Source organism: Macaca thibetana, chromosome 19 (assembly GCF_024542745.1).
Source record: "Macaca thibetana thibetana isolate TM-01 chromosome 19, ASM2454274v1, whole genome shotgun sequence".
NCBI lineage: Eukaryota > Metazoa > Chordata > Mammalia > Primates > Cercopithecidae > Macaca > Macaca thibetana.
The window spans coordinates 51,093,807-51,165,895 of record NC_065596.1 but is presented as its reverse complement, the minus strand read 5'-3'; the positions used below and the strand labels follow the sequence as shown (position 1 = coordinate 51,165,895).

Here is a 72,089-nt window from a genome sequence, read left to right as displayed (position 1 = left end):
TAGCTCATTGATTTTTATTGCTGTGTGGAATTTCATTGTACCAATTCATGTTTAATGTTTTTTTTTAATAAGCAGAAGCTTTTAATTTGGACCAAGTCCAATTAATCAGTTTTCTCTGTTATGGTTTGTAGTTTTTTTCATTACATATAAGACATTTGGTCACTGAAAGGTAGTGAAATAATATATCCTCTTGTGTTTATTTATAAGACCTTTATACATAGTTTTAGCTTTTACACTTAGGTCTATAATCTATCCTAAATTAATTTTTGCATTTAGTGTTAGGTATGGTTTAGTTTTTATTTTTTCAGTATGGGTATATCTTTTTTTTAAGGCATCATTTGCTGTAAGACTGCCCTTTTCTTATTGAATTGCCTTGCAGCTTTTGCCAAAAATCAGTTGTGTGAATTTATTTCTGGCCTCTATATTCTGTTCACTTAATCTATTTGTCTGTTTTGCACCAATGCAAACTGTCTTGATAACTCTAGTTTCATAAGCAGTCTTAAAATCAGGTAGTATAAGTTATTTAACTTTGTTCTCTTTAATATTGCTTTGGTTATTCTAAATCCTCTAGATTTCCATAAACGTTTAAGATTTGACTTGTCAAAGAGAAAGAAGTCTGCTGGAATTTTTATTTAGATAGAAGTGAGTTAAATTTGGGAAATAGAATATTACAGCAACATTGAATTTCAATCCATGAACATGGTATACATCTCTTCATTTATTTAGGTCTTCTTTAATTTCTCTTGGCGTATTTTGTACTTTTTAGTATAGAAGCCATACATAGATTTTCTTAAGTATTTTTATTTTATTTAATATGTTAAATTTTTATTTTCCAACTGTTCTTTGCTAGTATATAAAAATGCACATGATTTTCCAGAATTGACCTTATCTCTAGTAACTGCTAAATTCACTTATTTCTGACTATTTACAGATTCTTCTGCATTTTCTACACGTATAATTCTACATGTATAAATATAGTTTTATTTCTTCCTTTCCAAACCCGATGTCTTTTATATATTTTTCTGCCTATTGTACTGGCTAAGCTCTCCAGTACAGTTTTGCATAGACGTGATGAAAGTGAATTTTTATTGCTTGTTTTTGATATTAGGGGAACTCTATCAGATTGAGAAATGTTCCTTCTAGTCTTACTTGCAAAAGTTTTTTATGAATACGTGTTGAAAATTAGCAAATGCTTTTTCTGCATTTATTAAGATCATCATATGGTTTTTCCCTCTTTTATTCTGGTAATTCTGGTGAATTAGATTAAGTTTTTAATGTTAAAACAACCTGACATTCCTTGAATAATCCATTTAGTCATGATATATTATCCATTTATATATATATTTTGTTAAGAATGTTTGCATTTAAGCTCATGAGAAATACTGGCTTGTAATTTTCTTTTATTTTAATGTTCTTGTTTCGTTATTATATTAGCATTGAGCTAGGTTCATCAAAAAAGGGGTGATGTGTTCCTTTCTCTATTTTCTGAAACAGTTTGTGAAAAATTGGTATTTTTTGAAATTTGATAAATTCAAAAGTGATCTGATATATGAGTGCTTTTGATAGGAAGAGTTTGATAACAAATTTAATTTATTTAACAGATACATAGCTAACCAGTTTTTATAGTCTGTGTGTTAATTTTGGTAATTTTTCTCTTTCAGTGCATTTTTCAACTTTAAGTTGTTAAATATTAGATATAAAGTTGTTCATAGCATTCCCTTATTTAGATATAAAGTTGTTCATAGCATTCCCTTATTATACTTTTAATGTCTGATTTATTTCTAGTGATCATCCTTTTTATTACTGACCCTGGAAATTTGTGTTTCTCCTCTTCTGTTTTTAATTAACATAGTAATTTATCAATTTTCTTAATATTTTAAAGAAAACAACTTTTTGTTTTATTTATTATCTTTAATGTTTGTTCAATTTCTATTCACTGTTGCCCTTACTTCTACTTTCATGGGTTTTATTTACTTAGATTTTTTCTTGTATTTTTAAGTTTAGTGCATTGAATTTTGGCGTTTTATTTTCTAATATAAACATTTAAGGCAATACATTTTCCTCTAAGCATTGCTTTGGCTGCATCTCATAAAATTTAATAGATTGTATTTTCACTGTCAATTATTTTTAAATTTTTATCATTTCCAATGGTGATTTTTTTTTTCCTTTTGATGAGTAGGTTATTTAGAAGTATGTGATTTTTCCCAGATATGTGAGGATTTTCCAGATTTATTTGTCTTTTTTTTTCCAATTTTAATTTCATATTGTCAGAGAAAAAAACTCTGTTTTAAATCTTTTGAAATATATAGAGATGTGTATTATAGTACCACTAGTTTTATCTTGGTGAATGTTCCAGATGCAATTAAAAAAAAAAATGTGTATTATAAAGTTGTTGGCTGTCACATTCTGTAAATGTCAACTAGGCCAAGTTGGTTAATATTGTTCTTCAAATCTACTTTATCAATTAATGAGGAAGAAGTATTGGAATCTCCAGCCATAACTGTGAATTTATCTATTTATCTTTTTAGTTCCTTAAGTTTCTCCTTTGTGTTTGGAAACTTTGTTGTTGTGTCAATATATTGTTAGTATTGCTTTTCTTCTTTTTGAATTACCCATTTATCATCAAAAAATGACCTTCTTAATACAGGTAATAGCCTTTTCTCTAAATCTCTGTGTCTAATATTAATAGAGCCATGCTAGATTTCTTATGCTTACAGTAAGGATAGTACATATTTTTCCATTCTTTTACTTTTAACCTGTCTCTTTATATTTCAAGTGTTTTTCTTGTAGTAGCATATAGTTACATTTTGCTCTGTTACGAAGTCTCGCTACCTATGCCTTTTAATTGGATTAAAGTTTGGGGAAGCTTAAGTGACTGGAACTTAAAAGACAGGTTATTAAAGAGGAACTTCAAAGGGAAGGAACCCAAGCAATCTATGTAGATGTTCCCTGGAGTTTTTGGCAGAATTCTAAGATAGGCATGCACATGGTATCACTTTACAAGAGCTTGGAGGGGGAGAAGAAAGCTATAAGAGAGAATGTGAACTGAATGACAATTCCAGAGGATAGCACTGGGAGTCACAGGAGATTTATTCAGCCGGGACAGAGAAACCCCTCTAAATATTCCAGGAATTCAGTTGAGACTTCATATAGGCCACATCTTCAGAGCAGTATATTTCAATCTCAGAAAAGGGACAACTTCTCTCCCACTCTATCAAAGCCTAAAAACAAATCCTAATATGATCAAACTGATTTCTCAATAATTATCTATAAATAAAACTCAACACTCTTTAGACCAAGATGGCAAAATATATTCTCAACTATGTAGCATTCATAATATTTAGTACACAGTTAAAAAAATCACTAGATATGCAAAGAAAGAATATTTTACCTTTATCCAAAAAAAAAAAAAAAAAAAGGTAAATAAAACTTTTCTGTATAAATCGACTCTGAAATGACACAGTTATTGAACTTAGGACACAAGGACTTTATAGAAGCCATTCTATAAAGCCATTCTATAAATGTTGAATATAATAAGTCAATGAGTGGGAAATCTCAGCCAAGTAATAAAAGCTATTTTGAAAATAAGTAAATAAATAAATAAAAATTCTAGAATAGGAAAAAATGTAATCTGAAATGAAAATTTCACTGGATGTGATTAATACCATATTGAACAATGTGGGAGAAGGCCAGTAAATTTGAAGATAGATCAGTAGAAACTCTCCCACCCGAAGCAGTAAGAAAGAAAATACCAATAAATTAGTAGAGACTCACAGACCTAAGTAATTCAATCAAATGGTTTAACTGGGATGTCAGAAAGTGAAGAAAATTGGGAGAGAACAAATTATTTGGAAAAAAAAATGACTAAAATATTGCTGAACTTTATGAACAATATCAACACAGTTGACACTGAAACTCAACAAATCACAAACAGGAGAAACATAAAGATAAATGTAGACACATTACAGCCAAATTGTTGAAAATATCTTTAACACACAAAAAAAATCATAAAAGCAGCCATAGATAAAAATCATTTTACATACAAGAAAAAAGCAGTATGAGTATTGCTAATTTCTAATCGGAAACAATGCAAGTTATAACACAGTGGAATGCCATATTTTAAATACTGAAGTAAAAATAACTCCTCCTAGAATCCTATGTCCAGTAAAACTATCCTTGAAAAATGTGGTCAAAATGAAGACATTTTCATCAGGCTTCTCCTTTGCCCCCCAAAGTAATTGGCTGAAGGGAAATAAAAGCAGATGTACACTTAGTCCACATGACAGAAGGAAGAGAGGGGAAAAAATGTCAATTTAAAAGATATTTTTAATTCCAGCACTTTGGGAGGCTGAGGTGGGAGGTTCACTTGTGGCCAGGATTTTGAGAGCAGCGTGGGCAACACAGTGAGACCTCATCCCTACAAAAAGTTAAAAAAAAAAAAAAAATTAGCCAGGCATGGTGGCACGTTGCTATAGTCCCAGCTGTTTGGGAGGCTGAGGTGGGAGGATTGCTTGAGCCCAGGAATCTGAAGCTACTGTGAGCCATGATCACACCACTGCACTCCACCCTAGGGGACTGCACCCCAGCCTGGGTGAACCTGCCTCAAAAAGATAAATTTTATTTAAAAAATGTCTTTTTCTTCTTTCTTATCTTCTTTATAAGACATCTGACTGCTTACACTAAAATGATAACGATTTATTGGGCCTATAGCATATAAACTAAGATACACAACAATAATATAATGGAGACGTGGATAAGAATGTACTATTGGAATGTTCTTCATTATACGTGAAGTAGCACGGTTTTATTTCATAGAGCACTGAAACAAGTTGAGAATATATAATATAATTCCTAGATCAGCTTCTAAAATAATAACCCAAAGAAGCATGGCTGAAAAGCCCATGGAAGAGACAAGACAAATATTAAGTATACACAATTAAACCAAAGAAGAAAGGAAGTAAGAAAAAGGCGAACAAAAAGCAGAAGGCACATTTAGAAGAAGAAAACAATTTAATACAAGTGGACTTTTGGGGGTTTCAACCACATGCCTGTGATGTTTATTAAGAACCAATTACTCTTGGGCAGAAACTGAGTAAATGAGTGAATGGAGATCTCACCTCCAATGTATGAAAACAGATGCTTTGTAAATTTCTTCCAGTTTTACAGTTGTCTATAGTGGGAGAGTAAGCCTAATACCCTATACTCTGTCAAGGTCAGACCTGGACATTAGTATGTGATTTGCACTTAATAGGTGTCTTTGCTAATCCTTTTTCACTATGTTTACTTATATTTTATTTCTGGAAGATATAGCATTTTGGCCCTTTAAGTTCTGTTAGTATTGTAGTATATTTTTCAATTTCTTATTTTTATCATCCAACATCATTTTGGGGTCAACTTTATTTCTTTGCATTACAGTGTAGTATTCCACCACCCGTGTAGCCTGCACTCCACTTATCCTTTTTACTTGTTTGTAGATGCCAAGCAACTCTTACATTGACACAAACAACACTGCAGAGAAAATTGTGAAATCTATCCCTGGGGTATATGAAATTTGCATACTTTCTTCAATTGGATTTAATAGGTTAACATGACAGTTTTTAGGATGACAGCTTTTTAATGAAAATTAGTAGAGAAAGTGTAAACCAAAGCCAGGGAGATGCGTGGAGAAGGTGATTAGTGGGAGGAGTCTTTGCTGTATTTCTGTCCATTACTACCACAATCTTCCAACGATACAATAGGTACATACAGGGGCCTCCCCTAAAATCAGAGCCCACCTGTGAACCCTGGTTTTTCCCAGTGCCTGTGTGGCATAGGGAGGTCTCATGTTGCTGATGAAAGGGAGATGTGTGAAAGAGAAAGAATCTTCTCTTGTCATTTCTAAGCCTGCTCTGCCTTTTTTTCTGAGCATTTTTCATGACTCCAAGTCTGTACAAGACTTTCCCATACATATGACATGATATATCTGGCCTCTGTGGCTCCAGTCTGGAATTTTCTTTCACTCAAGATTCCTTTAAACTATTTCAGTCACATTTTGCAGGAAGCAGTCTCTGTTAGCAACAAATATCCAACCGCATCACCTCCACACTCTTATCCTCCTTGGAGAAAGAAGCCCTCTGTGACCATGTCCCCAGGTGCCCACTGGATGGTGACTGTCGTGATGGATGAAGGAACAATCTCAAAAGACTTGAATGCCACAGCCAGTAGCACTTACCAAATGCCAGGCATGTTCCAAGCAGGTCCATGAATGATGTTGGGTAGATAGCGTGGCACCTAATTACCTGGGTCAGGATCCTGAATGTTATACTTACTAGCTGTGTGAGCCTGAGCAAGCTGCTTAACCTCTTTGTACCTCACTCTTCTCATAGGTAACATTGGAATCATCATCCTTATCTCTTAGGGTATCTCCAGGACAGTGTGAGCCTTTGTAAAGGACTTAAAATCTGTAAAGCACACAGTCACATACATTATGATGTGGATAACTGGAGAAATGCATTATTTTCTTTGGAGAGGAGAACAAATACGGTTATCATACTGTATTTTTGTTAATTTTTGGGGGGGCTGGAAAATTGGCAATGCGATTTTAACATTAGCTTAGAAGAATTCACTAGTAAGAATGAAGAAGAATTTTTTTCGTAAGAATAGTAATGGTTTCTGGTTCAATGAGGAGCTTGGTAGTTGCTACTCTATCTTAACAACATGTAAAAAGCTGAACAAACTGGAAAATGAACAGCTCTTCAAATGAACAGCTCTTCTTAGATCCCAAAGGGAAGTGAGTTCACAAGACAAATTACCGACCCCAAAATTAGAGACAGATAGGCAAATACAGAGAATCACAACTTACTGGAATAGAAATTCATGAGCAGAATTTCTGAAGGAATCAATGCCAAAGTAGGGATATCTGAACTGTAATTGATGACTTATTGGAGTCTCAGTGTGGATAAACCTGAGATTTAAAAACTCTAGATGGACTAGTCTTTGGGTATACCTCACAATTAAGTGAGTTTTACCCCATGGAACTGGACCAGGTTCCCACACTGAACACTGGAGGAAAATCCCCTCATGCTCCTGGCAGGAGGAGGTGAAAAAACATCTAAGAGTGCATCAGAGCATTCTGTTCTTAACAAGGTCTGCGCTTAGGAGAAACTATTCAACCAGAGCCCAACCTGCTATGGTTTTATCAGAACTTACTTCACCTGGAAGAAAGGAAATACCCAACTCCACACGCTTGCAGCCATCCTGTCCCATCTAAGTGGCAGTGGGGTGGGGAGATTGAGAAGCATTTGAGAAGTTCACAGTCCAGAAGCAGAGGCTCAGTAGAAGACTGAGACCTAATCACAGGTCTAGAGAATATGCCCCTTCTCCCTGTACCTTACCACCACTTTACTAAAGGCCTATCTACAGCATTTCCTTTTATCCAGTACATAATGACCCGCTGTCAAGTGAAAAGTACAAGGCATACTAAAAAGCAAAACAGTGCAGATTAAAGAGACACAGCAAGTATCAAAAGAAGACTCAGATATGATAGAGATGTTGGAATCATCAGATCAGGAATTGAAAACAACTATGATTAATATGCTAAGGGCTCTAATGGATAAAGTTGACACCATGCAAGAATAGACAAGCAATGTAAGCAGAGAGATGGAAATTCTAAGAAAAAAGAAATGCTGGAGATTAAAAAAAAAAAAACTATAACAGAAATGAATCATGCCTTTGATGGGCTTGTTAGTAAATTGGACATGGCTGAAGAAAGAATCTCTGAACTTGAAAGGTGTCTCAATAGAAACCTCCAAAATTGAAAAGCAGGGAGAAAAAAAAATGGTGGCGAAGCAGAGAATAATATCTGAGAACTATAAGACAAATATAAAAGGTATAACATACACATATGGGAATACCAGAGAGAGACAAGAGGAGAAAAGTAAAGAAGAAATATTTAAAACAATAATGCCCCCAAAATTTCCTCTCAAATTAATGTCACACACCAAACCACAGATCTAAGAAGCTCAGAGAACACCAATCAGGATAAATGTTAAAGAAATTACACTTAGGCATATAATTCAAAATACAGAAAATCAAACATAAAGAAAAATTCCCCAAAGAAGCCAGAGGGAAAAACACCTTACCTATAGAGAAGCAAAAATAAGAATTATATCTGACTTCCTCTCATAAACCATGCCAGCAAGAAGAGAGTGGAGTGAAATATTTAAAGTGTTAAGATAAAAAAAAACATCTTAAAATTCTGTACCCTGCAAAATTGCTTTTCAAAAGTGAAGGAGAAATAGACTTTTACACAAACCAAAATGTAGGGATTCTTTTATTTTTTGGCCAGCAGACCTGCCTTGCAAGAAATGTTAAAAGAAGTGCTTTAGAGAGCAGGAAAATTCTATAGGTCAGACACTTGGATCTACATTAAAAAAGGAAGAAACCAAAGGAGAAATAAGTGAAGATAAAGTAAAAACTTTTATTTTTCTTACAACAAATACATTTATTCAAAATAAAAATAGCAACAATGTATTTGATTATGTATGTGTTTTTGTATACAGACACATATAATCAATATAGTTACATGTCTCTTAACAATGAGGATACTTTTTGAGAAATGAGTCATTAGGTGATTTTGTCATTGTGTGAACATCATAGAGTGTACTTACACAAATCTAGATAGCATAGCCTACTACACACCTAGGCTATTTGTTATAGCTTATTGCTTCTGAGTTACAATTCTGTACAGCAATACAGTATCATAATATTATGTTGATCAAAACATTATATAAGGCATGACATTGTGTGTGTATGTGTGTGTGTGTATACATGTATATATTTATATGAAATAAATGAAAACAATGACATAAGGGATGGGAAGGAAGAATTAGGAGTATTTTGTTATTATAAAGTATTCACATTATTCATGAAGCAGTATAGCAGTGTAGTTACACTATATTATAGTTATTTAAAAGTGAACTTGGATTAGTTGTAAAGATATATTGCAAACTCTATGGCAAAAACTATAAAAAGGAAAAAAATTAAATATAACAGATACACTAAGAAAACAGAGAAAATGGACTCTCATAAGTTTGTCAGTTAAAACCACAAATGGCATAAAAAGACTAGGAGATAACAGGAACAAAGGACAAGAGCAATGAATGGTAAACAGCAATGAATTTTGTAGACATTAATTAAATGACATCAATAATCACTTTGAATGCCAATGGTTAAAATGTGCTAATTAAAATAGACACATTGCCAGAATGGATGAAAAAAATGAGATCTAACTATAGGTTTTATAGAAGAAACCCACTTTAAATACAAAGACACATCTAGATTAAAAGTATATGGATGGAGAAAGACATACCATGCTAACACTAATCAAAAGAAAGTGGGAGTAGCTAAATTAATTTCAGATAGAGCAAATAAAGCTATCAGGAATAAAGCATGGCATTGCACAATGATAAAGGAGTCACTTCTCCAGGAAGGCATAACAATCCTTAGTAAGGTTATGCCTAACAGGGCATCAAAATATGTGAGGTAAAAATGGATAGAACTGAAAAGAAGAAAAAATGAATCCAATATTATACTTAGAGACTTCAACACTCTTCTATCATGAAAGAGCAGACCTAGCAAACAAAAAATTAGTAAGAACACAGTTGAGCTCAACACCACCAACAATCAACTGTATATGATTAATATCTATAGACAGCTTCATTCAACAACAGCAGGATACACATTCTTCTCCAGCTCACATGGAAAATTGGAAAATTAACCAAGGTAGACCACATTCTGGGCTATAAAATACACCTCAGCAAATTTAAGAAAATAGAAATCACACATTGTCTGCTCGAGGACCACAATGCAATTAAACCGTAAATAAATAGGAAGATAGGTGAAAGCCCCCAAATACTTGGAGATTAAACAATACACTTCGAAATAACACATGGTCAAAAAAGAAATACCAAGAGAAATTTAAAAATATTTTGAGATAAATGAAAATGAAAACACAACTTATAAAATTTGTGAGATGCAGCAAAAGCAGTGCTTAGAGGGGAATTTATAGCATTAAATTAGCATATATTAGAATCAGAAAAAAGAAAGAACCAAAATTAATCATCTAAGCTTCCATTACAGAAAACTAGAAAAAGAAGAACAAATTAAGTCCAGAATAAGGAGAAGAAAAAAATGAACATTAGAAGAGAAATCAATGAAATTGAATTCAAGAAAAAAAATAGAGAAAATTTAAGAAAACAGAAGCATGTTTTTAGAAAATATAAGTAAAATTAAAAACCTTTGCCCTAGCTAACCAAGGAAAGACAAGACACAAATTAGTAATATTATAAATGAAAGGGGGCATCACTACCGATCCCATGGACATTAGAAGTATAATAAATAATGATTATAAACAATTCTATGTCCACAAATTGATAGCTTAGATTTAAATAACCTATTATTAGAAAGATAAAATGTACTAAAACTCATATAAGGAGAAATTGACAATTTTAATAGGCTTATATTTATTAGAGAAATTTTTTTTTTTTTTTTTTTTTTTTTTTTTTTTTTTTTTTTTTTTTTTTTGAGACGGAGTCTCGCTCTGCCGCCCAGGCTGGAGTGCAGTGGCCGGATCTCAGCTCACTGCAGGCTCCGCCTCCCGAGTAGTTGGGACTACAGGCGCCCGCCACCGCGCCCGGCTAGTTTTTTGTATTTTTTAGTAGAGACGGGGTTTCACCGTGTTAGCCAGGATGGTCTCGATCTCCTGACCTCGTGATCCGCCCGTCTCGGCCTCCCAAAGTGCTGGGATTACAGGCTTGAGCCACCGCGCCCGGCCGATTTATTAGAGAAATTGAATCAATATTTAATAACTCAAAACAGAAAGCACCAGCTCCAGATAGCTTTACTCGTGAATTCTATCAAATATTTAAGGGAAAAATAATACCAATTCTGTAGACTCTGTTTCAAAAGTAGAAGCCCAGGAAATATTTCCTAACTCATTCTGAGCAGCCCACATTACATTCATACCAAAATCAGACAAAAAGACATGACAAGAAAAGTAAACTGTGAACCAATATTCTCATGGGCATAGATGCAAAAATCCTCAGCAAACTATTAAAAAAAATTGAATCCAATAATGCATGAAAATAATTATGGACCACAGTTGGCTGGGATTTATCCCTGGTATGCAAGACCAGTTCAACACTTGAAAATCAATTATTATAATCTATCACATCAGCAGGCTAAAGAAGAAAACTCACAAGACCATATCAATAGCAGCATACAAAGTATTTGATCAAATCTAGCACCATTTATGATAAAAACTATCAGTAAACTAGAAATAGAGGGAAACCTGATAAAGAATATTCACAAAAACTGATAGCTAATGTCATAGTTGATGGAGAGAAACTCAAAGCTTTCCCACTAAGATTAGGAACAAAACAAGAATGTGGCCTCTCACCATTCTTTTCAACATCATACTGGAAACCCTACCTGATGCAATAAGACAAGAAAAGGAAATAAAATATATACATGATGGGAAGGATGAAATGAAATTGTCTTTTTCACAGTGACATGATTGCCTATCTAGAAAATAAAAAGAAGAAAAGTACTCCTGGTACTAATAAATAATTATACCAAGGTTGCAGGATAAAGGTTAATATACAAAAGTCTATTGCTTGTCTAGGTAGCAGGAATGAACAAGTAGAATTTGAAAATTAAAACAAAATACCGTTTATATTAACACCCCCAAAAATGAAATCTAACAAAATATGTACAAAATCTATATGAAGAAAACTACAAAACTCTGTTGAACTAAATCAAAGAAGGACTAAATAAACAAAGAGGTATTCATATTCATGGATAGAAAGATTTAATATTGTGAGATGTCACCTCTTCCCAACTTGATCTATAGACTCAACACAATCCTATTCAAAATCCCAGAAGGTTATTTTGTAGATATTGACCAACTGATTCTCTGATTTACACGGAGAGGTAAAAGGCCCACAACAGCCAACATAATATTGAAAGAGAAGACCAAAGTTGTGTCACTGATTTCTAGACTTATTATAAAGCTACAATAATCAAGATGATGTGGTATTGTCAAAAAAAAAAAAAAAAAAATAGACAAGGCAATGGAACAGGATAAAAACCCCAGAAATACACCAATAAGAATATAGTCAGGGCCAGGCATAGTGACTCACGCCTGTAATTCCAGCACTTTGGGAGACTGAGGCAGGCAGATCACGAGGTCAAAAGATGGAGACCATCCTGGCCAACATGGTGAAACCCCATCTCTACTAAAAATACAAAAATTAGCTGGGCATGGTGGTGGGCACCTGTAGTCCCAGCTACTCAAGAGGCTGATGCAGGAGAATCACTTGAACCTGGGAGGCGAATGTTGCAGTGAGCCAAGATCACACCACTGCGCTCCAGCCTGATGACAGAGCGAGACTCCGTCAAAAAAAAAAAAATAGTCAGATGGTCTTTGATTGAATACCAAAGACCATAAAATAGTAATAAATAATCTTTTCACAAATGATGCCGGGACAACAGAACATCCACATGACCAAAAAATAAAATAAAATAAAATAAAATAAAATAAAATCTAGACACAGATCTTACATTCTTCCCCCGAATGAATTTGAAACCACTAAACTCTTAGAAGACAGCACAGGAGAAAATCAAAATGACCTAGGGTTTGATGGTAACCCTTTAGATATAATGTCAAAGGCATGATCCATGAAAGAGCTAATTGATAAGCTGGACTTCACTAAAATTAAAATTTTCTGTTTTGCGAAAGACACTGTCAAGAGAATTAAATGACAAGTCACAGGCTGGAAAAAAATATTTGCAAAAGACATATCTGATAGAGGATTGCTATCCAAAATATATAAAGAACTCTTAAAACTCAATGAAAGAAAACAGTGACCCAGCTGAAAAAAATGGGCCAAAGACCTTAACAGACGCCTCCCCAAAGAAGATATACAGATAGCAAACAGTCTATAAAAAGGTGCTCTGTTCCGTATGTCATTAGGAAAATGCAAATTGGAGCAGCAATTAGATACCTCTACATACCCATTTGAATGGCTAAAATGGATAACACTGACAACACCATATGCTGGTAAGAACATGAAGTAACAGAAACTCTCTCTCATTGCTGGTGGGAATGCAAAATGAAACAGCCAATTTGGAAGATAGTTTGGGAGTTTCTTACAAAACTAAACACACTCTTACCATACCATCCTTCAATCTCACTGCTTGGTATTTACCCAAAGGACTCAAAAACTTATGTCTAAAAAAAAAGAAAAAAGAAAAAAAAAAGAAACCTGGACATTGAAATGTATAGCAGCTTTATTAAGAATTGCCAAAACCAATATGTTCTTGAGTAGGCGAATGGATAAATAAACTAAAAGCCTGGTACATCTTGACTTTGGAATATCATTCAAGGCTAAAAAGAAATGAGCTACCAAGCCATAAAAAGATACATAGAAAACTTAAATGCATATTATTAAGTAAAAGAAGCCAAATTGATAAGGCTACCTACTGTGTAATTTCAACTCTATGACATTCTGGGAAAGGCAAAATGATGGAGATAGTAAAGAGATCAGTAGTGTCCAGTGGAAGACTGGAGGGAGGCAGGTGAACAGACAAAGCACAGAGGATATTTAGTGCAGTGAAACAATTCTGTACAATACTGTGATGCTGGATACTCATTAGGCATTTACCTAAGCCCATAGAATGTGCAATACCAAGAGCGAACCCTCGTGTAAACTACGGACTCTGGGTGGTGACGATGTGTTAATGTACGTTTATCAATTGTAACAGATGCATGCACCACTACAGTGTGGGCTGTTGGTAATGGGAGGTTGTGCATGTGTGTGGGAAGGGGGGTGCCTCGGAAATCTCTGTGCCTTCTGCTCAATTGTCTGTGAATCCAAAACTACTCTGAAAACTGAAGTTTATTTTGAAAAAAGAATAGTGATAAAGTGGGCTTTCAAATACCACATATTAAACTGTACTTTAAAGCAAGTATAATTAAAGCAGTGTGGTGTCGGGGAAAAAAAATGTAGAAAAACCAATTAAAAAGAAGAAAATCTTGAAAGGATCCTAACACTGTGACAGCGTTGTGATAGGTGCCTATTGAATATTTAGTAATAAATGAATACAGCTTAGTACAGCGTTAGAAGTATAATTTCAGGAGAGTGGGTTACAGAAAATTACTCTACAGGTAGGTCTGGGGCAAATTGTAATCATTTAATTTTTAATAACGCTTAAATTATTCTCTCACCCTGTACTATTGCCCAAATACACATACACACATATACAGATGGATTAGAAAGTTATAAAATGACTTAAAAATACCAATCTCTGCATGTTGATTAAATGTTCATGTTAAATCTAAAAATGAAGGGAGGCATCAAAAAGAGGAAAAGCTTAAAAGATTTGCCTACATAAAAATAAACACATAATGAATGTCAAATTGCTAAAAAAAAAAATTCACTATGTTTGAAAAGTTGATTTTTCTTGATAAGTCATATAATTTAATATGGAAATATCAATGATTTTGGGGAAAAAACTGACTAAAGGAATAAATAAGCCATACTCCAAAGAAGCAGTCTACGTGGCCATGGCATCTCTGCTTATGTCTAATCCCCTTTGACTAGAGTGCAGGACTGTGTGATTAAACTGAGCAGGAACTAACCTGGGCTTCACAGTGGCCGCCACCGTATTCATTCAACTGCTGAGTGGAAGAGCGGTCCTGGAGCAGGGTCCGCTCCTCTTCCAGCTCAGCCTGGCCAGCCTGGCTTCTCCCTTCCTTCCTCAGAAGACCAGAGACGATGATTTAAGAAATAAAAGTTGGAAGTGTCTTCTTTTAAGTCAAATTACAATATTAAATGTTAGAAAGCACTGAGATCCAGTTTTTACTGGAAATACCATCTATTGCCATTATTTGCCAAATACAAATACCCATTAAAAAGTCACGGCTGGGCGCGGTGGCTCACGCCTGTAATCCCAGCACTCCGGGAGGCCAAGGCGGGCAGATCACCTGAGGTTGGGAGTTTGAGACCAGCCTGACAAACATGGTGAAACCCCATTTCTACTAAAAATATAAAAATCAGCTGGGCGTGCTGGTGGCACCTGTAATCCCAGTTACTTGGAAGACTGAGGCAGGAGAATCACTTGAACTCCGGAGGCGGAGGTTGCAGTGAAATGAGATTGTGCCATTGCACTCTGGCCTGGGTGACAGAGCGACACTCTGTTTAAAAAAAAAAAAAAGTCATGATCTTTGAGAAAAATTAGAGAAAAAGATAAGGTAATGTGAAACAATTTACTAAAATAATTCACAAAAAAGTAACAATTTAGAAATCACTAATGACAACACCATAGCATATAAAATTATAGTTTCCCGGGAAATATTTATATATGTATAGATATAGATATATGTATATGCATATTCACATAAATAATACATATATGTGTATATCAATATATGTATGTTTCTTTTTTAAATGTGATATTCTAATCTATTTACTGTTTCACAACTTTTTCAACTCATATATTATAAACATTTTCTATTTAGAAACAATTCTACTCCTCTGCATTTTAAATGCCAAATAATACTCCATTGTTTGTGCAGACCATACTTTTTTATTACCTCAATCATTATTGGGTAGTTAGATCACTTCCAATTTTTTGTATTTGATACAACACTGAGCTGCCCGTAGTTTTGTTCAACATTCGTGAACACACGTGAAATTTTCCTAGGATAAACTCTTAAGCCCTTAATACATGTTGCCAAATTATCTTCTGAAACCTTCTATAATAGACTCTCAAATGAAGCGGGAGGGATATTTCTGAAGTCAGTGCATATAATACAAAATGCTTGTCATCAAAATTGCCCTGGTGCATCTTTTAAGAAGATACAGTGTTGGAAATTGACATTCAGTAATTCATTTGTTCATGCAATAACTCAAACACCGTTTATTGAGTAATTACTCTGTGTCAGGCACGGTGCCAGGAGATGGAGATGGGACAGACACAAAACTAGACCAATATATTCACTGTAAAAATCTATTCTGGTGGAGACAGATAACGAAAATTAAGCCTAACAATCACAAAATTTCTAAAGCATTAGAGGATGATAAGTAATATAGAAAAAAAAAAAAAAAAAAGACTAGGCAGGGCTAAAAGAGAAGTATGTTGGGAGGAGGGTGCCATAGAGGTTTAGATGGTCAAAGGAAGCTCCATTGAGAAGAGGTGACTTGAAGAAAGTGAGAATTGAGCTATGCAACTAGCTGGTGAAAGGGCATTCCCAGGAGAGGAAACACCATGTATGAGTTGAGAAGGAGGCACAACTGGCATGTTGAAGGAACAAAAAGGAGGTTGATGTGTCCAAAGACCAGTGTGTGGCAGGAAGAGTAAAGGATAGGAGGAGACCAGAGAGGTGAGCTAGGCAGGGCATTGGGTGGATACGGACTTTTTCCAGAGAAAAATGGAAATTGTGGAGCATGTTCAGCAGAGGCATGACTTGAGTGACTCCTGTTTTAAAGGATCTCTCTGACTGCTCCTTGGAAAACAGATTGGAGGGTACAAGGTGGGGGTGGGTAGCAAGGAGAGCCATCTTTGCAGTTCTTATGCTAGGAGCTGTTAGGCTTTAGGGGACATCTGGTATGAGAATGGGTCGTTAAACACGAGTCTCAGACCCAGCCCTTGGGATGGTCACACCACACAGACCCAGAGAAGAAACAGCTCTGGGGAGAAAGCAGCGGGACCTCCCTTTAGGTGCTCTCTCCTGAGCACACACCTGGAGGGAAATGACAGGTGGTAAGGCAGGCTCCAGGTACATCTTCCTTCCTTCTTTCTACCTTTCTTCTTTCCTTTTCTCTTTCTTCTCTTCTTCCCTCCCTCCCTTTCTACCTCCTCCCCTCTCTTCCCTCCTTCCTTCCTTCTTCCCTCCTGTATTAGTCTGTTTTCACACTGCTACAAAGAGCTTCCCAAGACTGGGTAATTTATAAAGGAAAGAGGCTTAGTCGACTCACAGTTCCGCATGGCTGGAGAGACCTCAGGAAACTTAAAATCATGGCAGAAGGTGAAGGGGAAGCAAAGACCTTCTTCACATGGCTGCAAGAGAGAGAAGTGCAAGCAGGGGAAATGCCAGATGCTTATAAAACTATCGGATCTCCTGAGAATTCACTATCACAAGAACAGCATGGGGGAAATTGCCCGATGATCCAATCACTTCCTTCCCTCCACATGTGGGGATTACAATTTGAGATGAGATTTGGGTGGGGACACAGAGTCAAACCATATCATCTCCCTTTCTTCCTTCCTTCTTCAATTCCTTCCTTCCTTCTTTCCTCTCTTCTCTTGCTCCCTCTCTTCCTTCCTTTCTTCATTCCTCCCTTCCTCCCTCTCTCTCCTCTTCTTTCTTTCCCTTCCCTCCTTCCCTCCCTTCCTTCCTCTCTTCTTCTTTCTTTCCCTTCCCTCCCTTCCTTGGTACCTCCCTTCCTCCTTCCCTCCCTCCCTGTCTCCTTCTTTCTTTTCCCTTTTTGGGGGAGGGGTGTGGTGGACAAATGCACAGTTAAAATTATGTAAATCAAACTTGTCAAATATATCAGCCTACTGTAGCAAATTTCATTACTGCTCATACCTGCTTATACTTACCCCAACCATGAGTAGAATGTTGTCGTTACTGTTGTTTTAATCTTTGGATGTGTGTAGACAGAATGTTAAGTTACTGACAATGCTATAGGCATTGCTTTGTTTGTTAGTACAAGGGAACATTTTCCCCAGCTTCTTGGCTGTCCATGTTTCTGTCCTGAGTTGTCTTTCCTGCACTTTGCAGGCATGGAAACCTTGTTCCACACATTGCTTGGTGCCCTGTCCAGGGCTGCAAGATGCACTGTGTCTCCTCTGCCCAGCAAGCCACAAGCCCCTTCAGGGTGAGAGGAGAGCCTTCCCTTCCCTTGCTCCTCCCTTCAACACAGGGAGCTGGAGCTGGACAGCCCCACAGGCACTCAGTAAGCACACACCACATAGATAGGTTAACATGTACCTTTGAAAAGGTGGATCAGGGGGATTTTGTAATGATGCGGCAGCGAGGATGCTTTGAGGATGGAACTTGGGATCTTTCAAGTTCTCAGTAGGGCTACGATCCTTCCTGGACTCTAGTTATATCCTGCAAAGGTGTAGGAGATGAGCCAGTCAGGTGCCATTCTGGAGAGGTTGCTTGTCGACTGTTCCTGAACACAATTGCTCATTCACAGCTGTCACTCCCTGAGCAGCCACATTTCACCAGGTTAGGGGCCAAGTGCCTTACACTTGTTACCTTATGCAATTCTCACCCTAAGCCCATGATACCGCAATTTTTATAATTTATCATTTACAGGTGTGAAAACCAAGGTGGAACATTTTAGGGACTCCCAGCTAGTAAGTGGAGGTTTCCTTTCCTGCCCCTTCTTTATTCCATTATGGACAGAGCTGACTGTATCTCTGCATTCACTGCAAGTCTGCATGGCTCCCTCAATCTTTGATCCACTTCTTTCTCCTGAAGGGCACTGAAATACTGGCTGTTTATGGCTCCTGAAACTCGGGATGAGAGGACCCAGAGAGCTCTTTTCACCAAGGGTGTGGCCTCAGCAGCTTTCATTCCTTCCTGGCCCCAGCTGGCTCTGGGCTGAGCCCGCTTCAGCCGGGAGCACCATGTAGAGATGAGTCTCAACCTGGAGTCTGCCATTTGTTTCCAGTCCTTCATTGCCATTCCAAAGAGAGGAATGACTGCCCGACCCTCTATCTGGGGCAGACTCAGCCCAAAACCGAGGCTCCTGGCCCCTTCCCCACCTGGACACTAGCCTCGCTCAGCTCCTTAGCAGTTTGAATCCAACCCCACTCTTTGGCACTTAGCTGATAAATACAAGGCTGCCTTTTCCAAAAATGTTTCTGAATAGCCAAAGTAGAAACTTTATAATTTCGAAATAGTATTCAAACGGCTTTAAAGACACATCTAGGCCTATGTTCTATTTTTGTCTTGGGGAAATTCTAGAGATACATGGATGGATGGATGGAAGGATGGATGGATGGATGGGTGGATGGATGGATGGGTAGGTGGGTGGATGAATAGATGGGTGGATGGATGCATGGGTAGATGAATGGATGGATGAATTGATGGGTGAGTGGAAGATTAATGAATAGATGGATGGGTGAAGTGGATGGATGGATGGATGGATGGATGGATGGATGGATGGATGGATGGATAAATGAATGGATGGATATGTGAATGGATAAATGAATGGATGGATGAGTGGACAGACGAATGGATGGGTGGATTAATGAATAAATGGGTGGGTGATTGGATGGATGAATGGATGAGTGGGTAGATTTATGGATGGATCGATGGGTGGACAGATGGGTGGGGGTGGGTGGGTGGGTGGATGGATGGATGGATGGATGGATGGATGGATAGATGGATGAGAGAATGGGTACATGGGTGGATGGATGGATAGGTGGAGAGATGGATGGACAGATTGATTTCTCACATTGAACAAGTACCAACATGGGCAAAAGCAAAGCAAGAGGCACCAAAAGCATGTTTTATTTTGGGTGAAAGGAAAGTCCTTGGAAGCACAAGTCCAGGCCCCCAAAATCCTTGGATTGCATCACCATTCTGGGAACAGCAACACGTCCTTCAGCTGTCTTATATTCCCTTCTCCAGCAAGGACATAAGGACACGATAAATACTTAAGCTGCAGCAAGAAAATTTCAAGTTATTCTTTTAAAAAAACTTTATGAGAGAGCCATTTGATAATGGTAGACATCAGCCCCTAAGTAGAAAGAAATCTACTTTTCAGCATTTAATTCATACAAATCTTCCATTTTCAATAAACATTAATTTAACACAGACAAAATGGCTATAGGGTGACAGAATCTCGTCTCTCTTTGTAAAAGATTTTTAAACAAAAAGCCACGTTTATATCTGTTTGCATTCTAGGGGCCTGAAGGCAGGTGAGTTGTTGGGATAACCCCTGTAATCTGCTCCAACTTTCTAGTGTTATAGAAGAAACAATATTGAGGAAATGTCCTAGATTTCCTTTTCTAATTTTTTCTATCTTTGCAACATTAAGTAATATGAATTTTCTTCCAAAATTGCAGAAATTTTTCTTTAAGGCTAGGCGGGAAGAGTGGAAATAAAAGTCAAATCTAAATCCTGCAAACATATACCTGGAGCAGGCGAGAGACCATTATTGCTGGTGTCTGTCGTCAGCTATAGAATCATTAACATGAAATACCTTTTGATGAATGCATTGAAAAAAGTGATTATATATTAAAGTATAAAAGTCTATTCCTGCATCATTTAAATTACTTTACAATGCTGATTAAAATAACAGAACATTATAGCTTGCTTAGCTAAACATTATATTTCCAAATCCATTTCCAATTGTTTCCCTTCAATTTGAACAATTTTTGAGCAATTTTATTGCTATTCATACCTGCTTGATTTTTTTATTAGAAATTAAAATACACAGGTTTTTTATCAATGTTGCAAAGTACTGCAGAGTTTAACTCTTTTGATGCCATTCAGAACCTCAAATCACAGGGAGAAGCAACTTTTTTTCTCTCTTAATTCCAGGGGCTTGAAGAAGATATTTAGAAATATCAAAGCAGAAGAGCCTCAGAGATCATCTGAACTATTTCTGAGTTTTTATAAGGGAAAACTGAGACTCACTTGGGATAACTAACGTGTCTAATATCACAATGGAAATTTGTAATAAAACGACAAATTGAGTCAAGTCTCCTGATTCACCATATGAGATTCTTTTGACTCTAAGAAACTTTCCTCCACAAAGTTCCCAAGAAAGAATGGATTAGCCAAATCAATAGAAGAATTTCTGAGGAAATTGTACTTGTGTGTTTAAATATGTGGCACTTGTTCGTGCCACGGTTTAGTGCAGTGGTGGAGAAAAGAATCCCTTTGAATGATACCTGATTAATGTGTGTATAAACCACGCAGGCCTATAAAATAGTGTGGAATATGGGACAAGCTATCTTGATGCCAAGCTAAGGAATGGACCTGTGTGTTACCCAGGATGAGCTCCTTATTCTAAAACCTTTATCATAAGTGCAATGAATGACTGCCTTTGCTGATTATTGAAACCTCTGTCCTGCTTGTGGCAACACCCTTAGCACCAAGCACAGAGCCTCACACAGAGAATGTGCTCAAGAACTCTTCAGCAGACAAATGAATGAATGTCCCTTTATCAGGTGGAGGTTTGGGGTTTCCAGCAACAAAAATAGATGCTAGTTAACGTTAGGAGGATATGGATCGGTTTAGGATATCAAAGCAAAGGCTGAATTAACAAGGGGTCCTGGAAAGGTTGGGGGCTGAGCAGCTCCTGGCCTCTAGACTGCAGAAAGTAATGAGGTCTCTTTGGGCATCCTGCTGGGATAAACCCTCTTCAATCATTTCCCATCTTTGTCTTCCTCATCTTAACATTCAGGCTCCAAAGAAAGAGAGTCCAATTGGCCGAGCTTGTATCACACGCCTGTCTCTTGGCAATGGAGTTCATGAAGACTGTATACATGGGAAAGGGAAGTCAGGGTACTAGTATTAGAAGAAACAATGAATTGTGAGCAGACAAAAACATCATCACAGATCCACTGTACACTTGAGCTTCTCCTTCTCCTGTAGAGTGAGGGTAGCAATACCTAACTTGCAGGGTTGTTATGGGAATTGGAAATAGAATTAGAAGAGTCAGAGTGTAATTCCCTGGCGCATAGCATGGGACCTATCACAGCTGGTTTTGTGTAGGGGCAGTGAAGACATGGTTTACCACAAGTCGTGGTTTTCCCAATGCTGATTCCTGAACTGTGGCCACACAGTTCCTCTTTCAGAGGTGTTTGACAACACACACTTCCATGTGCAGATCTTACTTACTGATGCTACCTTCATCACAACATTTCTTCAGTCCCAGCCATAAATTGAGTTGTGGAAGGCCCAAGTCATGCCAAGATTTTAGGATGGCTGAGGCTGGAATCAGGTGGAGCTGAGGCTGGGAAGCCAAAATGGGATTGGACTGGAGCTGGACCTGAAGGTATCAGAGCAGTCAGGATCCTGATGTTTGAAGCGTGTGATAAGCAGAAGGTCATGACTGAGGATTTCAAGACTGACCCCAGTTTGCCAGACGCCAGATACAAGGCCACTGATAGATTCCCTGGCAGATTTCAAATGGACTCAAGAGCCTAAAGACAGAGACCTTATGACTCCATGTAGAAAGCCTGGGACTGAGCTGCCTGTGGGTGCCTAGCCAGGTGCAGGGAAAAAAAAAAAAAAAAAAAAACTAACTGAAAATTAACTGATATTCTAAACTGAGCAATGAATTTGGAGACTCAGATTGCAAGAGTAATGGGAACAATGAAAAGAAGATTATTCCTTGGGACTCAGTGCAGTAACTAATAATTATTGGACACTTACCATTTGCTGGGTCCCCTGCTAGGGCGACAGGACAGAGTAGTGACTAGGGGCACAGACCCAGGATTCAGAGGTTTGAATTCTGGCTCTTCCACTGAGTGGTTGTAGGACTTCAGGCCAGTCTCATAACCCACCCTAAGTGGGGATAGTAGGAGTAGTTTGTGCCTGTTGGAGCACTAAATTAGATGATTAATGTAATGTGCTGGGTCCAGAGCCAGGCACTGAGGAGGTATTCAATAACCATTAATGATCTTATTGTTGTCGTGTTGGTTGTTAAGCCTTTGGTCATGCCTTATCTCATTTAGTTCTGAGTGTCTGAGGCAGTGCTAGGAAGGTGTCATGGGAGACAGGCATGGTGGGAGCTGAGGCCTGACATGAATGGGGCTAACTCAGTGGCAGAAGGAGTGGGAACGGGGTTTGTCAGCAGTTGGGATGAGCAGTGACGCCCCTTAGGTGCAGTGAGGGTAACCATGACTTGAGAGATGAAGTCCTCAAGGGCCCCCAACCCCTTCTCCCCATTCTGTGGCAAGATCTCAGCCAAGGTGCATGGAGTGGTTGGGTGGGGGTTCAATTCTAGGAACAGAGGGAGAGAAGGTCAGGTCAGTAGGCCAAGTGGAAGCATGAACAAAAGAGGGGAAGTTGATTTTGAAGGAGGCAACAAGGCCTGGAGCATTGAAGGAAGATTTGAACAATGTTTATGAGTTTTTAATGTCATTTTTAGTGACTTTTTTGTATCCTAACTCATTAATCAAAGAAATAAAGAATAATTTTTTAAAAAGGACACTTCATTTAAGAGTTAGTAGTTGGTAGATGGGAGGGGGAAGGAAAGGAGACCAGAGTGGAGGAGAGAGGGAAACTGCTGGGAAGGTGTACCTGGGGGGATGCTCTAAGCCCGGCAAATGAGTGCAGGGGAACTGGAGGTAGGGCGGGTCCAGCGACCAAAGGTGAAGCTTGGCCTATAGAGGCACAGGCCTGGGTTGGAGGGACTCTCAAGAAAAACAGGAATGGGAAATCTTATAGTAACGTCACCAATGACACAGTCTCAAAAGGGCCTTTGCACCTGATTTTTCTTCTTGAATCCAAGAAGTTTCGTCTCTTGCCTCACTTCTTGCCTCTGCATCACTCAGAGATCAGGGCTGGTGACAAGGGCCAGTGGCAGAGGCAGTTTGTTTGAGGAGTTCAGAATGCCTCTCCCCAAAGCAGGAGGTGTATCTAGAAAAATGAAGCCTCTGATCTTTCTTCTGTGTATCGGGCCTCAGGCTGCTTCCAGGAGCCCAGCCATGCCTGGAACACATTTCATGAGCGTCTAGGGGTTAACGCTTCAAGGAGAAACAGGGGAAGTTTTGCTGGTGTACACTATGTCATGAGAATGGATCTAACCAGTGAGTAGGAAGCTCTGAACAAGAACTGAAAAACCTGCACGATTTTCAACTCAGGAACCCACACGTACCACCATTTTCTTCTACAAGAAACCTCAACAGGTTACAGATACATAATTTGAAAGAAAACAACCTTAAGTAATGTACCATTCTAGTTAGGGCTAAATTCACATTTGAAAATATTATTCAACTAATTAAAATGGAATTAAATGAATACAGTGTTAACTGTGTCTACTGTTTAGCATAAAAAGTTGTTAAATATATCATACTCTGTGTTCCAAACTGGCGGCAGATTTTAGCAATGTTTAATTGTAAGAAATAGCCATGTACTACTTAATTACATAACTAGGTGGAACATAAAAATCACAATTACGTGAATTATATTAAATAAAATATGTTAAAAATAGTTTGTTTTTCGATGGTGGAATTTTATGGACACTATAATGAAACTGAAGTACATTTTTAATTACCTAATTATTGCTATTTTCAAAGTCCATTTACACCATAATTGTTCCTGTTTTCATAGTCCAAAGAGTCCATGACAGAGAGACTCAGTGGGATCTAAAATAAGGATTCATTCTTCAGACAACTCCAGCTCATGGTTTCCCTCTATCTTTACAAAATCAGTCTCAGATACATTTTACATTGAACATGCATTCAACAGGTAATTGTGTGTATGAAATTGCTGGGAATGGTAGTGGGTTGCAGAGATGAGGGAGGGGTAGATTTCCAGCCCTCAGGCAGCTTATAGTCTAATGACAGAGGTAAGATGGGCTACAGCAGACACAGATGGGAAGCATGGTCAGGAGTTAGAGGGACACACCAACTTCCCTTGAGTGGATGGATGCGTGACTGTCAGCTGCTGGACCCCGAGGAGTAGGCAGGACTGGACTAGCCTGGGCTGGGGCAGGGGCAGTGGTTAGGAAGGGCATCTCAGGCTCCAGCAAGGACACAGAGGAAGGAAAAGCAGGTGGCATGAAGTGTTGTGAGGCAGAGCAGTCCAGCAGTGACTGCCATAGGCAAATGGGGAAAAGAGATTCAGTGGCAAAGCCAGCCCAGGCCAGCCAGACCCTGGGAGCCAGCGGGGTGATTCCAGCAGTGAGGAGGGGAGTATGGGGCTTCAGTCAGTGCATTTGGGGTTCACCATGAGCCCTTCAGCCTGGGGGTGACAAAGCAGGAGTTGCAGGACCCTGAGAACTGGAAAACAACAAGGTCAGTGACAGAAGCAGAAGGATCAAGGGAAAGGTGATTTAAGTGAAAAACAATAAATTTGCTTCTGGATTGAGGTGGTTTGAGGTTATAGAAAGGCATCTAGGTTGTATATTTAGAAAACCCCATCATCTCAGCCCAAAATCTCCTTAAGCTGATAAGCAACTTCAGCAAAGTCTCAGGATACAAAAGTAATGTGCAAAAATCACAAGCATTCTTATACACCAGTAACAGACAAACAGAGAGCCAAATCATGAATGAACTTCCATTCACAATTGCTTCAAAGAGAATAAAATACCTAGGAATCCAACTTACAAGGGATGTAAAGGACCTCTTCAAGGAGAACTACAAACCACTGCTCAGTGAAATGAAAGAGGACACAAACATACGGAAGAACATACCATGCTCATGCATAGGAAGAATCAATATCATGAAAATGGCCATACTGCCCAAGGTAATTTATAGATTCAATGCCATCCCCATCAAGCTACCAATGAGTTTCTTCACAGAATTGGAAAATATTGCTTTAAAGTTCATATGTAACCAAAAAAGAGCCCGCATTGCCAAGACAATCCTAAGTCAAAAGAACAAAGCTGGAGGCATCACGCTACCTGACTTCAAACTATACTACAATGCTACAGTAACCAAAACAGCATGTTACTGGTACTAAAACAGAGATATAGACCAATGGAACAGAACAGAGTCCTCAGAAATAATACCACACATCTACAGCCATCTGATCTTTGACAAACCAGAGAAAAACAAGAAATGGGGAAAGGATTACCTATTTAATAAATGGTGCTGGGAAAATTGGCTAGCCATAAGTAGAAAGCTGAAACTGGATCCTTTCCTTACTCCTTATATGAAAATAAATTCAAGATGGATTAGAGACTTAAATGTTAGACCTAATACCATAAAAACCCTAGAAGAAAACCTAGGTAATACCTTTCAGGACATAGGCATGGGCAAGGACTTCATGTCTAAAACACCAAAAGCAACGGCAACAAAAGCCAAAATTGACAAATGGTATCTAATTAAACTAAAGAGCTTCTGCACAGCAAAATAAACTACCATCAGAGTGAACAGGCAACCTACAGAATGGGAGAAAACTTTTGCAATCTACTCATCTGACAAAGGGCTAATATCCAGAACCTACAAAGAACTCAAACAAATTTACAAGAAAAAAACAAACAACCCCATCAAAAAGTGGGCAAAGGATATGAACAGACATTTCTCAAAAGAAGACATTCATACAGCCAACAGACACATGCAAAAATGCTCGTCATCACTGGCCATCAGAGAAATGCAAATCAAAACCACAATGAGACACCATCTCACACCAGTTAGAATGGCAATCATTAAAAAGTCAGGAAACAACAGGTGCTGGAGAGGATGTGGAGAAATAGGAACACTTTTACACTGTTGGTGGGATTGTAAACTAGTTCAACCATTATGGAAAACAGTATGGCGATTCCTCACGGATCTAGAACTAGAAGTACCATGTGACCCAGCCATCCCATTACTGGGTATATACCCAAAGGATTATAAATCATGCTGCTATAAAGACACATGCACACGTATGTTCATTGCGGCACTATTCACAATAGCAAAGACTTGGAATCAACCCCGAATGTCCATCAGTGACAGACTGGATTAAGAAAATGTGGCACATATACACCATGGAATACTATGAAGCCATAAAAAAGGATGAGTTTGTGTCCTTTGTAGGATGCAGCTGAAAACCATCATTCTCAGCAAACTATCGCAAGAACAGAAAACCAAACACCGCATGTTCTCACTCATAGGTGGGAACTGAACAATGAGATCACTTGGACTCGGGAAGGGGAACACCACACACCAGGGCCTATTATGGGGATGGGGGAGGGGGGAGGGATTGCATTGGGAGTTATACCTGATGTAAATGACGAGTTGATGGGTGCTAACAAGTTGATGGGTACAGCACACCAACATGGCACAAGTATACATATGTAACAAACCTGCACGTTGTTCACATGTACCCTAAAACTTAAAGTATAATAATAAAAAAAAATTTAAAAATTTAAAAATTTAAAAAATAAAAAAATTAAAAATAAAATGGGCAAAAAATCTGACATACACCTCATTGAAGAATATATACAGTTGGTAACAAATGAAAAAATGCTAAGTATCACTAATCATTAGAGAAATGTAAATTAAAACCATGACGAGATACCATCTCACATCAGTCGGAATGGCTACTATTAAAAACTCAAAAAAAAAAAAACATCCTGGGGAAGTTATGGAGAAAAGGGAACACTTACATACTGCTGGTGGGAGTGTGAATTAGTTCACCCATTGTGGAAAGCAGTGTGGAAATTCCTCAAAGACCTAAAAGGAGAAGTACCATTAAACCCAGTAATCCCATTACTGGGTATATGCCCAGTGGAATATAAATTGTTCTGCCATAAAGACACATACACATGTATGTTCATTGCAACACCATTCACAATAGCAAAAACATGGAACCAACCTAAATGCCCATCACTGGTAGGCAGGATTTAAAAAAAAAAAAAATGAAGTACATAGACACCATGGAATACTATGCAGCCATTAAAAAACAAACAAACGACAACAACAACAACAAAACAAAACACGAGAGCATGTCCTGTACGGGAACAAGGATGAAGCTAGAGGACATTATCCTTAGCAAACTAATGCAGAAATGGAAAACCAAATACTGCATGTTCTCACTTTTAAGTGAGAGATAAATAATGAGAACCAATGGGCATAAAGAGGGCAACAAGAGACATTGGGGCCTATGTGAGGAAACAGAGTAGGAGGAGCGAGAGGATCAGGAAAAAGAACTATGGAGAACTGTGCTTAGTACCTGGGTGAGAAGATGATCTGTACACCAAAGCCCTGTGACACAAATTTGCCTGTATTAACAAACGTACATATGTACCCCGAACCTAAAATAAAAGTTACAAAATAAAATAAAATGAAAAATTTAAAAAAATAAAAGAAATTAAAAAATACAAAGAAAGGCATCCAGGGTAGATGCTTGGAGGCATGTTTGCTCAGCAGATCGAGCCTTTCGAGCATTTTAAAACAAACAAAAAAACAAACAAACAAAACCTAGAGAGCACTTTCAAGCTTTTCTTTTTTCTTTTTTTTTTTTTTTTTTTGATAGCGTAGGAAATTTTGAGATAAAACCGTGAAATGTTAGGGTAGTCCCTTACTACACATACTGAGTTAGTATAATTTGTTAAAAAGCAAAAGGTGGCTGGGCGCGGCGGCTCACGCCTGTAATCCGAGAAATTTGGGAGGCCAAGGCAGGAGGATTACTTGAGGTCAGGAGTTCAAGACCAGTCTGGCCAACATGGTGAAACCCTGTCTCTACTGAAAAGATGCAAAAATTGGCCGGGCGTAGTGGTGCACACTTGTAATCCCAGCTACTCGGGAGGCTGAGGCTGGAGAATCACTTGAACCTGGGAGTCAGAGGTTGCAGTGAGCCAAGATCATGCCACTACACTCCACCCTGCATGACAGAGTGAAACTGTGTCTCAAAAATAAAAATAAAGAAAGAAAAATAAATAAAGAAAAATAAAAAGCAAAAGTTTCTCATTATGTATCATCAGGGGAATTCCAATCAAAATAAAAATAAGATGCAACTACACCCCTGTTAAAATAGACAAAATCGAGAACACTGACAATGCCCAGTGCTTCCAAGGATGTAGAGTGACGGGAACTCTGATTCAGTACTGATGGAAATGCAAAATGGAACAGCCACTTGGAAGACAGTTTGGTGGCTTCTTACAAAACTAAACATCCTCTTAGCATACCATTCTGCAATCCTGCTCCTTGATGTTTACCCACAAAATAATTTATGTCTCACAAAAGGCACATGGGGTGTTTATGGCGGCTGTAATTGTAAGTATTAACAGTTGAAAGCACCCAAGACTTCCTTCAGTAGGCAAATGGATAAGTAAAATGTGGTACACCCAGACAATGGAATATATAACTATAAAGACAGAAGCTATCAAGCCATGAAAAGACATGAGAGAATCTCAAAAGCCTATAACAAAGTGAAAGAAGCCAGTGTGAAAGGGCTACATACTGTATGATTTCAACTATATGACATTCTTGAAAAGGTGAACTATAGAGATAGTAAAAAGATCGGCTGGGTGCGGTGGCTCAGGCCTATAATCCTAGCACTTCAGGAGGTGGAGGCGGGCAGATTGCTTGAACTCAGGAGTTTGAGACCAGCCTGGGCAACATGGTGAAACTCCGTCTCTCCTAAAATACAAAAAAAATTAGCCAGGCGTGGCGGCATGCGCCTGTAGTCCCAGCTACTGGGGAGGCTGAGGCAGGAGAATTGAGTGAACTCAGGAGGCAGAGGTTCAGTGAGCCGAGATTGTGCCACTGCACTCCAGCCTGGGCAACAGAGGGAGACTCTGTCAAAAAAAAAAAATGAAAGAAAGAAAAGAAAAAAAATCAGTGGTGTCCAGGGGTAAGGAGGGAGGGATGAATAGGCAGAGCACAGAAGATTTTTAGGGCAGTGAAACTACTCTATAGGTTACTATAATGGTGCATCCATGTCTTTGTACATTTGTGTAAACCCATAGAATGCACAACATCAGGAGTGAACACTGACGTAAGCTATGTACTTTGGGTGGTGGTGATGGGTCAATGTAGGTTCCTCAGTTGTAACAAAGGTACCACCCTGGTGGGGGAATGTTGGTAACGGGGTGACTGCATGTATTTGTAAGCAACGGGAGGTATATGGGAAATCTCTGTATCTCCTGTGAACCAAAAACTGAAATAAAGTCTATTTAAAAGAAAAAAACGCAATGGAGGAGAGGAGCAGATTACGTGAAAGGAATGGGCGTGCTGGCACTTAGCGCACGTTTGGTGCCAAGTCCTCACTCTCCTTCTCTTTAGAGTAAGTCCACACTCTTTCTTCTGAGCCTTGAGCTGTCCCTGGAGTTTAGACAATTATCTTCCCTTGAGGATTTGAGAAAAGTTTTCAAATTGCAGACTATTTGGGGGGATTTTATTTTTTATTTTATTCTTATTTCTCACTCCTTACTTCTTCCTGCACTTGGAATGGTTAACTTGTGCTGAGTGTGGCCGCCAGGCCATCACTGCTAGAAAGAACAAGAGATTCTTGGCAGTAGTCAGAGAGCACCCGTCGGGACCAGTCCTTCTAATTCTCAAACCAAATGAGGTTGAACAAACCCGGGTTAGCTTTGGAGCTTCCGGCTGGTTGTTCCAAATCTTTGAAAGCTTTCTGTGCACTCTCTGTCATTCATGTCATCATTTAAAATATGTCTTCCTGGTAGAGGAAGGGTCCCAGCCAGAGGGAAACCAGAGGCTGCATGAGTCACTGTGGTTAAGACAGATCATTGAATTCTCAGCTGGTGTAACCTCATAGCTGGGAGGCCAGAGGGCCTGAGCCAGCCACGAGGAGCCAGCTTTGCTGATGGCGTGGTTCGGGAAGTGACTCTGCTCCATACCTGAGTCCTTTCCATAGGAAGTGAGCTGAGTGGAGACAACAGAGCAGATTGAGAAAGCAAGAAGAGAGTCTTTGATTCTTGAGCTTTATTCAGCCCCGGGAAAGACTGCATTCATACCTGGATGAGGCACTACACCTAAGTTGGCTGAACCTTATCACACTTTCACATCCCAGGATTAAGTGTGGGGGTCCTGAAGACCTGTCTTTATTCCCTGAAGAATCAGGCCTTCAACCCTCATCCATAGGCCATTCCCTCTTTGCCAAGAATGTAACAAAGCAGGAGGGGATTAAAATAAAATTTTTAAAAAGTTGGCAGGTACCAAATATTGATACAAAAATTAAGAAATTTAATTGGCCGGGCGCGGTGGCTCAAGCCTGTAATCCCAGCACTTTGGGAGGCCGAGGCGGGCGGATCACGAGGTCAGGAGATCGAGACCCTCCTGGCTAACACGGTGAAACCCCGTCTCTACTAAAAAATACAAAAAACTAGCCGGGCGCGGTGGCGGGCGCCTGTAGTCCCAGCTACTCGGGAGGCTGAGGCAGGAGAATGGCGTAAACCCGGGAGGCGGAGCTTGCAGTGAGCTGAGATCCGGCCACCGCACTCCAGCCTGGGCGACAGAGCCAGACTCCGTCTCAAAAAAATTAAAAAAAAAATTAAAAAAAAAAAAAAAAGAAATTTAATTGGTTGGCTCTACATCTCCAGTGTAGGTGTTCAAAGCATTTCCCAGACATTAGTCATTTGGGTACCACATTCAGAATTGTGGCACCATGTTATGTCAGTACTACCCTGTATTCATATTTTTCTTTAATATGAGTCAGGTCTTTACTTAAATAAATTTACTCAAGAAGGAAAATTGCTGTCACTCACTGGGAAGTCAGAATCATCTGTCACAAATTGTAAACCATACAAATTAATTCAATGAAAACATACTCATTAAGTTAGAAGCATCTGTCAACAGAGCCCATAAAATAATCTCAAGTAACATCAATGGTATATATGCATACAAGAGACATCAAAGAACATCAATGGTATAATTGTATACAAGAAATATCAATAGTATAAGTGTGTACAAAAAATATCAGAAAAAAAGAAATATCAGAAATAGGGTAAAGACGTGAGCTTTAAAAAATTAAAACTCTGAAGATAGCTGGTCCCAGTTGTGTTGTTTTAACCATAAAACAAAATGATTTTTTACATTAATAAGAATATTTATAGAAAAAGGTTCTAAGCCAGGTGCGGTAGCTCACACTTGTAATCCCAGCACTTTGGGAAGCTGAGGCAGGCGGATCATGAGGTCAGGAGTTCAAGACCAGCCTGACCTGGTGAAACCCTGCCTCTACTAAAAATAAAAAAAAATTAGCTGGGCATGGTGGCTCATACCTGTAATCCCAGCTACTTGGGAGGCTGAGTCAGGAGAATCGCTTGAATCCAGGAAGTGGAGGTTTCAGTGAGCCGAGATCACGCCACTGCGCTCTAGCCTAGGTGACCAAGTGAGACTCCATCTCAAAAAAAAAAAAAAAAAAAAAAAAAAAAAAAAGAAAAATAGAAAAAGTTTCTAATAGCCTTCTCTCTTTTCCATATATATTCTAAAATTAAATATGCCACTGTTTTGAATAAACCGACTCTGTGCAGGCAAGATATTCATGACGGGCTCAGCTCAAAGGATAATCTTGAAAGCAGTTTAGAATAATCATGGTTTGTATATTTACCAGCTCCATAGCTGGGAGAGTGGTACCTGCAGTTGAAAACTGAAATTTCACTCAAACATCAGCCTATGGAATGCTAGCCTTGTCTAAACATCCTTGTTCATGCAAACAATTATGTAATTAGAGTGAATTAATATTTTTGTGCTGAAGGAATTATATTTGAAGGTTTAAGTACATAATGTGACACTCACAAGGTGCTGTCCCCTATAACTTAAGAGTCCACAAATTTACTGCATTAAGATTATCTCATGGAAATGACTGTATACACAGGCATATAAACTTCCCCCACAAAAGACATCAAAAAGTTATTATAGGCTGGGCGCGGTTACTCACACCTGTAATCCCAGCACCTTAGGAGGCCAAGGTAGGCAGATCACCTGAGGTCAGGAGTTCGAGACCAGCACAACCAAGATGGTGAAATCCCGTCTTTACTAAAAATACAAAAATTAGCCGGGCATGGGGGCGCGTGCCTGTAATCCTAGCTACTCGGAAGGTTGAGGCATGAGAATCACCTGAACTCCAGCCTGGGCGACAAAGCGAGACTCCGACTCAAGAAAAGATATTATAGTTTTTTCTATATAAAGGATCGATAGTAGAGTTTTCTAATTTGCTTAAAAATACTCTAATAATTTTGGAGGAAGATCACCAAATTCTCAAAGAAAAACCTTACAATGCAATTACTTACAACTTGCATTCTTTATGATGGTGTATGTATATATGTATACAAGAAACATCAAAGAACATCAATGGCATAAGTGTATGCAAGAAATATCATTTTTTATGACGGTGTTACGTCTGGTCATCAAATCGTTCTTAAATATTTAAAATTATCCAATCTGCTGGAATACTCAAGAAATTCATTTTAGGCCTTTTGGGGGGCTCCCAGCCCCCACCGTGTCTCAAGCTGAGCACACAACTAGAAGCCCTAGCAGCAAGGCCCCTGGCCTCATGAAGACAGCACTTTCCTGCAAGAGGAGGGACCTAGTGGCCATGCTAAGGAGACAGTAACACAAGGCAGTGTGGTACAGAGGGATGAGTCATCTGAGATCATCAGAAAGGCTTTCCCAAGAGGCAGCTTTTTTTTTTTTTTCTTTTCTTTTTCTTTTTTTGAGACATAGTCTCCCTCTGTCACCCAGGCTGGAGTGCAGTGGCGCAATCTTGGCTCACTGCCACCTCCGCCTCCCAGACTCAAGCAATTCTCCTGCCTTGGCCTCCCGAGTAGCTGGGGCTACAGGCATGTGCCACTACATCTGGCTTTTTTTTTTTTTTTTTTTTGAGATGGAGTCTCGCTCTGTCGCCCAGGCTGGAGTGCAGTGGTGCGATCTCGGCTCACTGCAAGCTCTGCCTCCCGGGTTCAAGCCATTCTCCTGCCTCAGCCTCCCGAGTAGCTGGGACTACAGGCTCCCACCACCACGCCCAGCTAAATTTTTTTTTTTTTCTTAGTAGAGACGGGGTTTCACCATGTTAGCCAGGATGGTCTCAATCTCCTGACCCCATGATCTGCCTGCCTCAGCTTCCCAAAGTGCTGTGATTACAGGTGTGAGCCACTGCGCCTGGCCAATTTTTGTATTTTTAGTAGTGACGGTGTTTCACCATGTTGGCCAGTCTGGTCTTGAACTCCTAACCTCGGGTGATCCGCCCGCCTCGGCCTCCCAAAGTGCTGGGATTACAGGCATCAGCCACCGCACCCGGCCCAGGAGGCAGCTTTTGAATGGAGACATGAGGGACTAGGACGCATCCAGCCTGTGAAAATCTCTGTATGCATGGCTGGGGTTAAGGGGCAGAGAGAGCTGGTGGCACAATGTTGTGGGCAGAGAAAAAACAAGGACAAATGCCCAAGGTGGAACTCATGTGCAAATCTTAAAGGAACAGAAAGAAATCCAGTGGTGCTAGAGCAGGGCGACGGGGTGAACAAGGGGGAAATGGAGCAGATGAGGTCAAAGAGATGGGCAGGGCTGGAGGATGAAAGGCGAGAACTCGCTTCCAAAGGACAAACATTTATTTCAAGTGCAAAGCAAATGTTGTGGATGGATTTTAAGAAAAGGAAGGTAGTAATCTAATTTACCTTTTTAAAAACAAAACAAAACAAAAAAACAAACAAACAAAAAACCCTAGACTTTATTTTAGAGCAGTTTTAGGTTTGCAGCAAAACTGAGCAGAAGGTACAGAAATTTCCCGTGTGTCCCCTGCATTCTACATGCACAGCCTCCCCTATTATCGACAGCCCCCACCAGACTGGTACTTTTAGTTACAATTGATGAACTGCACTAACACATCACCATCACCCAGAGTCCATAGGTTACATGAGGGTTCACTCTTGGTGGTGTGCATTCTGCGAGTTTAGATCAATGCATAATGGCATGTATCCACCATTACAGAATCCTGCAAAGCAGTGTCACTGCCCTAAAACTCCTCTGTGCTCTGCCTGTCATCCCTTCCTCCCCTCAACCCCTGATAACCACTGGCTTTTCACTATCTTTACAATTTTTCCTTCTCCAGAATGTCACACAGTTGGAATGATACAGTATGTAAAGCATGTAAAACACAAAACAATAAACTCCTTGAAGATAACATAGGAGCAAATCTAGATGACCTAGGGTTTGGTGAAGACTTTTTAGATCCAACACCAAAGGCACAATCCGTGAAAGAAAGAAATGATAAGCTAGACTTAATTAAAATCAAAAATTTCTGCTCTGTTGAAGACACTGCCAAGAGAATGAAAAGACAGGCCATAGACTGGGAGGAAATATTTGCAAAGGATATTATCTGAAAAAGGCCTGCTATCCAAAGTGTACAAAGAACACTTAAAACTCAACAATAACAGAATAAACAATCCAGCTTAAAAATGGGTCAAAGACCTTAGCAGACACCTCACCGAAGAAGATAGAGATGGCAAATACCTATATAAAATGATGTCCTATGTCATATGTCATTAGTGAGATACAACTTAGAGCAACACTGAGATGTCACCACACATCTATTAGAATGGCTGAAATTGAGATCACTGACAACACTAAATGCCGACAAGGATGTGGAGTAACAGGAACTTTCATTCGCTGTTGGTAGAAATGCAAAATGGAACAGCCACTTTGGAAGACAATTTGGGGCTTTCTTATAAAACTAAATATGCTCTTATCATGTCATCCTGCAGTCTCACTCCTAGATATACCCAGGAGAATAGAAAACTTATGTCTACATAAAAACTCACATATGGATATGTGTAATAGGTTTATTAATAATTGCCAAAACTTGGAAGGAACTAAGCCATCCCTCAGTAGTTCAATGGATAAATAAACTGGTTCATCCAGACCATGGAATATTGTTCAGAGCTAAAAAGAAATGAGCTATCAGCCATACAAAAAGGCCTGGAGAAAACTTAAATGTATGTTACTAATTGGGGTGGGGAAAGCCAGTGTGAAAGGGCTACATGCTGTATGATTCTAACTTAAACCTTTATAATTTGTTATAACATTATTTTCTAAAGTGTCATGGTCCATTGGGAATTTCACTCCCCATGGTCTGAGGTAGTGGGATTGTAATCTGGCAGAATTGCTAATTTTTCTATTAATTTTACAGTCTTTGCTGCACTGTGACTGCCAGGAGGTTCTTACTTGCAGAAGGACCTCTGCAAGTAAGATGCATGTTTGTACCAGTGCCTTAGAAAGGCTGCATCGCAGAGTGAGATGTGCGTATCTTCAGGCTCTAAAGACTTAAGGGAAGTTCTTCACAGCTGACAGTAAGGCCTTTATGCTTTCACCATATGTATGAAATCAGTGTTTCTGGATTGGACCCCAAAAATTCATTAGTTTTCTGTTCTCAGACAAGACACTTCTCCAAGTGGAGCTTGTTTTTCACTGCCTGTGGAGAGACAGGTGAACAAAATGATTCCGCGTCTTAACCTATGACCTCTGTATCAGAGAATTAATCAGTAGCTACTGTGAATAAATAAACCTCTAAATCCAAAGGGCTCAACACAGCAGAAGTTTATTTTTCTTATCAAGTCCAATCAGTGATGGCGGTGAGAAGTTTGCTTCAAGCACTATTCAGCGACTTAGCTTCTCTCTCTCTTGTGATTTTACCCTCTTCTAGAGCAATTCTGGCCAGTAGAACATTCTATGGTGATGGAAATGTTCTATACTTCCTTGTCCAATACAGTAGCCACTAAAGATGTATGGCTATGAAGCATTTAAATGGTGGCCCGTGCAATGGCAGAACCGAAATTTTAATTTTATTTAATTTTTTAAAGAAGAAAAACATTGAAGAATCTTTATTATCTCATTTCCAGACTTATTTTATGGTATTTAAATTATGGAAAGTAATTAAGACAGTTCTATTAGCACATGAATAGTCTACTGAATCAATGGAACAAACAGAATAGAAAGTCCAGAAGCGAATATATAAGTGTATAGATATATATATATGTATACATATAAAATATATATGTATATTTGAAATGTATACTGAATATATCTGGAATGTGTATAAGTATATAACTGAATATATATGGAATTTGATTACGTTAAAAATATATATATTCAACTGATCTTTGGAAAGATCAATTGATCAATTGATTATTTGATCAATTTGATCAATAATCTTCAATTGATCTCTTGGAAAAAGATCAATTAAAGACGATTTCTCTCACCATCTATTTACCTTGCCAATGCCAAGGTGGATGGATGGTGGAGAAAATCGTTTTCAACAAACAGTGGTAGAACAACTGGATATCTGTATGAAATAAAAATGGAGAGACAGATTTAAGAGAAACCATAACTATGCCATGTTGGTATATGTTATTTTTGTCAAACTGATTACTGAAGTGAGAAGCATCGGCTGCAACTTTAGGAGGAAGGAACAGAGGCCTGGAAACATTAAATAAAAACACAATAATCACATAGCAAGGAAATGCCAAAGGCAAGATTGAAACCCAGTTACCTGTCATCCAAAAGTTGCCCCATGATGGTATGGGAGACTTGCAGGAGGAAGATAAAGAGATGAATAAGTGAAGGGCGACAGGCTGTAAGTCAGACAGGAAGCTGAGGTCTCTCACTGCCCCTTGTCTCTCTATATATGTATTTTGGGTCTCATCTAACTTCAATTTCACATTTTATTTTTATTTCGTTGGGTTGGAGAAGGGAAGAAATCAAGAGTACTTGGGGCTGTGATAGTTCTTTGCCTCCCATTTTTATTTCATTTAAATTAATTCAAACTTAAATAGCCACATGTGATTAGTGGCTATTAGTAGCTAGAGTCTTGGCGCCCTCTCTATTCACCTGGCAGGTAAGGAAGGACGATCACAGGGTAGGTTTTTAAAGGGCCAGTCCAAGAAGTGGTGCACTTCACTTCCTTTTCCTTTCCTCTGGCTAACACTGAGTCACATGGCCACACCTCACTGCAACGCAGGCTGGGAAATGTAGTCTAGCTGTGTGACCAGAAAAATGAAGAAACAGATTTTGGTGAGCACATAGCAATATTCATGACTCCAGGACTGAAATTTCAATGAAGGCTGAAATGTGCACCACTTCCTTTTGAGGCAACTACAGAAAGCAACAGGCAAATCCACCAAAAGTAGTTATAGAAGAACAGCATAGATGCCAAACTAGTTAAAATGCCTAATTACAAATGTTTATTATCACCAGCAGTAACAAGACTAAGATTAGAGATGTGTATGCTCAACTATGTATATTCACCCAACATTTGTCACATGCCTACTTGGTATCAGCGACTATACCAGGCACAGGGGATGCCATGATGGACAAGACATTATCTCCAAAAGATAATTTTAATTTAACATGGCAGGTGTAGCATTAGAGGTAAGGATAAAGTGCAGTGAAAACTCAAGAAAAGGATGCTGAATTCTTTTGGTGGTGGACAGAAAGCCAATCCAGGCCACGGTTTCCAACAGATATGTGCATGTGTATGAGTGCAGTTATACACATACCTTGAAAAACACTTTTTTTGAGACACAGGAGTGTCAATGAATGGGTGGTGGGGTGTCTTCAAATCAAAATCAATAAGAAACAGATGCCATAACTCCAACATGGATGTGCAGTTCTTCTTATGTCAAATTGGTGGCTGACCTAAATCCACTCCCGGCCTCACCCATGTGTCCGAAGTCGTCAGAAACACTCCACATTCCCTCTACAGCATCACCACTATATCATCCAAAGGTTAGCTGGGCACATTGAGTAGAAATCACTGTCTCTCCTCCAACCTCCCTTGGAGCTCCTTCTTCACCTCCCTTCTCCCATGTTTTCCCCTCTTCCATGTTTTGTGGTGAGTTATTTACACATCTACTCCCTGACACTAAATGGTGGCCTGTCGCTGGGCTTCAGTGTCCATCAGTTTATTACCTTAGCATTAACATGGTATCTGGCCCACTAACTATGGTGCACTTCCTGGTGGCTTGGTGACTCAGAATCCCTTCACCTTACTTTCAATAATAGCATTCTAATGTCCTTCTGAAAGGTGAAAGGTTTACCTCGCCCTCTGTCTTGGGTCTTGTAAGACTGCAAGCCAAGGTGTCAAGAATGGGACCTTTGCAACCAGCCTCTCTTCTCCCCCAGGACTTTGAATCTGGAGTACAGTAACATGAGGTCAGGAAGTGGTTGGAGCTCATGCTTCCCTGACAGTGCATGTGGTTGAATTTGCCTGGACCCCAGCTATACCTTGGTTGCAATCTATTTTAAGCCAGGGTCTTTACCCTTCCCATCCATTCTTTGAGCCTCATAGAGATTTCCCATGAATTTTCTTCATCTATAGCTAGACTGTAAGAATTCCAATTTATAGAATGTACATCTGTAAGTGCATATGGAACATGTTACTAATGAACGTCACAGAAGACTAAATGTAAAATCCCTCTTTATGGGCTAGTAGAATCTGTTTTACATAGAAGCAAAATGAAACACATCCAGTATATATTGGAGTCCACAATGGGAATGGGTTCAGTCAAACGCATGTGACCAGATGTTATTTTCAATATGCTTGAAGATATTTTCACTTGACTCTTGAGATGAAAAGAGACAAGTAGGACTGAGACTTGGTACACACTTCACAACCTTCCTAGACTTGGAAAAACTTTCAAAGGCTCTGGAGTAAAGTCAAGGTTCCCATCTTCCTGTTCCCCAGTGCTAATTAGAATGGATTCTTCCTTCCTTCAGGACCTCCTGTCCCTCTCCAGCTAACATGCTTTCCGGAATATTTTACCCTTAAACGTCTCCCGCTCAGGACTGGAGCTTCGGGTCCTTTGCTGTATCTTCTACGGGGCTTAGCACAGGGACTTCCTTCATAGGAGGTACTCAGAAAATATTTGCTGAATTGAATGGAGTTAATTTGAATTATTGAATCCAGGTAAGTGGCCTTGGTAAGTCCATTAGCTTTGTCCTGGGAATCTCATCTCCTGTCCTTCTCCATTTCTATTTTGCCATATAAACATGACAGAGAGTGATTCAGTAGTCTTCCTTATTCACTTCAGAGGGTTAGAAATGAGATGTGAAAATGACAGCAAGAAGACATGTCAATAATACCCATGTGGGGTCAGCAAGTCTCCCGCTGCCTGCCCAACCTTCGCAAGAAGAAAGCCATCAAGGCCACTTGAGTGGATCTCACACAATTCCCTTGACTCAAGATGACCATGGGGCTCAGGAGGTTGGCGGCTGGGATTTCTGTTGAGAGGGCATTAGAGATTCTATGTCCCAGTCACACTGATGGAAGCCCTGTTTCTCTTGGACATCTGAGCCTGTAGATTTTTCCTCTGCTCATCTCGTGGAGCAGAATTTGTTTTTGGTGTACACTTAAAATATTCGGGTCAGCTAATAAAATAATAAGAATCAAAGGCTTATCAACTCATAAAATATTGTCTTTAAGGCTTATCTGACACTGTTGAGCCCTCTGTATTTGTGGGGCCACAAGTGTATACCTTCTCCCAGGTAGGTCTGTGAATGATGGACTCTAATTTTAGTTCTTATAACATGTGTGTGTGTGTGTGTGTGTGTGTGTGTGTGTGTGTGAGAGAGAGAGAGAGAGAGAACTAAATACATAATGTACATCTGAAAAGTCACCAAAGGCAAGAAAAAAAAAGTAGGCATATATTTAGCTAAGTGTTCTGTGGATTTTTTTTTCCTTTTGAAAAACTCCAGTACAAGTGTTCAAGCCAAGTAGAAGCCTTTTGCTCCAGTTATTTATTTATTTTGCTCTCTCCTTTGGAAAGCGATGCACATGTATTATGAAAAGCAAATATTATACTCTTTATTGTCAAACAAAGTTTATAAGGTTCGTGTGTCAATGATGGGGCCAAGGACCTCACACAGAAAGTTTCCTGTCCTGGAAGAATTTCTTATGGAAGATAAAATATGGGAAGTGGGGGAAATGCTGACTGCCAGTGAATAGAATCCGCCCACTCCTAATGGCACCCGTGGGGTTGGATGAGCTCAGGCCTTGACTGTCCTAGCCGGAGCGGGGGTGGGGGTGATGGGGGTTCTTCCCTATAGACTAGCATGGGCCACTCAGTGAGGGGAAGGACCACAGTGGAAGTTGAAGGGTGTTTACTTAGAGGAGGCTACTTGCGTCCAACTCCTTGCAGCTCTAACATCCAGATGTATGCGGCAACCAGGCCTTTGGACACAGGAAGTAGAAGCAAGGTGATGAAAAATGAAAGGCATTCTTTGGCCTTGGAGCACACAGGCATGGAATCCAGTAGGAGTACAGTTACTATTTACAGGAAACTGGCACGGAGATATAACTTTCGCTAGACACGTTGGTGCCATTGTGTTCTGGCACCATGAAAAGCATTAAATAAGGTTTTAGCATTTGTCTAAACCATGCTGTATGCACTCTACTTTCTGATATGTATTGCTTTCTCCAACGGGGAGTTTCACTAAAGTCCCTCCCTGGGGAGTAGAGAGCGGGAGTTATAGTCAACCATGGTTAATTTGTGCTTTGTGCTTTGTTTATCCAAACCATATGTCTAGATGGTTGTAATTCTGTGTCATTGGCTGTGTAATGCTCTCTGTGCTAAGATATCTGTAAATAGCAACAGCTCAATGCATAATCACGTTGGTATTCTGAAGGGGGGAAAAGGAAGTTTCAAGTGACGTTTGCTGTGAAGACAACCACTCCAATGATGTCTCCATCCATGTCTCCCAGGACATAATCTCTTATGTATTAATCATGCAGATCTCTGTGGATGGGATAGGACCTCACAGAAGCCAGACGTGGTGGGTCAATGCCACCTCCAATTCTAACACTCTAGCCTTAGGGCTGGAGGACACTCCAGATCGTAAATCATATCATTGCTATTCAGCAGCCCCAGTAAGTAGTTTGAGTACCAAAGAGAAATCCTTTTATGTTGATGCTAGAAACAATTAAAAACAATAAAGCAAGGGGAATCCACCAAAATTTTCTTTTATAATATTTTCATTTAAAAACCTTGATTCACCAGCTTTCTATCAAGAGAAAACATTGGGCTCAAGGGCTGGAGGTGATAAAGTCCAATATGAATTTCTTAAATGGCAAATTACCAGTTAGGATGAACACACAAAGGCTTCAGCTTTTATGTACAGCCTAAAAGCCCCAGGGCCCCTGCTCCCCCTGAGCACCCAGGAGCAGCTTCTGAACACTGCAGTGTGCTGGCTGGAGGTCTCTGGGGAAGAGGAGGCCATATCTGTGACTTATGGTAAGTTCTACCGCACCCTGACTTCAGCAACCTCCTAAATCAGAAAAGGGGGTGTTAAAAAATGTTTTTCCTTCATGCAAATGCTGCCATTCATTTAGAAGTGAGGCCATGTTACTTCAGGTGCCCATAGAGCATGATCATTTGAGCATCCTGAATTGCATTATAGGGAGCCTGGCCCCAGAGTCAGCCTCAGACCATGGAGATGTGACAATCTCTTTGAAGTCCTGGGGAATGAAAGGAGTGGTCTGCAAACAAGCCTAGGAGGATGAGCTGAATATATTTCCCCAGCCTTGCCAGAGACACTGCAGTCCATAGCTGGCTCACATTGTCACACATATCTCACCCCGTCACACTGCCCAACAGTCTTGGTGCATTTTGTTCACCAACCCTTTTGCCACAGCAACATGTTCAACCCATCTTATGGCCTCAAACTCCAATCTTGGCATACAGCCTTGTCTTGCACTTTATGGAAAAATGAGAAGCCATCATATAAGAACAGGAGCATCTCTTTCTTGCATGACAGAATCTATCAGCCCATCTGCGCTTCCCCATCCTCCCCCACCTTCCTCCAGTTACAAAGGTGAAGTTCGCCCTTCTCCTTCCTAAGGGGCCTTTCCCGTCCTGCCTTCTGAGGGTTTCCATCAACAGATACTATTCCTTTGCCTACAATTTCCACTAGTCTCCCATTCTTAAAATTCATTTCCTTTGCTCTCACTCGGTTTCCTACTGCTGTTGCCTTATCTCCTTACCCTTCCCAATCTGGCTTAAAAGCAGTGTGTCAGCAGGGCAAGGCGGCTCACACCTGTAATCCCAGCACTTTGGGAAGCTGAGGCAGGCGGATGGCTTGAGGTCAGGAGTTCGAGACCAGCCTGGCTAACAGGGTGAAACCCCATCTTCACTAAAAATACAAAAATGAGCAGGGTGTGTTAATGGGCTCCTGTAATCCCGGCTACTTGGGAAGCTGAGGCAGGAGAATCGCTGGAACCCGGGAGGCGGAGGTTGCAGTGAGCCAACATTATGCCATTGCACTTCACCTGGGCAACAGAGCAAGACTCCATCTCAAAAAAAAAAAAGCAATGTGTCCATATTATGCTGCCCCCAATTCCTCACCTCCTTTCAATCTTCAGCCCACTCTTTCAACTCCTTCAATTCCACTTCTTTCCATACCATTTGATATGGTTTGGCTGTGTCCACACCCAAATCTCATCTTGAATTGTCACTCCCATAATTCCCACGTGTTGTGGGAGGGACCCAGTGGGAGATAACTGAGTCATAAGGGTGGTTTCCCCCACACTATTCTCATGGTAGTAAATAAGTCTCACAAGATCTGATTGTTTCATAAGGGGTTTCCTCTTTTGCTTCGTTCTCATTTTCTCTTTGCCTGCCACCATGTAAGATGTGCCCTTTGCCTTTTGCCATGATTTTAAGGCCTCCCCAGCCACGTGGAACTGTGAATCCATTAAACTTCTTTTTACTGGTAAATTACCCGGTCTCAGGTATGTCTTTATCAGCAGCGTGAAAATAGACTAATACACCATTCCATCAGAACTTCCCTGCTAACCGCTCTAAATCCTGTATTCCATTCTTGCCTTCCATCTGAGCACCAAGCACTAGTCAACATCTCTAGTTGAACACCCTGTGGGTAAGGTGACCATATGTCTTCATTTGCTCTGGGAAGTCTCTATTTACATGTGGTGTCCTGGCATAAGTAGTCACAGCACCCCTTTCAGACTCAAAAACATCTTAGACAATAAATTTTAAGGTCACATATATTAGCAGATACAGGCATCTGTGATTTGTCTGTCCAATCTATTTATTTCCTTATTTTTATTTTATCTTTTGCTTTTAGAGAACTATCCCTTGCAGATACCTTTTCTTTTCTCTTTTTCTTTTCTTTATTTATTTTTATTTTTATTTATTTATTTATTTTTGAGATGGAGTTTCTCTTTGTCACCCAGGCTGGAGTGCAATGGTGCCATCTCGGCTTACTGCAACCTCAGCCTTCCAGGTTCAAGCGATTCTTGTGCCTCAGCCTCTCAAGTAGCTGGGACTACAGGGGTGTGCCACCATGCCTGGATAACTTTTTGTATTTTTAGTAGATACGGGGTTTCACTATGTTGTCCAGGCTGATCTCAAACTCCTCACCTCAAGCCACCCACCCGTCTCAGCCTCCCAAAGTGCTGGGATTACAGGAAGGAGTCACCGCGCCTAGCCCAGATACTTTTTCAAAGTGGTCTGGTCATATGATAGATTTACCCAGAATCAGATTGGTATAAAGAGAGGTACTGAGTCAAAAGTGGGTCAAGATAATTCACACCCAACATATTTTGCTGACACAATTTGAGGAGGGAAAAAATCCCTATTTTCTCACTGGGATTACTACACTGGTGGAATAGAATAGAAGCCTGAGGAGACTGGGACAACTCTGCCACCAAACTTAGGGAGAGCCTGCTAGAGGAGAAGGGCAGCACAGTGAAGGCACAGCTTGCAGCAACAGAATGGGGAAGAAAGACAGGGTGGGAGGGAAAAAGAGAGAGATTCCCAGTGCCAATGTTGAACTCCCAGGGCTGAAAGGCTGTTCCACCTGTGGGCTTTCTATTGCGTACCCCAAAACTTCTTTTTCACTCAGTAGAGTTGAAGGTAGGTTTCTCTCACTTAATGACAAGACACTCAGGATCTACACAAGCATGCCTTGAACTCAGTTCTTGGCAGTCCTGTCCCTACTGTCCTCAAATCTGTTTCTACTCCACCCTTCAAATCTCAGCAACCATTCAGTTTCTTTTGCCAGAAACCTTGGAATCATCTTGGACATCTTCCCTTCTGTAGCACCATCATCAAATCTTACTGATTTATTTTTATCACCAACACATGTGTAAACTCTAGTTCCTTCCCTCCATCAGCACAGACCCCCAACAAGTCCATAAAACCATCATCTCACCTGGGCAACTCAACAGCCTCCCATTGGGTCTTCCCATGGCCACTCTCACTCCCAACATTCTCCATGGAACATCTAGAGTCATCTTCTTAAACTTTAAATCGGCTCATGGCGCACAAGGCCATGCTTCACTGGGGAGCTGGAAGGAGAGTAGAGGGAGCATTGCCAAGTTAAGTAAGCAGACATTATTGAAGTTCTTGTAATTCCTGAATTCACCAATAAAAATTATATTTGAGGCTGGGTGTGGTGGCTCACACCTGTAATCCCAGCACTTTGGGAGGACAAGGTGGGCAGATTGCTTGAGCCCAGGAGTTGAAGACCAGCTTGGGTAACATGGTGAAACCCTATGTCTACAAAAATTACAAAATTTAACCAGGCGTGGTGGTGCATGCCTGCAGTCCCAGCTACTCCAGAGGCTGAGGTGGGAGGATCACATGAGTCCCGGAGGTGGAGGTTATGGTGAGTTGAGATCACACCGCTGAACTCCAGCCTGGGTGACAGAGTGAGACCCTGTCTCAAAAAAATAAAAAATTATCAGAGACAATATCAGCATGGTTCCCAAGAATATGCGTCTTATTTTTCAATCTTTATTTGCTTTATTTTGTTTCAATCAGAAGCTTAGGGTCAAACTTTCTTCCTTGAGCTGGGATATTTGAACACTGAAGGTTACTAGCACCTTCCCATGGGCAGATTGCAGAGAGCAGTGATCAGATTTAAAATAAAAATCTCTACCGATGCTGCCAGGATGTTAAGCAGAGCCTGCACAGAAGGATCATACATGGGTCAGTGACTGCAGGGTCATTTGTAGACCCCGGTATTTGAAGTTTCCTATAGAACCTTCCTGGAAGTCAGTGTTCTTAAAGGAGGGGCATGCACTATCTCACCACTCTACTCTTAGATCCTAACCTCTCTCCATCTCCTCCTTCCTCAAAACAGACCTGTGGGTTCGAAATTTGATTGAAACGGAGTCCAGTAATATTGGTCCGACCTGATTAGGATACTGTCGGGACCCAGTGGTTTTAGAAGGGAGTTTTATAGAAGGAGATATGAGAAGGGTAAAATTAGAGGGGTGCATGCATGTTCCTGAAAGAGAAGACTAAACATTGTAAGGGTGCCATTGCCTCAATTTGTGTATAAGTCTATTATAAATCTAATCCAAATTTTAGTAACGTTTTCTTTGAAACCTGACAAAATGATTCAAATGTTGTCTGGAAGAATAAATGAATAAAATAATCAAGTAAAGTTTGATCAAACAGAAAGATTAGAAACATCTGCACGGACATTAAGATAGATTCTAAAACTACGACAATTAAAATGGAATGTTATTGGACGAAGGATGGGCAGGTAGAAAGAACATTAAGAATCTATTCTGTAATAGGAGAGCTTTTTCAAGTCTCTGGGGGAAATGATGCGGGGACAACTGTGAAACACTAAAGATAAATTGATTCATCACTGCTTCACACCACATCCTAAAATAAATGTCAAGCGGATTATAAATTTAAAAATACATATACAAATGAACTAGAAGGAAATATAGGTGCATGTTTATCTGATCTTGTAATGGGAAAATCTTTTAAGTAGTGTATTACAATAAAGTAAAATATTGATGAAATTGATCACATGTAAATTCAAATATTCTGCCATGGCTATATCTAAGAGCAAATAGGAAACTGGAAAAAGAAACTTGCAATGTATGTAATAAAGGGTTTATATTCTTAAGTCTCTGAAATGTCAACGTGGATAAAAGACATGATTAGAAAATTCACAAAGGAAGTACTAACAGCAAAAATATAAAAAATGTTTAACTTTGCAAGCTGTCAAAGATGTGCAAACTGAAACAATAGTGAAACACACATTTTCAGCTATTACACTGACATTTTCTAAAAAAGAAAAGATTAGGCAGAGCCTGGGGAAACGGGCACCCACAGATTGCCAGGATGATCCTAAAGTGATACAATTGTTGTAGAGGGTAACTTGGCAAAATTCTTAAAAATATGCAGAGTTCATTTACACAGCAATTCCTCTTCTAGGAATTTATCCTCAGAAAATAATCATAAATAACTGCAGAAATTTATTTAAAAATGTTCCCTGGAAGGTTGTTTATAAAAGCAAAAAATTAAAAACAAAATAAACATCTGAAAATATGGAGCTGCTTAAATAAATTATGGTGCATTATAATCCAAGGTCATAAGAAAATCATACTGAGAATTATTTAGTGACTTCAGAAAAGGTTCACAATATATAGTTAAATGGGGGAAAAAGTTGCAAAACCATTGGTACAATGGAGTCTCATTTCTTTTGTTTTTAAAAAATGTATGTATGTAAATATATGCATAGAAAAAGACTTTAAGAGGATAACCAAAAAGTTATCAGTGATTATCTCTGGGTGGCAAAGGTATTGGTGATTTTCATTATTCCTCGAATATTCTGCAGTAAAAATGTATTACTTTTTGTAACAAGATTCTTAAAAACATTAACTTTTATTTAAATTCTGCAAAGAAGTCAGGTATCAAAAAATGGTCTTCAGGAAGCTTTTATGGGGAAATTCTTACAGCCAAAAATTGGGGAATTGCTGGGGAAAGTGGTCAGACCTGAATGCAGCAGAGTTAGGAGAGGACAACCCACCTCTCAGGGACACAGTCCTGGAGTCAGCAGCCCCATCACGACCCCTGCTTCCCATCACTACTCCTTTTAAGACTCATGGGGTGGAAAAGCGACATGGACTAAAAATAATAATAACGAGGATGATCACAATAACAATGCATATGATAATATATTAATAGAAAACTGACATATATTAAGCACTTGGTATTTTCCAGACCCCGAGCTAAGTGCGATACACATAGTATCTCATTTAAAGCTCACAACAGTCCATTGAGAAAGAGATTATTGCATGGGCTTCATAGAGAAAGAAAACTGAGACTCGGATGGCGGGATAGTGATGTGATTCTCCCACACTTCCAGCTCTCAGGAGGCTGAGGGGAATTACAAACATATCTGAGTCTGATGCCAAAGCCCCTGGCTGATCTACATTGATTAGGTGCTTACAGGAGCATTTTTCCAAACCCACATGCCCCGATCCCGACTTCACCACCCAGGCCTCCATTTCCTTTGTGATTCAGCCTCGCATTATGTAGCCTGACTCCACTGTGAAAGATTTGTGGCAATTGCATGATGTATGAGGTGCCATTTGTAAAAATATTATTTAGTGTAAAACATGATGTTTTTTCTCCTGATTTACAAGTTGGATTTATAAATCTGCACTTCTCACTATCTGAGTTATATATCTTGCCTCTGATTTATAAAACTTGCCTATAAATCTTCCCAGCAAAGTTTTGATTCAGAAATCATTATTTTAAGAATTAGATTTAGTTAAAACATTCAGCTGCTTTATAGGGGAGGAAATGGATTTACATAACTCCAACCGGAGCTTACGGATCCTATAGCAGCTTCACAAGTCGTGCCTAGGAATTCCTAAGGAAAATGTTTTGATTTAAGGGCATTCACTTCACACTTTAGCTACACCTGACTGATTTATATCACCAAAGTCATACAATAATGATCCATTTTATAAAAATCCCACTTTTCTTTAATTCCAGACCCTGATTTATATGCCCTGATTGGGTCTCTGTAATGCTGTCCCAGTCACAGGCTCCTCTGTCCTAGAGCTGGTCTTGGGGAAAAGGCCTAAGAATCAGGGATGATCAGCATAAAGGGAAATGCCACCTCATTCTTGGCTTATCTCCCTTATTCCAAGGGAGCCAAAGCAGGTTGCCTCCCGCCCCTGAGCTAGAGCCAGCTAAGCCTGGGGGAGCGTCTGTAAGATGCCACAGCCTTCTCCAAGAATGTGGTGGGTTCTCTCCATCCCTGTTGCTCAAATGAAGAGGGGTTGCTCCCACGTAGAAGAAATCGCCAGTCCAGAGAATCAAGGACATGTTTGATGAGTAATTGCTGGCTGAAAAAAAAATCAATGAATAAATGAATGCTTTTTAAAGAGCAGAGGCCAACAAGCAGTGATCTGACAGATAGTATAAATGAACGAAAAGGGAGGGTGTGTGAGAGCCTGGTCCAATCTGAACAGGGTGGCTGTAGCTCAGCTCCACCTGGCTGTGATTACGTAGGATTACTTGCCCAGTATTCCCACAGGTGACTCTCCAAGACAATCCTGAAATTCAAATGCTTATTTTAAATGCCTTATTTTAAAAATCAATGTTGTACAGGTTTAGTTTAAAATAGCAAAATACATACACTTTAAATGTACAGGTCAGTGGCATTTGAACAAAGTACACACTCATGCAACCACCACCTTGATCAAGATATAGAATGTTTCTATCTTTACAGAAATCATCCTCTTGCCTCTTAAAGTCAATGACCTCCATCCCACCCCCTGCTAACCACTGGCCTCATTTCTATCTCTACAGATATGGTTTTTTTTTTTCTGTTTTAATATAATTGGAACTTAATATACATTGAATCATACAGAATGCATTTGTTTCCTGTCCTGTTTCTTTCACTTAGCATGCCTGTGAGATTCATCCACGCATGTATCCAGTGTGTGTTCCTTTTTATGGCTGAGTAGTATTCCGTGGCCTAAATGTATTCTAGTTGTTGATTCATTTCCAGTTGGTGGACATTTGAGTTATTTCCAGACTTAAAACTATTATGAATAAAGCTGCTAGGAACATTCCTGGACCGGTCTCTTTATGGACATATGTTTTCATTTCTCTTGGGTAAAAACAGAGGAATGGAGTTGCTGAGTCATTTGGTGAGTGTATGCTTAACTCTCCATAAAGCTGCCAGACAGTTTTCAAAAGTGATTTTGCCATTTTACACTCCCTCCCCTCCCCAGTAATATATGAAAGTTCCAGTTGCTCAACATCCTTAACAATGCTTGGTCTTGCCAGTCTGTTTAATTTTAGTCTTTTAGTCATTTTAGTCATAATTTTAGTCATTTAGATATAAAGTGGTATCCCATTTTAATCTGCATTTTTCCCAATAACTAATGGAATTGAGCATCATTTCATTCGCCCATTGGCCAACTGTGTCTCTTCTTTTGTGAAATGCCTATTTAGAACTTCTCTTATTTATTAGTTATTTGCCTTCCACTGTTGAGTTGTAAGAGAACTTCGTAAACTCCGGATACTAGTCTTTGCCAGATATGTGCATTGCAAATACTGTCTTCCAGTCTGTGGTTTGTTATTTCTTTTTCTTGTCAATGTCTTCGGCAGGGCAAGCAATTTTAATTTGATGACGTGCAATTGGTCATTTTTCTTCTTTAGTTAGTGCTTCTTGTGTCCCTAGAAATATTTGTCTACCCCCAAATTGCAGTTTTTCTCCTATGCTATCTCCTAGAAGTTTTATAGTGGAAGGCATTATGCTCAAACCTATGACTCATTTCAAATTAATTCCTGAAAACGTGAGCAAAGGATTGAGGTTCATTTTTTTTCTACACAGATACCTAGTTCTTGTAGCACCATAGAAATCAGGAAGTGTGAGTCCTCCAATTTTGTTCTTTTTAAAGATTGTTTCAGCTATGTTGCTGAAACATAGCTCTTGCATTTTCAGATCAGTTTAGGGTAACTTTGTTAATTCCTACCAAAAAAAAAAAAAAAAAAGGCCTACTGAGATTTTGTTTGGAGTTTTGTTGAACCTATACATCAATTTGGGTACAAAGAACATCTTAACGCTATCTAGTCTTCCCATCCACTAAGAGGACATATCTTTCAGTTAATTTTAGATATTCCTTAATTTCTTTCAAAAATGTTTTATAGCTTTCCATGTAGAAATATTGCACAGTTTTCATCAAATTTACTCCCTTCTCATTTCTAAATTTTGTTTTCTAAATATTTGTTGTTCATAGAAATTAACTTCATATATTCATCTTGTATTTTGTGACCTTGCTAAATTCATTTTAGGGCTAGTAGTTTTTTTGTAAAATCCTTAGGATTTTCTATACAGATAACCATAACATTTGTTAATACATTTTTATTTCCTCCTTTTTAATATTTCTGTCATTTTTAAATTCATTTGCTTATTTATTTTGCCTTATGGCATTGGCCAGGACATCCAGTACAGTATTGATGGGAAGTGAGGAGACTGAACATCTTTGTCTTATTCCCAGTCTTAGAGGGAAAGCCTTCAGACTTTAACCATTAACAGTGATGGTTGCTGTATGTTTTTCATAGATGCCCAAGATCAAGTTGAGAAAGTTTCTTTCTATATGCAATTTGCTGTGTGTTTTTCATCATGAACGAGTTTTGGATTTCATCAAATTCTTTTGCTGCATCGACTGGGATTATTATATGAATGTTCTACTTTATTCTATAATGTGTGAAATTGATTAATTTTTCCATGTTGGAACATCTTTGCAATACTGAGATGCAGTCTTCATATACTGCTGAATTCAGTTTGCTAATATTTTGTTGAGGATTTTGGTTTGTGTGTTCATAAGAGATACTGGTCTGTAATTTCCTTTCCTTCCAATGGCATTGTCAGCTTTTGATATCAGGATTGTGCTAGCCTAATAACATATGTTAGGAAGCAATCTCTCCTATATTTTTGGAAAAAGTCTGTGTAATATTGATGTTATTGCTTTTGTAAATCTGTGATAGTATTCATTGGTGAACTCATCACAACATGGAATTTCTTGTATGGGAAGATTTTTATGATAAATTCAATTATTTTATGTTTTTCCAGCTTTACTGTGCGATATGTTACAAATAAAAATTACATATATTTAAAGTATACAATCTGATGTTTTGAGACATGTATATATCATGAAATGATCCCCACAATCAAAATAATTAACATATCCTTCACCTTACACAGTTAAGTATTTTTTCTGTGTGGTGAAAACACCTAAGATTAATTCTCTTAGCAAATTTCAAGTGTATGATACAGATTAATTTAGTATTGTCACCATGCTGAACATTAGCTCTCCAGGACTTATTTATCCCAAGTAACTGAGCCTTTGTGCGCTGTGACCAACATTTCCCCATTTCCCCAACCCCAGCTCCTGACAGCCACCATTCTACTCTCTGTTCCTATGAGTTGAACTGTTTTAGTTTCCACATATAAGTGAGATCATGCAATATTTGTCTGTCTGTGTCTACCTGGCTTATATCACTTAACATAATGTCCTCCAGGTTCATCCATGTTGTCACAAATGATAGCATTTCTTCCAATGGGTGTGTGTGTATCACATTTTCTTTCTCTCTCTCTTTCTTTCTTTCTTTCTCTCTTTCTTTCTCCTTTCTGTTTCTTTCTTTCTTCCTTTTCTTTCCCTTCCTTTCTTTCTTTCTCTCTCTTTCTCTTTCCTTCTTTCTTTCTTTCTTTTCTCTTTCTTTCTTTCTTTCTTTCTTTTCTTCTTTCTTTCTTCTTTCTTTCCTTCTCTCCTCTCTTCTCCTCCTCCTCCTCTTCTTCTTCCTCTTCCTCTTCCTTTTCCCCTTCCCCTTCCCCTTCCCCTTCTTTTTAATTTGAGACAGAATCTCACTCTGTCACCCAGGCTGGAGTGCAGTGGCATGATCTCTACTCACCGTAACCACCAACTCCTGGGTTTGAACAATTCTCATGCCTCAACCTCCAAAGTATCTGGGATTACAGAAATGCACCAACACACTCGGCTAATTTGTTTGTATATATAGTAGAAAAGGGGTTTCAACATGTTAATCAGGCTGGTCTCAAGTGATCCACCCACTTCAGCTTCCCAAAGTGCTGGAATTACAGGCAAGAGCTACCGTGCCCAGCCACATATTTGTTATTCATTCATATGTCAACGTATGTACGCTTAGGATGATTTCATATCTTGGCTATTGTGAATAATGCTACACAGGGGTGCAGATATCTCTTCAAGTTACTGATTTCATTTCCTTTGGATCTCTACCCAGAAGTGAGATAGCCGGGTCATGCAACAGGTCTATTTTAGTTTCTAGTTAGTTTTAGTTTTTTGAAGAAACTCAGCACTGTTTTTCCATAATGGCTGTACCATTTACATTCACACCAACAGAGTACAAAAGTTCCTTTTTCTCCACGTCCTCATCAATATTTGTCATCTTTTGTCTTTTTGACAATAGCCATTGTAAGAAAGTGTCAGGTGATATCTCATTGTGGTTTTAGTTTGCATTTCCCTGATGATTAGAGACAGTGAGCACCTTTTCATACACCTGTTGGCCCTTTGTATGTCTTCTTTGGAGATATGTCCATTTAGGGCCTTAGCTCATTTTTAATCAGGTATTTGGTCTTTATTGTTAAGTTGTTCGAGTTCTTTTAAAATTGTGGATATTAATCTTTTATCAGATATACAGTTAGCAGATATTTTCTCCCATTCCCTTAGGGATGTCCTTTTACTCTGTTTATTTTTTTCCTTTGCTGTGATGAAATTGGACCCTTATCTCACACCATACACAAAAATAAACTAAAAATGAATTAAAGACTCAATTGTAAGACCTGAAACTATGAAACTCCTGGAAGAAAACATAGGGAAAAATCTTCTTGACATTGATCTGGGCAATAAGTTATTGGCTATGACACCAAAAGCACAGGGAATGAAGAGCAAGCAATAGGTAGAATTGAGTCAAGCAAAAAGCTTTTGAACAGCAAAAGAAACAATCAATAGGCTGGGCGCGGTGGCTCAGGCCTGTAATCCCAGAACTTTGAGAGGCCAAGGTGGGAGGATCACCTGAGGCCAGGAGTTCAAGACCAGCCTGGCCAACAAGGTGAAACCCCATCTCTACTAAAAATACAAAAATTAGCCAGGCGTGGTGGCGCATGCCTCTAGTCCCAGCTACTTGGGAGGCTGAGGCAGGAGAATTGCTTGAACCTGGGAGGCAGAGGCTGCAGTGCACGGAGATCATGCCATTGCACTCCAGCCTGGAAGACAGAGTGAGACTCCGTTTAAGAAAAAACAAACAAACAAACAAACAAAAAACAATCAACAGAGTGAAAAGGCAATTCTTTTAATACATTGGAGAGTGTTCAGTTTTTTATTGTCTCTTGATTCAGTTTTGGAATACTAGAGTTTTAAAGTAATTTGTCTCTTTCACCTAAACTGTTAAACTTATTTAACAGGCTAAAGTTGATTGCTATATGTCTGTATGATAATATCCCTGTTAAACTTATTTAATAGGCTAAAGTTGATAGCTATATGTCCATATGATAATATTCCTCATTATTTCTTACTATTATTATTGCTTCTTATTATTCTTTAAAATATGCATATATTTTTAATTCTCCTAGAAATGTATTAACATTCTACAGGATATATATTCATATTCCCACTTGCACTTCTAATACTGTTTGTTTTCTTTATTTTTTCATTAATTTGTCTTGCTAGAGATTTACTAATTTTATTAAGTTTTTTTCAAAGAACCAACTTATGGCTTTGTTAATTTTCCCATGTGAATGTTTACCATTCATTGATGTTTGCTCTTATCTATATTAATTCTGTCCTTTCTTTGCTTTGAACTTATTTTCTTTTTCTATCTCTATAAAATAGAAACTTCAATAATTGGTATTAAACCTTTTTCTTTTCTAAAATACATATTGAAAGCTATACATTCTTTTCAAAGTATTGCTTTAGCTGCACCCTGCACCCAACAAAGTTTGAAATGTAAACTTTCATCTTCATTTGCTTCACATGTTTTTAATTTATCTTGTAATTTTCACTGGCTTCTGAGTTATTAAAAACAATTGTTTTATTCCAAAATGTTTAGAGATTTTCTAGATATGTCATTTATATTGATTTCTAATTTAATCCCATGTGGTCAGAAAATAACTCTATATGACTGCAATGTTTTCAATTTTGTTGATATTTATTGTATGACCTAGAATATTAGCTATTTTGGTGACCATTCCATGTGCATTTGAAAATAATATGTATTCTGCAGGTGTTTGTGGTAGTTCTATAAATGTCACTTGTGGATATTGTTATATTAAACTTGATATCTTCATCTATGGCTTGTATATTTTTATTAATTACCAAGAGAGGAATGTTAAAATTTTTCTGACTATCATTGTGGCTTTGTCCATTTTTCCCTTTATTTCTTTTAATAATTTCTTCACGAATTTTTTTTTTTTTTTTTTTTTTTTTTTGGTGAGACAGTCTTGCTCCGTCACCCAGGCTGGAGTGCAGTGGCACAATCTTGGCTCACTGCAACCTCCACCTCCCAGGTTCAAGCGATTCTCCTGCTTCTGCCTCCTGAGTAGCTGAGATTACAGGCATGCACCACCACACCTGGCTAACTTTTGTGTTTTTAGTAGACACGCGGTTTCACCATATTGGTCAGGCTGGTCTCGAACTCCTGACCTCAAGTGATCTGCCCACCTCGGCCTCCCAAATTTCTGGGATTACAGGCATGAGCCATTGTGCCTGGCCATGAATTTTGATGCCCTGTGATTAAGGGTATACATATTTAAAATTGTTCTACCTTGTTAGTGAATCGTTCCTTTAATCATTGTATAATGCTTGTATTTGTCTCTTACTCTTTGTCTTGAAACCCACCTTCTCTAACGCCCATATAGCCATGCCAGCTTTCTTGCTCTTATTGTTTGCATTGCATGTCTTATCCATCCTTTTACAGTCAATGTCTTGTTATTTATATTTAAAATGTGTCTCCTACAGATAGCATCCAGTTGGATCTCACTTTTTTCCCTAGTCAAAAATCTCTATTTTCATTGGGATGCTTAGTATATCTGCATCAGTTGAGGTTTAAGTTCATCTTATAATTTGATTTCCATTTCCCTAGCATGTTTTATAAAATTATTTCTATTGCTTATTTCCTGTATTCTTTGATAAATATTTTAGATATCCAATACGTCTTCTCTTTTTTATACTTAATTTTTTGTGTGCTTGATGTAGGGCTACTAAAATGTGATTTTTAAGTTATCAGTCTATTTAGAGTCAATATTATGCCTCTTCACATTTCACACTTCCCTTCTGACACTTCATACTTCCTGTTTTACAATAATTATTTTTCCCAGGATATGATTTGTTTTACCTCCTCATATCCTTCCTATAATTGCTATCCTATTTTTTACTCATCTATATATGTTAAAGGTCACTCTACAGTGTTATTATTTATGTGATAAGTAATTAGTTTTATTGTGAGTAATTTAAATAAATTATGAGAATAAAAGAGAGGCTTTTATATTTATAGACTCATTTCCAATTTCTGATGCCCTTTATTTTTTACACAGATCTAACTTTTGATTTGCTGTTATTTCTTTCAGCCTGAATGACACTATTCACTATTTCTTTTTTGCAAGCATCCTAGTAATAAACTTCCTAATTTTCTTTGTCTGAAATTATCTTGATTTCATCCTCACTTTCAGAAGCTATTTTTGCTGGATATAGAAATCTAAATTGACAGGATTTTTCTTCATTTACAGTTTACTTTTATTCTTATTTTTTGGAGACAGAGTCCTGTTCTCTCAGACTAGAGTGCAGTGGTGCAATCACAGCTCACGACAGCCTTGGCCTTCTGGGCTCAAGTGGTCCTCCTGCCTCAACCTCTCAAGTAGCTGGGGACTATGGGCATGTGACAAGATGCCCAGCTAATTTTTAAAAAAGAAAAAAATTTGGAGATGGGGTCTCACTATGTTGCCTAGGTTTGTCTTGGACTCCTGAGTTCAACTGATCCTCCTACCATGGCCTCTCAAACGTTTACACTTTTAAAATGTAATTAAATTGACTTTTAGTAGCCTCCATCGTTTGATATGAAAAGTCAATAGTAAGTTATTTTTATCCTTTTGTTTCATGTCTGTAATATGTGTTTTCGATATGGCTGCTTTCAGTATTTTCTTTGCAATTTGACTCTGATTATTTATTTTACATTTATCTCGCTTGGGATTGACTTAGATTTTTGGCTTTGTTTTTAATCCAAAAATTTTCTTCTTGTTTTTCATTCAATTTGTTAAGTTTTTAGTCATTGTTTTTCCAAATGCTGGTTTGCTCATTATAATTGTTTTCTGAGATGCAAATTTCATGTATGTAAAAGCAGTAGTTCTCATATTTTTTGGTCCCAATACTTCTTTACACTATTTAAAATTTTCAAGAACCCTGAAAGCATTTGTTTATGTGGTTATAGCTATCAGTATTTATCATATTAGAAATTAAGCAGAGAAATTATTAAAAATATGTATATCAACACACATAAAAAAGAATAATACCATAACACATTAACATAAAAAGGTAGACTTACTGAAAAAAATCAAAAATTCTTAGTGAGAAGAATGACACACTTTCACAGAGTGCTTTTCATGGCTTCACAGAAGACAGCTAGAGTCTCTTATTTGTTTCTGCATTTAATCTGTTGTTATATCATTCATCTTGCAGTCTATGGAAAACTCCACTATACACCTATGAAAAGATGGACAAGAGAAAGGCATATAATATCTTAGTTATCATAAATATAGCTTTAGTAGTGCAGATTTTATGAAATAATCTTGGGGACACTCACACTTCTGAAAACTGTTATTAAGCAATTAAATATTTTCACACAGGTCCATACGGTTCTGTTTATTTTTTTAAATTTTTTTTTTCTGTAGATGTGATTGAAAAATGCTATTGATTGATAAACAAGATCCTTCTTTCTCTGCCCAGTTATAATCTTCTTCTGTTGGGTTCATCTGGTAATGTTTTTAAAGTTTCAGTTATTATAGTTTTCTGTTATTGAATTTCCATTCGGTTGATTTTTTGTATAGTTTACATTTTTCTGCTCAGATTCTTTTTCTATTCAATCATTAAAACCATATTTTTCTTTAATTCTTTGAAAATATCATACTTGTTTTAAAGTCTTTGCTAACTCCATCATAGGAGATACCTTACATTTAGTTTCTTGATTATATTTTCTTTAGCCCTGAATCACATTTTCATGTTTTTATTTTTGTATGCCTAAGTGATATTTGATCGAATACTGCACACTATAGATTATATGTGGTAGAGAATGTGGATTCTGTTATCTTTTCATAGGAATGTGTGCACATGTTTAGTAGGTGGTTCAGTTGCTTGCACATCATCTAGTAGGCTTGGTTTTATGATTTTTAAATAATAAATGGAAAGCCCAAGGTATTTCCCAAGCCCCTCTAACTTGACAGGACTCAAACTGCAGACTCTTGTTGGGGCTTCAATTTGGACTCTGTTGGGACAAATCAAGAATAGTTCTTATACCTTAGACACAATTTTCTGGTGTCTTGAAGGATGCCTGAGATGTTAACCATATGCTCAAGAGATCTCTTCACTCTAATAAGGTTGAGAATCAAGCATCCAGCCCCACCACATTGCCTGTCCTCCATCACTGTCAAAGCTTTAGTCTCTCTGCTCTGCTTTCAATCTCCCAACAGCTTAACTCTGGTAAGCACTAGGTAATCTCCTCTTCTCCATGCATGTGCAGTCTGGTTATCAGTCATGGACTTGAAGGGAACCACCTACACACCTCCCTTTCTCCGATGCGCCATTGTGCAGATTCCAGCCATTTGAAGTGACTCAAACTCTGACCTCATTCTCCTCAGCTCAGCATGCCCACCATCCTCTGCCCAGATATCAGCTTGCTCTGCTGTGATTGTGCTACTATTACAACCCAGGCAGGGGACTGAATGACCAGAAGGCTCCTCACATGAGCTTCCCTTCTCTCTGGGATCACTGCTTTGTGTTATCTAATTGTTATTGCCCCAAATCAGTTGTCATATATTGTGTCTAGTTTTATAGTTGTTTATGACAAGAGAACCAGTCTGGTACCAGTCACTTCATCATGGTTAGTTTTTCAAAGAGTAACATTTTTTCAAAGAGTACTCATTTTTCAAAGAGTAGCAACAAAACTTTAAAAATTCAACACCATACAAAGCCAAACAAAACACATCTGACCATGTATAGCCCATGGACCACCTGTTTGTAACTTCTGGTCTACACGCTTGCTATTCAAAGTGAAGTCTTCAGGGAACCAGCCTAGGCCTCACCTGGGAGCTTGTAGGAAATGCAGTACTTCAAGTCTCATTCCACACATATATATTCAGAATCTGAAATTTAACAAGATATTCAGGTGATCTTACATTCATTAATATTTTCAAAGCTCTATTCAAAAGTTTCTGTATTCTCTATCCAGGTTTTCACAAACTAATACTAGGAATCACCAGAAGTACTTGCTAAAACCCACATTCCCAGGTGCTTTTCTGACCCACTGAATCAGAACCACTAAGATGGTAACTCTTATCATCAGGGACGTTTGGGGAAGACTGAGCTATTCCATAAACCTGTGAGGATCACTGGGCCCTCATACCTCACTCTGATCAGGCAATCTGCCCTGTCATACCATCTTCACTTGATGCCTAATAGACAATTATTCAAGGGATGTAAACTACATAGATAATTAAGTGGGTAATTTCATTTCCCCAGTGGACTTTTAGGCCATATTTTTGAAATGCGTGCTTCTCTACTTAGCCAGTGACTTTCCTCTCACACATGGCAAGGCTAGTCGTCTAGTCTTCACTTAAAATTTGTCCCTTCCAGAAGAAAGCTTTAGTATTAGGGTTCTTCAGAGGGACAGAACCAATAGGATGCATAGATAGATAAGTGAGAGGTTATTTATTAAGGGAATTGGCTCATATGATTATGGAGACTGAGAAGTCCCACGACAGGCCATCTGCAAGCTGGAGACCCAGGGGTGCTGGCAGCATGGCTCAGTCCAAGTCCAAAAGCCTCAGAACCAGAGAAGCCAGTGGTGTAACTTGAAGTCTGAGGCCAAAGGCCTGAGAACCTGGGGCAGGGGCTGCTGGTGCACATCCTAGAGTACAAAGGCCTCAGAATCTGGAGTTCTGATGTCCAAAGGCAGCAGCAGATGGGTGTTTGAGGTCTAGGAGACAGAATCTGGAGTTCTGATGTCCAAAGGCATCAGAAGATGGGTGTCTCAGTTCTAAGAAAGAGAACCTGGAGTTCTGATGTCCAAAGGCAGCAGAAGATGGGTGTCTCAGGTCTAGGAGAGAGAATCTGGAACTCTGATGTCCAAAGGCATCAGAAGATGGGTGCCTCAGTTCTACGAGACAGAACCAGGAGTTCTGATGTCCAAAGGCAGCAGCAGCAGATGGGTGCCTCAGGTCTAGAAGAGAGAATCTGGAACCCTGATGTCCAAAGGCATGAGAAGATGGGTGTCTCAGTTCTAGGAGAGAGAACCTGGAGCTCTGATGTCCAAAGTCAGCAGAAGATGGGTGCCTCACTTCTAGGAGAGAGAAAGCACAAACTCACCTTTCCTCCACCTTTTTGTTCTATTTGGGACCCCAGTAGATTGGATGGTGCCTGCTCACATTGAGGGTAGATCTTCCTATCTCAGTCCACCAATTCACCCTCCAATTTCCTCCAGAAATACACTCACAGATGCACTCAGAAATAACGCTCTATCAGCTATCTAGATATCACTTAATCCAGTCAAGTTGATGCCTAAAATTAACCATCACACCCTCCTAAACCAACCTGTCTGAAGCCTTCAATGAAAGGAAAGATGCACATGTATCTATAGCTATAACTACTGACTGTTTATATGGATTAAGAGAAGTATAATACTTTATACCTGTCATTGATGGATTTTTTTTCTCCACTGCACTTAGAAGAACCACAACCCCAAATTCCTTAGTCTGACCTTGGCACAATTCCATGCTTGGTCCCTAGTAATTTCTAATCCATGTTGGTAACTCAACCTACAATTATACTGTTACATACTTACAGACATCACTTAAAACAAGTCTGTGGGATTTTTGACATAGTCACTCCTAACTATCATCTATCCACTCACCCCTGTGTAGACCAGGTCCCAATGTATCACACCAACCCATGCATGGTATCCTATATCATATAATGCCCTGAACTTTCCCGGGTCAGAGGGAGGTGAGCCCTGCAGGCTGGTATTATAGTGATGCCCGCCCTGCCGCCTGCGTATGGGATGAGTCCTCTCACATAGCAGAAGCAGAGGAGGTGGGGGCAGATGCATGTCCCAACGACACAGGATACCATCCTCGGGGGCTCTGTGCCTCCCTTGCCAAGGTCAGACTTGTTCAGATGATATGGGGGAGCAGTGGAGTGGTGTCCATCGAGCTCTGGGAATGGGAGATGGGTCCCCTCTCTGTGACCTTAGGAAGCTTATTTAACCTCGCTGACTCTGTTTTCCTCATCTGCATCTGGAAACTTGATGTAACAATATCAAATCATGATTTCTCGTGTGGAAAGCACTTGGAGGAGGGCGGTTTGCACTGTGGTTGCTTTACCCTGAGGGTGGTCATCAGCAAGGCCTTTTGAAAGTAGACTTGAGCTTTAGGTATTAAGAACCTAAAACATATGCATAACTTTTGGCCTGGGATTTCTCTCCATTTTTAGGTCTGTGTTCCAAGGAAATAATCAGTGATATGTTCAATATTTGCATTCAGGCATATTATTTGAAACTTTATATATAACAATCACAGTATATGATATGGTTTGGATCTGTGTCCCCACCCAAATCTCATGTCAAATTGTAATGCCCAGTGTTGGAGGTGGGGCCTGGTGGAAGGTGATTGGCTCATGGGGGCGGATTTCCTCCCCGTGCTGCTCTCTTGATAGTGAGTGAGTGCTCATTAGATCTGGTTGTTTAAAAGTGTGTGCATCTCCCCACTCTCTCTCTTCCTTCTGCTTTGGCCATGTAAGACGTGCTGGCTTCCCTTTTGCCTTCCACCATGACTGAAAATTTCCTGAGGCCTACTCAGCCATGCTTCCTGCACAGCCTGAGGAACTGTGAGCCAATTAAACCTCTTTTATTAAACAAGAAGATACTTTAATAAGAAATTTTATAAGAAATTCTTATAAATTGTTCACTCTCAGGTATTTCTTTACAGCTGTGCAAGAATGGACAATATAAAGTATGTCAGTATAAAATTAGCCTACATCCAAGTACGGAAGATTGCCCAAATTGTGATTTATCCACATGATGGGATATTTATACGGTCATTTAAAATCTTTTTTTTTTTTTTAATTGAGACATGGCTTGGCTCTGTCCCCTAGGCTGGAGTGCAGAGGCATGATCTCAGCTCTTTGCTGCCTCAACATCCCGGGTTCAAGTGAGGCTCCCACTTTAGCCTCCCAAGTAGCTGGGACTACAGGCACATGCCACCACACTTGGCTAATTTTTGTATTTTTTGTAGAGACAGGTTTTTACCATGTTGCCCAGGCTGGTCTTGAACTCCTGGGCTCAAGACATCTGCCCACCTCAGCCTCCCAAGGTGTTAGGATTATAGGCATGAGCCACTGCTCCTGGCCTAAAATCTTATAAAGAAAATTTAATATCATTGGAAAATGCTTACAATACAAAGCAGTCAAATAAATACTCTATGTAATTTGTTATATATGTATAAATACATAGGAAAATATTCATGGTGTTATTATCTCTGGATGACAGTGTTGATTACGAGTGATTTATTTATTTTTCTTTATTGTAATGTTCTATATTTTTCAATTGTTGCAAGTCAATATACAATTTAAAAAATCTTACTTACAAAAAAATGTTGGAATTAAAGTCTGGGGGTCTGGATTTGAGTCCAGGCCCCAACAATGGCTGTGCAACCTTTAGTAGGAGAAAGCTGAAAAATGGGAAAAACTTGTCTCACCTTTCTCATCGGATAGGCAAGAAACTAAAATAAGATAATGTGCACAGGAGTCATGTGGAAGGAAAATGGCAAAAAAGATAGAGGGGCTATTGCTCATATGAATCTGACTAGGAAACAAGAAGCTACTCTTAAAAGAAATATTGATGCTTACAAGGTTTCAGGTCACCCCTATCTCCTCCAGCCTATCTTTAAAAGAGACAAAATTCAAAACAAAACAACACAAAATCTCATGCAGAAGGTTCTTCTGCCTGGTAACAGAGTGCTTCTGTGTAGTTAAGACATAAGCTACATCTGACAACTGCACTATCAGATGGGAGCTCTGGACATGCGAGAATCATTGCTTCTGTACTGTAAGACCTGAAAGAGCCCCCCAGCCAGCCACCAGCCTTGCAGAGGATTACATGGGGTCTCCATACAAAGCTGGATGCTTCAAGGTATTTGCAGTCTCAAGAGTGCATTCCCTGCCTCTGACAGAGTGGTAGGGGCTGTTACAACCCATCCTGGGGTGTCCAAGAAGACACTCAGCATTCATTGCAGGTAGTGTGGCCACAGTGCAGCCACATTGGAATCCATTTGCAATATTTATTTAACTACAAAATATAAATGTCCTAAGTCCCAACAATCCTACTTCTCTGCAGCAACTCTAGGGACATATTTGCTGATGTGCATAAAATGGCTGGGCATTCCTTTTAAGTACTACATGATATTCCAAAGAAGAGCCATGCTAAAATAGTATTCAGACCCCAGAGACTTCCCTTGTTGTTCAGCATCTCGAGTTAAGCTGCAATGAAGTGAATCGACATGTCACAACATCGAAAGTCTCCAAGAGTTTGTTTTTTGTTTTTTCAATTTAAAAAAAATTATGTTGCTAATCAGAGTATACACTATCAAATCACTTATATAAAAATAACTCAAAACATTACAATTCTAATTTCTGTGGGTGTATAAGGCACAGAAAAATGTCTGGAAAGATTCATACCAAATTGATCATATTTATTAGACCTGAGGGTATGGGAGAATGTGGAGGATGCAATCTTCCTTACCTGTATTTAAAATTATTTTTAAAAAGAATGTGTTCATGTATTACTTGTGCAATCCACATAAATTTGGCAGTAAAAATTAACATAGCTGACACAAAATGATTATGAATAGTTGACCATTGAACAAACAAATAAATATAGTCATTCAAAGACAGGTTTCTCATTGTTGGAGAAAGGATTATAAAATTGGAAAGGGGAGGAGGAGACAGAATACGCCCTAGGGTGCTGGATTGAAATTGAAGGTATAAGTAAAAACTCATGGTTTAAAAAGGGACAGAGGAAGGGAGGACAGGAGAGAGAGTTAGGGAAGTCAGGGGAGAGAAGGAAAGAGATAAAGAAATTATTCGTATGTATATGCACAGAGGACCTGGAAACAATGGAACTCCACTGGCAATGAGCATACTTAGCATGGAGGCATTGGTTTCTATGTTATTCTCCTGTAAGAGAAAACAGGGCCACTTACAAAATGGTCATTGAAGGCCTGCAACTGAGAAAGCACAAGATGAGCCTGAAACTTCTAGTGCCATAAAGTAAGGAAATGCTCAAAGAATAACAGGGACATATCAGAAGGACAAAGAAGCCAGTTTGTAGAGACTCCCACTGGCCAAATATGAGACAAATTTAGCCCAAAAATAAATAATGATTGAAAATCATGATTTATTGAATGAAATAATCATCCACCAGTTACATGGATATAAATAAATAAGTGAAAAAGAAGGAAAAGCTCTTCCTTGCAGTAGAAAGACAATTAGTAAATGTAGAAAGAATACTATAATTTGAAAAATTTCCTCTTGGCAACTACCATCATCATCCTTGAATCAACCAAGAATCGTCAATGGATATTAAAACTACTGAGGGGATGTTTGAGAAATAACAGGGGATATTTACATAGTCTTGAAATATCTCCCATAAGAAGCTTACTTATTTCAAAGGAAAAGGATATTTTCCTAAGAATGGAGAAAGCTGGAACACCACTGTCACCAAGACATTCAGGTTAGCAACTCCAATCATGGGACAAAGCTACATCTTGTACCCCCTGACAGGAAGAACCGAGGAGACCAAAGCACCATTTTGGTGGCATTTCTGGCACAAATGCGTTAACGCAAACCTAATCCTCATAAAATATCAGGGTTTAAAAAACCAAATTGAGGATGATCCACACAGTAGCCGGCCTCCAGCCCTCAAAAACATCAATGTCGTGGAACACAGAGGAAGATGAAGGCATAAAAGGAGGCCAAGGAGAGATGGGCACCGAAGGCAACTCAAGATATGCGATTTCCTTCTATCACTAAGGATAGTATTAGGATAATCAGCCTCATCAGAGCAAAATCTGTAGATGATGGGTTATCCTATCAATATTAAATTCCTGATTTGTGTGTATTTTCTAATTTCTGTGTTTATGGAAGTGTGCATCTTTGTTTATGGGAAATGTATGCTGAAGTATTCATGGGTGAAAGAGCATCAGGTCTGCAGTTAATTCTTCAACGGTTCAGAAAAATTAAAGTGTGTGTATACACATAATTACAGAGTGTGTGTGTGTGTGTGTGTATTACTCTGTTTTCATGCTGCTGATAAAGACATACCTGAGATTGGCTAATTTATAAAGGAAAAGAGTTTAACGGACTCACAGTTCCACGTGGCTGGGGAGGCCTCACAATCATGGCGGAAGGTGAAAGCTATGTCTAACAAGCCAGCAGGTAAGAGAAAATGAGAGCCAAGTGAAAGCAGAAACTCCTTATAAAACCGTCAGATCTCGTGAGACTTACTCACCACCACGAGAACAGTGCAGGCAAAACCTCCCGCACGATTCACTTACCTCCCACTGGGTCCTGCCTGCAACAAATGGGAATTACGGGAGCTACACTTCAGATGAGACTGGGTGGAGACACAGCCAAATCATATCAGTGTGATACATAAAAAGAGAGAGGGAGAGAGAAAAGAATAAAAGCTGGTAAAATGCCAACAATTAGGGAATCTGATGAAGAGAATATGGGAATTCTTACAACTTTTCTGTAAGCCTGAAAATAAATTAAATTAAAAAGAAATGGCGGCCGGGCGCGGTGGCTCAAGCCTGTAATCCCAGCACTCTGGGAGGCCGAGACGGGCGGATCACGAGGTCAGGAGATCAAGACCATCCTGGCTAATACGGTGAAACCCCGTCTCTACTAAAAAAATACAAAAAACTAGCCGGGCGAGGTGGCGGGCGCCTGTAGTCCCAGCTACTCGGGAGCCTGAGGCAGGAGAATGGCGTAAACCCGGGAGGCGGAGCTTGCAGTGAGCTGAGATCCGGCCACTGCACTCCAACCCCGGGCGACAGAGCGAGACTCCGTCTCAAAAAAAAAAAAAAAAAAAAAAAAAAAAAAAAAAAAGAAATGGCAAGTTTAAAGGCAAAATAAAGGGGTAGACAAAACAACTTGCATCAAGCAACCAGGGACTCCAACCAAGATGTCAGAGTCAACAACCTGGCCAATACTGCGGAGAAGCTGTGTATACAGAATACTCAAAACCCCGGGGCCAAGGCCAGGAGCAGCAGTCCCTGCCTGTCATCCCAGCGCTTGGGCCCAGGAGTTCCAGACCAGCCCAGGCAACAGAGCAAGACCTTATTTTTACAAAAAGAAAATGTTTAAAAGACTAGCCAGGCGTGGTGGCTTGTGCCTGTGGTCCCAGCTACTTGCGAGGCTGAGGAGGGAGGATCTCTTGAGGCTGAATGGTCAAAGCTGCGGTGATCCATGATTGCACAACTGCATTTCAGCCTGGAAAGTCCAGCCTGGAGAGACAGTCAGACCCTATTTGGAAAACAAAAAAAAGAAAAAAAAAGAAAAAAAAATCTGAGTTCAGGTTCAAATGTCGGCCAAGAGAAAGGACAGTAAGATCTTTCAAAACCTTCATTTCTAAAACAGTACTATGAATCCTAAATCAAAGGACACTGGGGTGATGGAGCAGGTTTTGAGTAGTTTTGAGTAGAGAGCAGCTAGCACTGAGCCAAGCCCCTAGAACATGCTCACGTGATGAGAGTGTAGCTAGTCTCTCCCTGCTTGCTTGCAGCCCCCAAGCCCATCACTGAAATACACAGGGAGGTGAGGGCCTCGAAAACCTGAGACGCTAAGAGTAAGCACAGAGTGGGTAAGGAGCCTCTGTTTCGGGGCCAAGTCTGTGACCCGTTGGGTTGCAGAAGCTTTTTATTGAATAAAGTTCCAGGGCTTCAGTGATCCATCAATGCTGCACCTGCAGCCCGAGGATGTAGGAAAAGCTAGGTGTCAGCTGATTCAGAGGGGCAGGATAGCCAGCCCAGTGCCTGAAACGCATGGGCCTTTCCAGCGCTGCTGAATCTAGCTTTGGAAAGTTGGAGGACTGATATAAAGACGGTCCCAGGCTGCTGCAGTCCTTGGCACTAGAGGGCAGGCCAGCAGGTTCCCAGTCTGCACAGGTCAACTAAACAGGGACTTTGGCACCAACTGTAGAGTGGCTGCTGTCAACTTACACGCATGCGCGCGCGCGCGCGCACACACACACACACACACACATTCTCCAGAAGGAACCTTAGTATATAAAAAATAAAAAATTCATAGAATCAAAGAAGAATTGCATTCTTCAGGCAGTTTAACTCTTTCCCCTTGGGCAGGAGAAGGTTCACTTTTGACAAAACCCCTAATACGCCTCCACTGAGACCTGCTGTCACAGCTCTGGGTTTCAGTATCCACAGTTCAGGATGGAGGGAGAGCCCAGAGATAGGGCCAGACAGGCCTCCGCCCCTCCCTCTGGCAGTTCCTCCATCTCCCCGGCCCCAGCTTCCTCCAAAGTGGCATATAAAGACAGCATTGTCCAGTTCCTCCTGTCATCATGGAGATAACAGATAACACGCAGCATCCTAGAAGACACTCCGTGGTCAATAACTAGCAGCAATGACTGTGATTATCATCCACATTTGCTTCCTGGGGATATAGAAATATATCCTCCCTGGAGCCTCGGTTCTCCTGGACACAGAGAGGGACATGAGCTGCTGCTATGAGCTGTTCCTGGCACAAGAGTTCCCAGGCTGCACGTGCCAGGCACACAGCACATGCCCAGGACACACCTGTTGAGTGAGCACATGGACAGGCACAGCCAAATCTTTCTGACATCTTAAAAGCACTGAAGGAAATTCTAAGTCCTCTTACAAATATATCTTTAAACACATCTATGAGCATGACTTTCCTCGCCCCTATACCTGCAAGCAGACATCGTGTTACCCTTGAGTCTAAATCATCTTTTCCCTTTTGCGTTGCAAAAATTTTCCCTGACAGCCAACAGAACACATTCTTCTTCTAATCGTTGGTTTACCTCTCACAAACGCTGGTGGATCTCCCCATCTCTAATCCTCACCCGCTCATTCATTAACTATCAAGTGTGGCTTTTTGGAACAATTATATTCTGTCCTGCTGTCAGCTCTATCCACACAGGTAGAGGATACATCCCAACTCCTTACACAGGATGTAAATTATTGCTGGCATACCAGTACCTGAAAAATGATTACACCCAGTGCACAGTTAAATAATGGATGCTTAGCACAGTGCATTGTAATAAGCAAAAGATATGAAATATCTACAATTCTAAGTGGAATATGCTAAGTATTTTTTTGTAATAAAACCGTTTTGGGGGAAGACAGGCTATTGAATCATGGTCTCCAGAAAAGACATCCATGTGTCAGTTCATTTGCAGAAGCCGGCGGGCGCTGTCATCTCATCTGTGAAGTGGGGACAAGAATCATATTTTCAATCAAGTAGAGGTACTGCTTAGCACTGAGCCTGGCACATAGTAGGTGCTCAGTAAATGGCAGTAACTGCTGTCATCTGAGGAATGGCTGCCTGGTTAGGCTGGCAGTAGGCTGGGGCAGTGTCTCCTCGTGGGAAGAGCAGCTGGAGTGCTCATCACCTTGATGTACCTGTGGTCAGGTTTAGTGTCTGACCACAGGGAGGAGCAGGCACAGCGCCCTGCCCTGCCCCACCCACCTTTCCACTGGGAAGCTGAGGGTAGAACCTGCTTTGTCACCAAACACGGTAGAAGGTTCCGGAGGGCTGGGAGGAAATGGAGTTAATGGTGGCTCTTGAAGACTTCTCTGCCTTGGAAGCCTTCCAGAAATAAAACCCTGGAACTCAGTGCAGTGCTCAGGCCTGGGCAGTAGGGGCCTCTTCCTGAGCCCCATGCTCTACAGGGCCCTTCTGTGATCCTTGTCTCAGGACAAGGAATACGCAGATACAGGGGACATGCCTGCCTGGGGCCTGCATTCTTCCCATTTCAAAGCATGCTCTAGTCCCCTTAGGAAGTCCATTTCACAGCAAAGGAAGCTGAAACCCAGAGGATACCGATTTCCCTGCAAAGCAGATGTGGTCTTGCTAATTCCAAACCAGTTGTTCCTTATTCCAAAGCAGTTCTGGCCTTACCCTGCCTCCTGCTCCCTTGTGACATGGGTGCCCGGGATCTTTTGCACCTGTGCAACAGGCACCTCTTTGACCTCCTTCACAACAAATGAAACTGAGACCCAGAAGATAAAGGATTCACTGGGAAGCAGAAGAGATGGTCTTTGAAGCTGTTCCAGCCCCACCCTCTCCCCACACCTCCCAACCGTCCCGTGATATGGGTTCCTGGGACCTTTGCATCTGTCCAGAGGGCACTTCTTTGGCCACCTAGACCAGTCCATCTGGTGTTCTCAAGCCAAAGCCCCCAGAAGATGCAGCAGGCTGTGCTGAGTGGGAATGAACTTTCCTACTCTCATTCCTGCCTGGGGAGGTGGAGCGGGACCTACCACAGAGCCAGGGCTGACAGCAGCAGAACTATCTAGAACACTCACCCCGGCATCCTGCCCACTGCAGCGCTGATGCTGGAGCAAACCGCCTCCGCTCACAGGGCTTCTCAGCAGAGTCCCCTCTGCAGTCCCCACAGGAGGTCTGGAGCTCGGGTGGTTTCCCAGGGCCGGAAGTGCATGGTTTTCCTCTGTATCACTAAGCACCCCAGAGCACTGAGGCACAGGGCGTAGTGCTGGGGTGCTGCATAACCTGCAGATGTTTCCAACCTTCTAAGTCTCAGTGTATAAATTTGTTTCCTGAGGCCATGATACTAAACATGGTGGCTTAAAACAACAGATAGTTATTTCTCACTGCTCTGGAAGCTGGAAGCCAGAAATCAAGGTGTCTACAGGGTCATACTCCCTCAGGCTTCAGGGGAAAATCCATTTCTTGACTTTTCTGGCTTTTGGTGGCCTTCCTGAGGATGTGACTGCATCCCTCTAATCTCCGCTCTGTCTTCACACCACCATCTCTCCCTATGCCAGCTCCCCCATGTGACTCGTGTAAGGACACATGTCATCGAAGTCAGGGCCCACCTGGATAACTCAGGATGATGTCAGCATCTCCAGACACTTGATTCACTTGTATCAGGTGATATGGTTTGGCTCCATGTCCCCAACCAAATCTCATCTTGAATTATAATCCCCACGTGTCAAGTGCGGGACCAGGTGGGAGTCATTGGATCCTGGGGTCGGTTTCCCCATGCTGCCCTCATGATAGTGAGTTCTCAGAAGATCTGATGGTTTTATAAGCATCTGGTATTTCCTCTGCTTGCAACCCTCTCTCACCTTCTTTGTGAAGAAGGTGCCTGCTTCCTCTTCGCCTTCCGCCATGATTGTAAGTTCCCTAAGTCCTCCCCAGCCATGCAGAACTGTGAGTCAATTAAACCTCTTTCCTTTTTAAATTACCCAGTCTCAGGTATTTCTTCACAGTAGTATGAGAATGGACTGACACATTAGCAAAGACCCCATTTCCAAATAAAGTAAACATTTACAGGTTCCAGGGATCAGGATGTGGACATATGTTTTTGGGGACCACCATTCAGCCCACTACTGTGTCCTCAATTATAAGGCACAAATAATAATAGTATTCGCCTCACAGAATTATGGTGAGGATTTAACAAGACAATGTATATTAGACAAGTGCTGAAAATATTCAGTATAGATATTTTAATTTTCTCTGCACATACATTTAGGTAAAAAAATAATATATAGATCTTGATAATGGAGTCCTAGTGCACGTCAAACATTGACTTGCTTAGTTTAATCGAAACCATCTTTAAATGTTATTTGCATATTCAGGGTGAGGTATCCTTGTGCAAATCTCAGGACAAGGTGTTCCCAGGGACAGGGGTAGTCGGGGTCATTAAAGGGTTTTTAAATATCACTGATGAGTCACTTTCATTGTACTAGCAAAATAAACAGTTCAAGTGCAAGAGCTAAGGTTTCTAAGACACACAAGGACTTTTCACAGAAAAATGCAGCAAATGGATCAAGAGAAGAAAAAGAAAGAACAGGATTTTTTTTTTTAAGATTAACAAAAGGAAAACAGTCATAGATGTCTTTGGCAGAGAAATGGCTGAACGCTCGAAGTTGCATCTCAACTGTGTGGCCCTCCACAGGGGTTAACAGAAAAGCCGAAGGGCCTGAGAAGAGCAAGTCTCCAACAATATGTGCAAAATAATTATTAATTTTTTAAATCTTGGTAGAGATGAAGTCTTGCTAGTTGCCCAGGATCATTGCACCCAGACGCAAAATGATCATATATGTAAAAAGCAATAGTCTGTGCATGCATGAGTACGCTTTCCTGTGCACATATAAGCATGGAATGATGACATACTTCTACCTCGCAACCCGGGTGGAAAGGGCCAATCCCTCTCCCCCAGTTCACTGCTGTCCCTTCAGCAAAGGGACAGGAATGAAGAGGGAATTTTACTACTTCTGTAATGTGTGGCAATTTCTCAGCAAAGATGGCAGCAGGATTTGCCAGTGCAATCTCAAAATTAAGGAAATTTCACATCCAGCTGTCAAAGGCTGTCAAAGGACAGCTGGGTGTGACTAAGGCAGAGGAGCTCCTGCTCTTGTCTGAACACTACTCTCCTCCCCACCCTCATCTACAGAACAGATTGGCTCCCGGACAACTTCCCATAGTCTCTAATTCTGCTGTAAGGGTTTGGGTACCTTACCAGGCAGGTCCTGGGCACCTGATGGATTTTGAATGGGAGACTGAGTGACCTGCTGACCGGCCAGGCTCCTGAGACCCACTGGCAAATAGCCTGTGGTCTTAGCATCCCCTGTTCCATCCACTTGCACGAGGACAAAATGAAGAGCTTCAAGGCCCTGCCTACTTAGGGATGCTGGGCACCGGGATGCTGGGCACCAGGGTGCTGTGCCCAAGGGTGCACATGCTCTGGTCCCTGGCACGGCTGGGCCTGCAGAGGAGGCAGGAGTGAGTCACCACAAAGCTATGCTGCACAGGTGCAGTGAAACTGTGATACGCTGGGAACTGAGCCCAGGCTGGGCTGTGGGCCCTGGCGGAGAGGGGGCCAGTCAGCACCAATCCCCAGGGCTGAAATATAAAACACGCTATGGCTCGCCCTCTCTGAGAGTGCACCGGCTTTCCTATTTCTGAGGCTTTGTTTTGCTACAATGGATGCATTTCTGAGTTCCTGTCTTTGTAAACAGATACCATTCAATGCAGCGGGTGATTTTCAGGCCATCCGTCTCTCTGCTTTCCCACATTTTGGAGGAGCAGAGTTCAAGTTCTAGTT

General features: G+C 39.9%; 1 long non-coding RNA gene across 3 annotated transcripts; it reads right to left on the bottom strand.

Moving 5' to 3' along the window:
• Positions 1–17,513: 17,513 nt before the first annotated feature.
• LOC126943635 (uncharacterized) lies at positions 17,514–61,609 on the bottom strand. Of its 3 annotated transcripts, none has more exons than XR_007721781.1 (5): positions 58,792–61,609; positions 57,039–57,196; positions 45,099–48,796; positions 44,845–44,980; positions 17,514–18,157 (listed from the first exon to the last, which is right to left on the bottom strand). It is a non-coding gene; the product is annotated as an uncharacterized LOC126943635 (long non-coding RNA). The 3 variants fall into 3 exon arrangements; XR_007721780.1 differs by having other exon boundaries at positions 44,845–48,796; positions 58,792–58,851; positions 59,589–61,609; XR_007721779.1 differs by having other exon boundaries at positions 44,845–48,796.
• Positions 61,610–72,089: the final 10,480 nt, after the last annotated feature.